General features: G+C 35.0%; 1 protein-coding gene and 1 non-coding gene across 2 annotated transcripts; one reads left to right on the top strand and one right to left on the bottom strand.

Moving 5' to 3' along the window:
- The first annotated feature begins 29,934 nt into the window (after window positions 1–29,934).
- Window positions 29,935–31,476, top strand: LOC131040621 (uncharacterized). Its single transcript, XM_057973578.2, has one exon. The coding sequence runs from the start codon at window positions 30,298–30,300 to the stop codon at window positions 31,090–31,092; it is 795 nt and encodes a 264-aa protein (XP_057829561.1). The 5' UTR covers window positions 29,935–30,297; the 3' UTR covers window positions 31,093–31,476.
- Window positions 31,477–31,686: 210 nt separating this feature from the next.
- Window positions 31,687–31,786, bottom strand: LOC131040626 (U6 spliceosomal RNA). Its single transcript, XR_009104901.1, has one exon. It is a non-coding gene; the product is annotated as a U6 spliceosomal RNA (small nuclear RNA).
- Between the last annotated feature and the right edge of the window lie 40,303 nt (window positions 31,787–72,089).

Genomic DNA, 72,089 nt, shown 5'->3' with positions numbered 1-72,089 from the left:
TTCACAAGTTGAATGCTCCTATCACATACACCCACTAGAGCATTTGCCTCAGAAATTCATTGGTTCAAACCACAAACAATAAAGAAAGAAAAGGATCATTCCCATCACAGCTCCTCTAGTCACTTTTTGGACATCCTTGAGTAGCTAGAAACATGATCTTCACCAATTTGATAAAAGATAAAACCAACTAGAACAAAATGCAACAACCATATTGATTTCTATCTTTGTGTGATTGCTTGATGTGATTTTGATAATGTCTGGTTTCAGAAGTTTTGGACCCCGTTTAAGACTGACCTATCTGGTTTCAAAGATGTTGATCACATTGATAGTTTGATAGTGATTTGATAGATTAGACAGTGATCAGGTTGATTGCAAATGTTTTGACAAGATAGTTGTATCCTTTGTTTAACTTCATGCAAAGTGTTTGTTGGATATCTGCTAGGGTGTTGGATTCTTGTGAGACATGTTTATTGCAAGTTTTTTAATTAATATTTGAATGCTTTTGGATTTTGTGGATTGATATTGATTATTTTTGGATTGATTTTGGACTTTTTTTGTATGTTTAGGAAAAAAAATTTAGGACTTTATCTGAATGTTTTTTTTTGTTTTTTTCAAGACTTTATCTGAATGTTTTTTACTTTTTTAGGACTTTATCTGAATGTTTTTGTTTGATTTTAAATTTTTTGATGTTTTTGTTTGATTTTGAATTTTTCAATGTTTTTGGTATTGATGAAAGATGACCTGCCATTAATTGATAAATATAAGACTAACTTGGACAAAATCCAACAGACATACTGATTGATGTCATTGTTTTTATTTGTGTGATCATTGATAGGAATGTTTGGTAGTGAGTACCCCATATAAGACAGATCTGTCTGGTTTTGAGTATACCCTTTCTTGTATAAGACATGTTGATGTTTGATAGATTTTGATCATTAGATTGATTAACAAGACATGTGATCAATTTGATTGTATATTTTGAGAGTTTGTATGTTGTTGATTTGATTTGATGGATGGTCCATGCTTTCTTTCTTTGATTTTTTGATTTTTTCATGACATTTTGTGATTTTTTTAATTTTTTCATGACATTTTGTGAATGTTTTTGATTGATTTTTTCATGACTTTATCTACTTTTTCTTTTGATTGATTTTTTCAGGACTTTATTTGAATGTTTTTGATTGATTTTTTCACGACTTTTTATGATTTTTTTAATTTTTTTCAGTTATGTCCCCAAGTATGCAGACCTATGATGATAAAATGATGATGCATAATGTGGTGGAGATAATGAATTTTTGATATGAGTTATGCTAATGCAGGATGCATGACAAAAATGCAGTTCCTATTCAAACAAGGATGTGTGTGTGTGTGTCTTTTATTCTGAAATGAACTAATTGGATTAAAGGTGTGAAACATTTTAGAAATAGGAGTTCAATCCATTCTCAAAAGACTTAGACCATCCAACCTAACACACTATGTAACCAAGCTTTATGAATGGAGGCACGGAAAAATTCTCCATCAATTCTTGAAATTTTGATCTTCTTTTGCCCATGTGTGTGCAATTGAGTTCATTCTGACTCTTATAACCATCAAAGACCCTTGGAATCCTGTGTGGCTAGCTACATGAGTTATTCTGATTTCAAAAGCAACTTGGATAGAGCCTTGTTGTTAGCATGCTTTTAGGGCTCCAATGAGGTTATGCACTATAATCTCTCAAACATTGCTCCATTGCCAGCAGGCATCCATAACCCTGATGCAGTTACTTGCATATTCCCATAGTCAAGATTTTTGTTTTGTCGCACTTGTATGCATGATATTTTAGTAATATATCATTTTTTGTGTTTTGACTTGAGATTGACATTAAAAAATTTTCTTTCATTTTATTTCCTTGACTTGTAAGTAATAGAACCTACTTGGGTATGACAATTACAACGGTGTTGAAGCAGAATATTGGATTTTTCACTAGCCACATGACCAACTAGGTATCTGTAATGACTTAGAGCTTTTGATTAATGTGTGATATATAGCAATTGATATATTTTGGGTAACAAGACTTGATAGTGAAACTTATACCCAACCAAGGATAAATCTTAATCACAATGTGACGTTGAAGATGAATGACTAAAGGCCTCCTAAAGACTTCATGAACAAGTATCTAGAAAATGAGGCAACCTTCGTTCCTTTCAATGTAGATAGGTGAATAACTTAGACAATCATCATGTTTTTATTGATCCAACTATATGAGAAAGTAATAATGATATGCAGCTATATGTTGTTAAATGGTGATATGCAAGCAACTATGATGTACTCTGAAATGAAGATATGGAATGCAGTAAAGAAATATGCAAATGCATTACTGAAAATTGAAGTGAACCCACCCTTAGATGTAATATCTTTTTAGGTGCATGTTGTTATTGAGTTGGTATGAACTTTGTGTAGATAATTCATTGCTCTTTGTTTGAAGAGTTGGATAAACATGTCTTTTTCAATAGGATATGCGGTTGGGAGTCTTTCATGTACAATTTCTGCTATTGCCTCCTTATTTTCAAACCAATTTAGTTGTGGTAAATCTTCTTGCCCCCAGTCTTTCAAGTGTGGGTGTATGAGGAAAATAGATTTTGGTTTCGAAGTTGTGATATGAGCAGGTTTTATGCATGTTTTTATTGATGCACTTGAAGAGTATGATGAAACAATTTGGGTGTTGATTTCATTAGCTAGTTTTATTCTTGTGCTTGAAGAAGATGATGTAATAATATGGGTGTTGATTTCAATAGTTGGTGCTATGCTTGTTTTTGTCACCACATTGGCATTTGACGATGGTGCACATACAATTGTTGACAAGTTGTCCTATGTAGTATGATCTAGATTGGTGATTTCATTGATAAGGGGTTTATGAATAACTTGTGTATTGGAATCATGAGGGAGACTAGGAGAAATGATAATGAGATCTTGTTTAGGAGGTGGATGTTGGATGGTACTTGAAAGAACATCTTTCTCTTGAGAAATAAGGGTGTTATTATGAGTGGAATAGAAAATAATGAGGTGATCATCATAAGACTCTTGGTCGACAGGATCTTGATCGAAAATTGGGTATGATGAAAAAGTTTGTTCTTGATCTTGATTTATTTCATGACTGATTTCTTTTGATTTGAATTGTCCTCCTGACATGGGGGAGTTTTCATGGGAGATTTTTGGAAGGTTTCAACCTTTTGACTTGATGAGGAAGGATTTTGAATGAGATCCTCTGAATCACTTGAATTAGATTGGATTTGTGCTATGGATACCCCTTGGGAGATTGTGTTATTGGGTAGAGATGGTGTGGATTGGTCTTGTGTGACTTTGGGGGATGATGAAATGGTGGATAGATATGGTTGATTTGGATTTTGGTTGAAAGGGATTTGATTTTGGTCAAAAGGACTATGATTTTGGGTGAAAGAGGTTTGATTTTGGTTGAATGAATTTTGATTTGGACTTTGGTTGAAAGGGGTTTGATTTTGGTTGAAAGAGGTAATTTGAATGTTGGGTTGAAAGAAGGTTGACATGACTCTAATGTTGGTTGAAGTAAGGTAGGAATGATTTTGTTGAAGAATGAAGGTTGGCATGTTTGAATGGTCTCAAAAGAAGAAGAAGATCGACATGATAATGATTCCCTCATGGTTATCACTTCCCTCATCATATTTTCTAACCAGCCCCTATGGTTGCTAGGACTAGTCATGTCTCTCATTTATTGTTGCAAAGTATTGATTTGTTGAGGTAATGATTCTATGGATGGTGATGGAATAGGAATGGGAGAGATGAATTCTTCACCTTCCCTACGAAATACATAATGGCAATCCATGATGTTTGCTTGATTGGTTTGAACCTAAGATCGCAACATGTAAGATGTTTTCTTAATTTCCAGAATGCTGCATAAGTTTGATTTGATGTTGATGTTGACAAGCTTGTTTGTTGTGGGGTTTTGATCTTGTTGATATTGAAACTTGACTTTGTTGAGGGATTTGATCTTGTTGATGTTTTTGACAAAACTTTGGTTGATATTGCACTTTGTTTTTGGTATTTTCTAAGATGTTTGAACTTGGTGAAATGTAGCAAAGGACACAACAGACACATCAAAAAGAATAAAACCATGAAAATAATACTTGTTTAAGGAATTTTTTTCAAATTCCCATGAATGTTGGAGTCTTTTTCAAGACCCCATTTTGTTTTCATTGTATTGGGGCAATTCGATATCACATCAAGTAGACTCTCCTAAGGTCAAAAGGTCACAAGTATTATCGTAGCCCACATCTTGATACTCTGTCAGCTCAAACAACCCTGTCACACCCTAAGGTGTGCCCATTTTTTTGCCTTTTTCCATAAATTAGACCAAAGAAGATTGCTCCTCAATTGGCCTGTTATCCTAGGAGATATATGGTGAGTGTCTTAGGGGTGGATTCTTCCCCACCCTTGTACTATGATTAAACAAGTGTCTGGTTACTGACTTAGCTGAATTTCTAATTTCTATGGTGTTTAGATAGGGTTTCGTTCGAGTGGTCACAATCAACAATATTTTACACTCCATTGAGGGAGGTCTCCCAATCTGTAGAGGTTACGCTCTACAAATTTTAACATATCGTATAGGCACTGAGGGAGGCATAACATCTTTGTGACAACATGTACCACTCATCTCATATGATTTTCATCACATACGCATTTATTTATAGTGGCTTGGATTACTTGGCTTTAGCCATTGCCACTTAGGTCGTTCCCCTCTCACCAGCCTTAATGGCACCCTAAGGGCAACTCGAAAGGGCAGGCCTTCTAAAGGATTTAATTGCATGAAAGAAGAGAGTTTGGTTTTCTGATCACCCATTGAAGTGGAGAGCATAATACCTATCCCTTCGAAGAAATGAAAAATAAAATTTCTTTTTATCCTTCCATTGCAATGATTTTCTATTCTAAGTGGAGATGTTGCTCCACACAGACATGGTGTTCATTTTTAACCTTCATACCAATTTGTAAAAGAACATGAAAGAATTTGATTTTGTTCTTTTTAAAAGAACCAAAAGAAGTTCTCTACTCTAACCCTACAAAGAAAATAAAGTTACTAGACACATGGTGGGATATCCAACCTAATTTCCTTCCTTTGGTTACAAAAAATCTATTTTTGTATTTATCAATGATCTATTATAAAACAAAACACTAAAAGACTAGAATTTAAGAAAAATGAAAGAATAGAAAGTTTTTTTTTTACATGAGGAACTTGCTAAAAATGGAAACTGCCAAAAATAGAAACTTTTCAGAAATAAAAACCTGCCAAAAATGGAAACATACAAAAAATGGAAAATTTCCAAAAATGGAAACTTGTCAAAAATGAAAACTTTCCAAAAATAGGAAACATGCCAAAAATGGAAACATGCCAAAAACATAAACCTGCAAAAAAATGTGGACTTTCTAGAAGTGGAAACCTACCAAAATGGAAACTTTCCAAAAATGAAAACCTACCAAAAATGGAAACTTTCCAAAAACATAAACCTACCAAAAATGGAAACTTTTCACAAATGGAAACCTGCCAAAAACAAAAACTTTTCAAAAATGGAAACCTACCAAAAATGGAAACTTGCCTAAAACAAAAAAATTTCAAAAATGGAAACCTGTCAAAAATGAAAACTTTCTAGAAATAGAAACCTGTCAAAAATGGAAACTTTCTAGAAATGGAAACTTTCCAGAAATGGAAACCTGCCAAAAATGAAAACCTGCCAAAATGGAAACTTTATAGAAATGGAAACTTGTCAAAAATGGAAACCTGCAAGCATACATAGAATTTCAAATTGTTGTCAGTTCACGTCGAGTTTACCAAATGTTTCATGTCTAAAATCATCAAAAATCTGAAGCTTATTAGACTAAAAGGATGAATCACAAGAATCCTTAACTAATTAAACCAATTCTAAACACAATTCAATGAAGTAAATGAAAGAAATAAGAAGATTAAGCAAATTAAAACTCCCTATTCTCCACTTGTGCTTCCATTGTTCTTCTTCAATTTGCGTGGTTGATGGCTCTCAGGTATTGCACCAATTTCCTGCATACAAATGTTTTGAAGACTATGATTCTAACTTGAAATGAGAAAATGATGTTGAATTTATAGAATTTCAACACAAAAGAGGTGAGAATTTGAACTCAAGTGTTGATTGACAGATAACTGATTTAGATTGATTAGTCAACTCATTAAATTGATCTGTTAATAGAATTGATTGGAGAGTGAACTCAATTGATTGACCGATAAACTGAATAAACTAGCTAGTTGACTGGATTGATTGATTAGAAGACTGAATTGATTGGAGAGATAAGTGGATTGATTGATCAGTAGACTGAATAGATGGATTAGTCAGAAAAAGGTGATTGAGAGTTAAAAAGGATGATTGATGAGTTAACTGAGTTAACTGATTTGATTAATCAGTTCTGATTTTGGCATGTGTTGTAGGAATTTGAAATTGAATTTGATTTTCATTTTCAATTTGAATTTGAATTTGGTCATTCGAATGTTGAAATGCACATGAAATTAACTGAAATTCAGATTTGGTGAAATGTGAATTTGAAAATATGAAATTAGATGAAATGAAGTGAAATTCAAATTTGGGAGAAATGAGATGAAATTAATTAGAATTATAATTTGAGGAAATGGACGAATTTAATTAATTAATTTAAATAATTTAAATGAAATTATTTAAACTTAGGAGATAGAATTAATTAAATAATAAAGATTATTTAATTAAGGAATAAATCATAATTAATTAAATAATTGATATTTAATTAATTATTGAGATAGGGTTAGCTGATTAAAATGATTTGAGAATATAAATAAAATAATTAGAAGTGTTGAAAGAGAATGATTAGAAGAAATAGTTAATTTAATCAAATAATTAAAGAATTACTTAATCAACTAGATGAATAATTAGTGTAGAATTAATAAGACATTTTTAGGTGTCTACGGTGAGTTTTAGGACTTGTGGAAACACTTCATAACATGTATTAAAATTGGCATTGTCACCTTGTTGCTGGTGTGTATTGGTATTGTCTCATTGTGATGACCTACTAGGCCTAATAGGGGTGTAGGGTGTCAAACTACACTTGAAGGGTTAATGACTAAAAAGAGGTTTCATTTGGCATCTAAAATGCTATCATAAACATGTTCCAATGTCCATTAAAGACTTCCCTAAATTGTTCCACGTTGTACTCACTTTGGTCTTGCAAATGAGTAGGGAAACCTTGAAAAGTTTGGTTAATGATGGAACATTGAATTGGTCCATCATGTTTGGTGTTTGGTCACTGATGTGTTGAGTCTTTTGAGAGGTTTTGAGTCCTTTGTTGACTATCCAAGGTGGATCTAAGAACTCAGTAAGTGTGTCAAAGTAGGTTCTTTCTTTTAGTGGTTGCCTAGTTGACTCAAACTCTCATAGGGTTCTGCATCAATGAACCAAACTAGATATGAAATGGTCATTAAGGACCTTATTACATTAAATAACATAAAAAAAAAATACCAATTTATACTCTTTAAAGCCTAATAAACCTAGCATGCTCCTACATCATACTCTCGAAGAAAAGAAAAATTCAAGTCCTCTTGAATGCACATCTACACCTTCTTCCTAGTCTTCCAATTCATCTTTGCATCTTCCTTGGGTCCTTCTCCCTCTCTTTTTTTTCTTATACCATCTCTTATTTAGAATCCTTTCAGATTTGAGGTTCCAGAATTCCATTTCTTGTTCATATACCTTAGTAGCATCATCATCATTTATGTCTTCACCATACAATATATATCAACATATTTACCATTACCACAATTTGCATAATACCCTTGCAAATATGCATATACCTCATTAACAAACAAATCTGCAACATCTTCATTAGCAACCTTATTATTAACAACTTGATCATTAATATCAACATCAACAAGCCTTTCCACTTGCTCATCTTGAACATCAAACTCAAATAATTGAAAAATGACATGGAGACTCATCCACAACTATATCTACATTATTCTTTTGAACTTCTTCAATTCTTGAAGATGTCAAAGCGATCATAGGTGTACTTACCCTTTCACTTCTTACCTCTTCCTCTACCATCTTCACATCTAGTTTTGATGCCTTCATTTATCTTGTTTTTTGAATCAACCTTTGATTAGGCCATACAACCTTCTTCTTCATTGTCAAGTGCCAACTGAGTGCTCTTTTGAGAAACTACACTATCTCAAGTTGGTGTCTCTTTGACATTTCCTCTATTCATTCCATTTCTTGCTTTATTTCTCTAATCTCTTTCTCAAGATCCATTTTCCTCATCTTTTCCTCTTTTTTCTTATCTTGTTTCTTCTTTGCCCTCACCCTGCAGGTATCTCTTCAACAAATTCATCTCTTAAAGCAATTCTCTTTAACCTTGCTTTCACTTTGTCTTTGCCTCACCTAGGTCTCCTCTCTTTTTCTCTACCTAGTCTTTTGGCAACCAAGTTCTCTTCTCAACTTGCACAAGATAACACAAAAACACTAAACTGTCTTGCCCAAACCTTTTGAGCTTTGATACCAATTTGATGTAGAGAAATAACTAACATCAATCAAAATATAAGATATACTTTACTAAATTCATAGTGCATTCCAATTACACCACTTGGATACATTGCTTCTTTGGTCTATTTCACATGCCATCTTAAAATTTAGCAAGGACATAAATTATTGGCCTGATCATGACCTCTTACTGTGTATTTTGATGGCATACAAGTCATCATTACATCAAACAACTCAACAATGTATTATTTTGTCAAACCCTCATGACAATATTTACTGTGAAAAAACACACAAAAACATCAATTTATTTCCCAAATGATCAAATAATCCAAATTACTTTGTAGGAGCCACATGCAAAAATGTAAAGAATACTCTCATCAAGTTTGAGCCCTTTGGTATGATGCAATACAAAGATATAGTTTTCTTAATGCTTGCTAGAAATCCTTATTTTATCACATACCTGCTATCACAAAAAATGTCATAACTCATTAAAAAAATTTATGAAATTGGATAAAACAAAAAATAAATGAAACTAGACTCATTTCTCCACATTTTTCCATTCATTTTAGACTATTATTATACCATACAAATCCATACCATACATTTTCTTCTGATTGTTACTCGAAAATCAGTCATTTTAGACAACCTGTACCAAAAATGGTATAACTTTTACAAATCCCCATGAAAATTGATGAGACCAATTGCAAATGGAATTAGGTTCACATAACTAACTTCTCCAACTATTTTTAGATCATTAAATAAAAGATAAAATCCATACAAGCCAAGAGAAAATTTTGTAACATGATTTAAGTTTAGAAATAGTGCTCAAAAATAAAGGTTTCTTCTTCTTCACAATATCCAACAATCTCCAACCCTCTCCCACCATTAAATTTGACCTTGCAAATCCTTTTTAAGGTATTTACAATAGATTCCCAATAAAATTTTAACTTCCAACCATTCAACTTTTCCTCATGTACAACTAAGGACTCTTCACATTTTGTGTTTTGCAACTTTTTTAACAATATTTGCATTTAATGGCTTAACTTTAACTCCTATGACCCAAACTAGATATGAAATGGTCATTGAGGACCTTATTAAATTAAATAACATAAAATAAAACAAAATGCCAACTTTATACTCTTTGAAACCTAATAAACCTAGGGTGTTCCTGCACCATACTCCTAGAGTAAATAAATTCAAGTCCTCTTGAATGCACGTTTGCACCTTCTTCTTGATCTTCTAATTCATCTTTGCATTTGTCCCTGGGTCCTTCTTCCTCTTATTTTTCTTATACCATTCCTAGTTAGCATCCTTTCAGATTTGAGGTTCCAAAATTCCATTTCTCGTGCATATACCTCAATACCATCATCATCATTTGTGTCTTCATCATACAATATAGCAACATATTCACCATTACCACAATCTGCATATACCTCATTAACAAAAAAATCTGCAACATCTTCATTAGCAACCTTATTATCAACAACTTGATCATTAATATCAACATCAACATGCCTTTCCACTTGCTCATCTTGAACATTAGACTCAAATAACTGAAAATCACATGGAGATTCATCCACAACTACATCTACCTTATCCTTTTGAGCTTCTTCAATACTTGAATATGTCAAAGCGATCATAGGTGCACTTACCCTTTCACTTCTTACCTCTTCCTCTACCATCTTCACATCTAGTTTTGATGCCTTCATTTGTCTTCTTTTTTGAATCAGCCTTTGAATAGGTCATACAACCTTCTTATTCATTGTCAAGTGCCAATTGAGTGCTCTTTTGAGAAACTACTCTATCTCAAGTTGATGTCTCTTTATCATTTCCTCTATTCATTTTTTTTCTTTCTTTATTTCTCTAATCTCTTTCTCAACCACCATTTTCCTCATCTTTTCCTCTCTATTCTTTTCTTGTTTATTCTTTGATTAACTCTCACCTTGTAGGTATCTCTTCAACAAATCCATCTCTCTTAAAGAAAGTCCCTTTAACCTTTCTTCCACTCTGTTTTTGCCTCGCCTAGGTCTCCTCTCTTTTCCTTTACCTAGTCTTTTGGAAACCAATTTCTCTTCTCAACCTGCACAAGACAACACACACACACAAAAATCTCTTTCCCAGACCTTCTGAGCTCTAATACTAATTTGATACAGAGAAAGGACTAACATCAATCAACATACAAGATACACTTAAGTAAATTCACGGTGCATTCCAATTACACTACTTGGATACATTGCTTCTTTGGTATACTTCACATATGTCATCTTAAACTTCAGCAAGGACATACAATATTGACATGATCATGGCCTCTTACTATGTATTTTGATGGCATACAAGTCATCATTATATCAAACAACTCAACAATGTATTATTTTGTTAAACCCTCGTGACAATATTTACTATGAAAAGACACACAAAAACATCCATATCTTTCCCAAATGATCAAATAATCCAAATTCCTATGTAGGAGCCTTGTCGAACAATGTAAATAAGACTCTCACCAAGTTTGAGCCCTTTGGGATGATGCAATACGAAGATATAGTTTTCTTAATGTTTGTTGGAAACCCTAGTTTTATCACAGACCTACTCTCACAAAAAAATGTCATAACTCATTCAAAACTTTACTAAATTGGATAAAACAAAAAGAAAATGAAAATAGACTCATTTCTCCATCTTTAGATTGTTATTATACCGTACCAATCCATACCATATGTTTCTTTATGACTGTTACAAGAAAATCAATCATTCAAGATAGCTTGCACCAAAAATGACATAACATTTACAAATCCCCATGAAAATTGATGAGACCAATTACAAATGGAAGTAGGTTCACATAACTAACTTCTCCAACCTATTTTAGATCATAACATGAAAGATAAAATTCATATGTAAGCCAAGAGAAAATTCTGCAACATGAGAAAAGTTTAGAAATAATGCACAAAAATAAGGGTTTCTTCTTCTTCACAATCTTCAACAATCTCCAACCTTCTCCCACCATCAAATTCAACCTTACAAAGCCTTTTTAAGGTATTTATAACAGATCCTTAACAACTAATTTTTAACTTCCAACCATTCAACTTTCCCTCACGCACAACCTAGGACTCTTCACATTTTATGTTTTGCAACTTTTTTTTATATTTGTAAAATGACTTTAACTTTAACTCCTATGACCCAAACTAGATATGAATGGTCATTGAGGACCTTATTATATTAAATACCATAAAACAAAACAAAAGACCAACTTTATACTCTTTGAAGACTAATAAACCTAGGGTGCTCCTGCACCACATTACCAAGCATAAAAAAATTATTTGAATCTACTTAAATATTTTTATCATTCCAACAATTTACAATCTGATACATTAGATATATAATTATATATATTTTTTGGATAGGTAATGGGCCAAAGCCAATAAGGTGTACATACTCTACCCCCTTGCAAGATTTGAACTTATAACCTCTCTTCCAAGAGCACAAGTTCTCCACCAATAGGCCAACTCAAGCTATACTAGATATATAATAATATTATTTTATGATTTCTTTTTAAAATTTTAAGTTTTTTATAGTTTATTTATATTTTCTATTATTTTATACAAATTTTTAAATACAATTTGAGTGTGCATATGTGTTTTATAATATAGCTCAAATTCATGAAATCAACTCAAGCTATACTAGATATATAATAATATTATTTTATGATTTCTTTTTAAAATTTTAAGTTTTTATAGTTTATTTATATTTTCTATTATTTTATACAAATTTTTAAATACAATTTGAGGGTGCATATGTGTTTTATAATATAGCTCAAAGTCATGAAATCATTAATGAGAAAATGTTTATATCAACATTTAATTAATGATTGTATAATTTATATTAAGCTTAAAATTTTGGTTGTCCTAAAAGAACACTTTATTTAGATCTAATTTTCAGTTTTCTAAATATAGAAAAATAATTTTGGTTAGTCTCATTCTTTTATATTTTTTAATTTTATTAGAAAAAAAAGTACCAATCTTTTAATTTATTATATTATAACACTAATATTAATTAATAATTATTTTAAATATTTAAGTTAAATGATTGTTCATAGATATAATGATATGCTTTAACTTATATCTTCAAATAAATTTTATATATAAATATTGTGATCTTTAAGAATATTTTGAAAAATAATTAACTAATTTTAGAATTTTAAAGTTATTAAAATAATTATAAATTAAAATTTTAACTAAATAAATAACTTTAAATTGAAAAATAGATAATAATGTGATATTAATATGAATATTTTTTCTATAAAACTAAAAAAATATGAATATTTTTTCTATAAAACTAATATTAATATTAGTTTTATAAAAAAATATTATTATAGTATTTTTATATTATAATTATATTGATAAAATTATTATAATCATTGTTAAACTATTTGCACACACATATATATACATTGCATTTATATTAAAGTCATATTGACATAATTTTTATAAGTAATAAATAATATTATTAAATAAATTATGTAACTGTTTATTTCCTTATCTTAGTAAATAATTAATAATTAGTTATTGTGTAGCTTTTCATTCATGTACTTTTGTTTAGGATTTTTTTTGTATGATTATTTGCATTGGCTTCATTTCAATTATGATGAGTTAACTAACCCCTAATATCTAAATAATAATTTTTCCTAGTTTCCATTTCTTTTCATATTTCCATCTAGATCTTACCTACTTTTCCCTAAATAATGTTCCTATTCCTTTTCTTAATCTTCTTCAACCATTTTAGTTTTCTAACACCTAATTCTATTTTATCTTATTTATTATTTTATTTTATCTTCTTTGTTTATCTCCACATCCTTGTTTGTATAGCCTTTTTTCCTTATTGTAAATTTCTTTATCTATTTAGGCTTCATTATTTTACAAGGTTTTCATAAAGATTTAGTCTTATAAGACTAATACAAAATATTGGTGAAGAATCTAATAGAATGATATAAGAAAAAAATATCATAAAATTTCACCCCATTCTAAGATGATGGATCAAATTATCCCCTTCACAAAAGAAAGATATATTTGATTGAACATCCACCAAATGCAATCATATTTAAGAATATAGAAAATCTCATGTCTTTACACGACAATTGTAGTATTAACACTTTTACACTAGTTCTAAGAGATTATACCTAATGATTTTATTAGACTGAATAAATGAAGTGATGTATTTGTGTCATAATTTTAGATTCTAATATACAATGGCATTAAAGCTAAAATAATTAAATGACACAAAGATAGATTAAACAACATAATATCAAATACTCTATTGCCACTTTCATGTCATCTTGATTCTCAGACCGACTAATAATGTAAATTTTAAATAATTATATTTATTCAAATAAAGATAATTTTAAAATGTTGACTTTTCATTCTCTATCAAGCATCTCTCTCTCTCTTTCTGTGCACACACACACACACACACACACACACACACACACACACACACACACACACACACACACACATATATACATATATATATACATACATATATATATATATATATATATATATATATATATATATATATATATATGTATATATATATATATATACATCTACATATATATACATATACATTTATATATATATACATATATATATACATATACATACATACATACACATATATATATGTATATACATACATATATATATATATATATATATATATATATATATATATATGTATATACATATACATATACATATGTATATGTATATACATATACATATGTATATGTATATGTATATACATATACATATACATATATATATATATGTATATACATATACATATACATATGTATATGTATATGTATATGTATATGTATATGTATATGTATATATATATTTATATATATACATATACATATATATATATATATATATATATATACATGTGTGTACACACACATATATATATATATGTATATATATACATATACATATACATATACATATGTGTGTGTGTGTGTACACACACATGTATATGTATATGTATATGTATATGGGTATGTGCAGGATCATGGTGTGCCAAAACAGGCCCTTAAATGGCAATGAAATTTCAAAAAATCAGAGTTATGCAACTTGACATGAAAAATTGAATAAGTTATGAACATTATTTTTAAAATATGTAAGAAGGGAATCTATAAAAAATTGAATGTAGTTTCTAAGCTACTAGTTATTTTTTGAAAAAAAAAAAAATCCTATTTGATGAAAATTTCAAATTTCAATGCAGTGGTACAAAAATTTCAGGAAAAAGATAAGTAGGTGTATGTCTGACCACCCTAATCACAATCAAATCATAATTATTTTTTATAAGATTTATAATATAAGTATTAGACTCATGTCTGGATGTGACACATATTTTTTTATAAATTTTTATAAAGTAAATAATTATTTATGATTTTTTTACTATGTAACTTTTTAGAAATTTAGAAACTCCTATGTCTAACCACCTTAACTTGGTCAAAACCTTATGAAATTAATTTTTTTTTAATTTTTCCCTATAGTAGACGAAGCATAGGATGTGACACATGTTTCAGATTCAAAAAATGTTATGCGGTTTGAAAGTTATGAGTATTTTTCAATCAGTCTATCAATCAGGACTTTTGTCAGAATTCAATTAGAAAATAAATAATAATTATTTATTAAAATCAAAATAAGACAAGCCTTATATTGTTGGAAAGCTGAGAATGTCCTTGAAAAACCCTTTTCATTTTATCAATTTTGGCTATAAAAAAAGTCGTCAGCCACTAGTGTAAAGTCTGGAAAATCAAGGAATACTGAAAAACACGTTTTTTCAGTTGACTTTCCAGGCTTGTCACTTCCAAGCCAAATACTAAAGCAAACCTGAACCAAAATATGGAGGGAAAAATTTATGTTTTAAAATCGGATATCCGATTTTTGAAAAAATAAAAAAATATATTTTAATAAATTGGGCATAACTTTTGCGTTTTATATCAAAATTTTAATTTTTTACAGGCGTTCGAAAGGTAATTAAGAGCTCTATGATATGGAATAGGTATATTTTCAATTATTTGTTTTAAAAAATAATTATAATTCATTTAAATTCATCCTTCATTTTTAAAAATTAAAAAACTCATGACTTTTTCATTTGATTTCCCTATTGCATGAATTTTTGTAACAATCATCTCAAAATAAACTAAATAAGTAATTAATTAATAATAGAAAATTTATGAATTTTATTGAGTTCGATAAATTTTGATAAACCATGTTATCTATGTTTGTTCCTTTCTCCACCTCTCTCTCCTAAACCTATCACTCCACCTATTTGTTTCTTCCTCCCTCTCTTTTGTCCATATTTATACATCTCTCTCTAGACCTATATCTCTAACTATCAATGAATACCTCATTAAATCTCTCAAGCTCTACAAGGTTCTTATATTTCTACCTCTTCATAATTTCCTCCTCTATGTCACTCTCTCTTCCCTAAGATCTAGACTAGTCTCTCTACATTTCCTTCTCATCTCTAGCAACAAAATTCAGAGGGGACAAGGAGGGGCGTAGGGAAGTATCAAAAAAAGGAGAGGGGGAGAGAGGTGAGAAGGAGAGATTAATTGGGGGGAAGAGAGAGTGTGAGAGCGAGAGCTATAGGTAATTAGGTGGAAGAGAAAGAGAGAGAGGGAGGGGGTGATTGGGGTGAAGAGAGAATGAGAGGGAGAGTTTGAGATTATTAGGGGGTAGGAGGAGAGGGGGAGAGGGGAAGTGTCAACAAAGAGAGAAGAGAGATGGGGACAGAGGTGAAGAGAGACACATAGAGTAATTAGGGGGTGGGTAGAGGTGGAGAGAGAAGTATTTATAAACCCATAGGAGGAGAGAGGTGATCAAGGGTAATTGAGGAAAAGAAATAATGTGAGAGAGAATATGGTGTCCTAAAGGGTCATATGGTGTCTCATGAACCTTTAGGACACCATATGACACCTTAAGACACCATATGATGTTGTTATAAGTCTTATGGTGTCCTAAGGGGTCATATGGTGTTCTATGAGCCTTTAGGACACCATATGGTGTCAATAGGGGCCGTATGGTGTGTTAAGGGGTCATATGGTATCCTATGACCCCTTAGGACACCATATGACCCCTTAGGTATTGTTAGGGGTCATATTGTGTTCAAACAGGTCATATGGTGTCGTTGGGGGTTGTATGGTGTGCTAAGGGGTCATATTGTGTCCTAAGGGGTCACAAGACATCGTATGACCCCTTAGACACCATTTAATCCATTAGGTTTTGTTAGGGCTCATACTATGTCCTAAGAGGTCATATGATGTCCCATGACCCTTTAGGACACCATATAACCCCTTAGGACATCATATGGTGTCGTTATGGGTCTTATGGTGTCCTAAGGGGTCATATGGTGTTCTATAACCCCTTAGGACACCATATGACCCCTTAGGACATTATATGACCCCTTAGGATACCATACGATACCTTGGGACACCATATGGTGTCGCAAGGAGTCGTATGGTGTCCTAAGGGGTCATATGGTGTCCTATGAACCCTTAGGACACTACATGACCCATTAGGTGTCATCAGGGGTCTTATTATGTCCTAATGGGTCATATGGTGTCGTACAACCCCTTAGGACACCATATGCTTGGAGACTATATGGTGCTATGGGTCGTATGGTATCCTATGACACCTTAGGACACCATATGACCCCTTAGGATACCATTTGGTGTTTTTATGTGTCGTATGGTGTCTTATGACCCCTTAGGTGTCATTAGGGTTTAGTTTATGTCCTAAGGGGTCGTATTGTGTCCTAAGGGGTCATACGGTGTCCTATGACCCCTTAGGACACTATATGATGTCGTTAGGGGTCATATTATGTCCTAAGGGGTTATATTGTGTCTTATGACCCCTTAGGATACCACATGGTGTCGTATGACCCCTTAGGACACTATATGACGTCGTTAGGGGTCATATTATGTCCTAAGGGGTTATATTGTGTCTTATGACCCCTTAGGACACCACATGGTGTCATTATGGGTCATATGGTGTTCTAAGGGGTCATATAGTATTCTATGACCCCTTAGGACACCATTTTATGTTGTTATGGGTTGTATGGTCTCCTAAGGGGTCATATGGTGTCCTATGACCCCTTAGGACACCATATGGTTTCATTATGCGTTGTATGGTTTCTTAAGGGGTCATATGGTGTTCTATGACCCCTTAGGACACCATATGGTGTCATTAAGGGTTGTATGGTGTGCTAAGGGTTCATATGGTGTCCTATGACCCTTTATAACACAATATGACCCCTTAGGTATCGTTAGGCATCATTTTGTGTCGTTAGGGGTGATATGATGTCCTATGACCCCTTAGGACACAATATGATGCATTAGGTGTTGTTAGGGGTCATACTGTGTCCTAACGGGTCATATAGTGTCCTACGACCCCTTAGGACACCATATGATGTCATTTGGGATTATATGGTGTGATAAGGGGTCATATTGTGTCCTAAAGATTCCTAAGACATAATATAACTTCTTAGGACACCATATGACCCCTTAGATATCGTTAGGGGTCATATTGTGTCCTAAGGGGTCATATGGTATCTCATGATACCATATGACCCCTTAGGACACCATATCGCGTCGTTATCGGTCTTCTTGTGTTCTAAGGGGTCATATGGTGTTCTAAGGGGTAATATGATTTTTTATGACCCCTTAGGATACCATATGACGCTTTAGGACACCATATGGTGTTGTAAAGGGTCGTATGGTGTTCTAAGGGGTCATGTGGTGTTCTATGAGGTCATATGGTTTTTTATGACCCCTTAGGACACTATATAACTTTGTTAGGGGTCATATTATGTCCTAAGGGGTCATATTGTGTCTTATGACCCCTTAGGACACCACATGGTTTCGTTATGGGTCGTATGGTGTTCTAAGGGGTCATATGATGTTCTATGACCCTCTAGGACATCATATTATGTTGTTATGGGTCATACGGTCTCCAAAGGAGTCATATAGTGTCCTATGACCCCTTAGGACACCATATGACCCCTTAGGACACCATATGGTGTCATTATGCATCGTATGGTGTCCTAAGGGGTCATATGGTGTTATATGACCCCTTAGGACACCATATGGTGTCGTTAGGGGTCGTATAGAGTGCTAAGGGGTCAAATAGTGTCCTATGACCCCTTAGTACACCATACAGTGTCCTTAGGGGTCATATGGTGTCCTATGACCCCTTAGGACATAATATGACCCTTTAGGTGTTTTTAGGGGTCATATTATGTCCTAACAGGATATATGGTGTCCTACAACCTCTTAGGACACCATATGATGTCGTTAGGGGTTGTATGGTGTGCTAAGGGGTCATATTTTGCTTTAAAGGTTCCTAGGACATCATATAACCCCTTAGGACACCATATGACCCCTTAGGTATTGTTAGGGGTCATATTGTGTCCTAAGGAGTCATATGGTGTCTCATGACACCATATGACCCCTTAGGACACCATATCACGTGGTTATGGGTCTTCTTGTGTTCTAAGGGGTCACATGGTGTTATATGACCCATTAGGATACCATGTGACCCTTTAGGAAACCATATGGTATCATAAAGGGTGGTATGGTGTCGCAAGGGGTCGTATGGTGTCCTAAGGGGTCATATGGTGTCCTATGACCCCTTAGGACACTATATGACGTTGTTAGAGGTCATATTATGTCCTAAGGGGTAATATTGTGTCTTATGACCCCTTAAGACACCATATGGTGTCATTATGGGTCGTATGGTGTTCTAAGGGGCCATATGGTGTTCTATTACCCTCTAAGACACCATATTATGTCGTTATGGGTTGTATAGTCCTCTAAGAGGTCATATGGTGTCCTATGACCCCTTAGGACACCATATAGTGTCATTATGCATCGTATGGTGTCCTAAGGGGTCATATGGTATTCTATGACCCCTTAGGACACCATATGACTCCTTAGGACACCATATGGTGTCATTAGGGGTCATATGGTGTAATAAGGGGTCAAATAGTGTCCTATGACCCCTTAAGACACCACATGGTGTCGTTATGGGTCGTATGGTGTTCTAAGGGGTCATACGGTGTTCTATGACCCTCTAAGACACTATATTATGTTGTTATGGATTGTATGGTCCTCTGAGGGGTCATATGGTGTCCTATGACCCTTTAGGACACCATATGACTCCTTAGGACACCATATGGTGTCATTAGGGGTCATATGGTGTGCTAAGGGTTCAAATGGTGTCTTATGACCCCTTAGAACACCATATGACCCCTTAGGTATCGTTAGGTGTCATTTTATGTCGTTAGAGGTCATATGGTGTCTTATGACCCCTTAGGACACAATATGACCCCTTAAGACACCATATAGTGTCGTTAGGGGTCATATGGTGTCCTATGACCCCTTACAACACAATATGACCCCTTAGGTGCTGTTAGGGATCATATTATGTCCTAACGAGTCATATGGTATCCTACGACCCCTTAAGACACCATATGGTGTCGTTAGGGATTGTATGGTGTGCTAAGGGGTCATATTGTGTCGTAAAGGTTCCTAGGACATCATATAACCCCTTAAGACACCATATGACCCCTCCGGTATCATTAGGGGTCATATTGTGTCATAAGGGGTCATATGGTGTCTCTGGACACCATATGACCCCTTAGGACACCATATCATGTTGTTATGGGTATTCTTGTGTTATAAGGGGTCATATGGTGTTATATGACCCCTTAGGTGTTTTTAGGGGTCACATTGTGTCCTAATGGGTTATATGGTGCCCGACGACCCCTTAAGACACCATATGGTGTCATTAGGGGTTGTATGGTGTGCTAAGGGGTCATATTGTGTCCTAAAGGTTCCTAGGACATCATATAACCCCTTAGGACACCATATGACCCCTTAGGTATCGTTAGGGGTCATATTATTTCCTAAGGGGTCATATGGTGTCTCATGACACCATATGACCCCTTAGGACACCATATCATGTCATTATGGGTCTTCTTGTGTTCTAAGGGGTCATATGGTGTTATATGACCCCTTAGGATACCATAGGACCCCTTAGGACACCATATGGTGTCGTAAAGGGTGGTATGATGTTGTATGGTGTCCTAAGGGGTCATGTGGTGTCCTATGACCCATTGGGACACTATATGATGTCATTAGGGGTCATATTATGTCCTAAGGAGTAATATTGTGTCTTATGACCCCTTAAGACACTAAATGGCATCGTTATGGGTTGTATGGTGTTCTAAGGGGTCATATGGTGTTCTATGACCCTCTAGGACACCATATTATGTTGTTATGGGTCATATGGTCTCTTAAGGGGTCATATGGTGTCCTATGACCTCTTAGGACACCACATAGTATCAGTATGCATCGCATGGTGTCCTAAGGGGTCATATGGTGTTTTATGACCCCTTAGGACACCATATGGTGTCATTGGGAGTTGTATGGTGTGCTAAGAGGTCATATGGTGTCCTATGACCCCTTAGAACACCATATGACCCCTTAGGTATCGTTAGGTGTCATTTTGTGTCATTACAGGTCATATGGTCTCCTATGAACCGTTAGGACACAATATGACCCCTTAAGACACACTATGACCCCTTAGGTGTTTTTAGGGGTCATATTGTGTCCTAACAGGCCATATGGTGTCCTATGACCCCTTAGGACACCATATGGTGTCATTAGGGGTTGTATGGTGTGCTAAGGGGTCATATTATGTCCTAAAGGTTCCTAGGACATCATATAACCCCTTAGGACACCATATGACCCCTTAGGCATCGTTAGGGGTCATATTATGTCCTAAGGGGTCATATGGTGTCTCCTGACACCATATGACCCCTAAGGACACCATATCATGTCGTTATGGGTCTTCTTGTATTATAAGGGGTCATATGGTGTTATATGACCCCTTAGGACACCATATGGTGTCGTAAGGGATCGTATGGTGTTATAAGGGGTCATATGGTGTCCTATGACCCCTTATGACACTATATGACCCCTTAGGTGTCGTCATGGGTCGTATTGTGTCCTAATTGGTCATATGACATTCTTTGACCCCTTAAGACACCATATGACCCCTTGGGACACTATATGGTGCTATAGGTCATATGGTGTCCTAAGGGGTCATATGGTGTCCTATGACCCCTTAAGACACAATATGACCCTTTAGGACACCACATTGTGTCATTAGGGGTTTTATGGTGTCCTAAGGGGTCATTTGGTGTCTTATGACCCCTTAGGACACCATATGGTGTCATTAGGGGTCTTATTATGTCTTAAGGGGTGATATGGTGTTTTATGACCCCTTATGACACCATATGACCCCTTAGGACACCATATGGTGTCGTTAGGGGTCATATTGTGTCCTAAGGGGTCATATGATGTTCTATGACTCCTTAGGACATGATATAACCCCTTAGGAGACCATATATACTAATTTTCAAATAAGGAGAGATATAAAGGTGAAGAGAGATGAAGAATTAAAGAGAGGGAAATGAACTAAAGGACAAGGACATACATAGAGATATAGATATTAAGGAGTATGAAGTGAGAGGGAGAAAAACTAAAGGACAAGGATGGATAGAAAGAGGTAGACATATCTAGATATTGAAAAGGAGAGAGGAAGATAGAGATAAAAGATGAAGATAAAGGGAGAGGGAGGTGAATAGATATAGAGAAAGAGAGAGGTAAAGACAAATATAAATATATGAAGAGATGAAGAAAAATGGATAGAGAGGGGTAAAGAGAGAGATAAAAAAGGAAGAGATAGAGAGATATAAAGGAAGAGAAATATCGATAGATAGAGATATATAGATAGTGCAAGAGAGTGAGAAAGAGAGATAGAGATTATAGATAGGGATAGATAAAGAGGGAGAGAGAAAAAGATGAAGATATATAGATATATAAAGGCACTATAGAGAAGGATGTGGGGAGAGAGAAAAAGATATATAAAGATCGAGTAAATAAAGAGATAAAAGTAGAGAAAGGGAAAGATACTTCAAGATGGTGATAGAGGAAGAGATAGAGAAGTAGATTAATCATGTATAGAGGAATATATATAAAGATAGAGGAACATATAAAAAGAGATATTGATAGGGAAAGAGATGGAGATGTGAAGATGGAGATAGAGATAGATATGGATAGAACGTGATAGAGAGAGACAAATGGAGGGAGAGATGGAGTGAATAAGTGAGATTTAGAGATAATGAAATATAAATATACATGAAGATAGATCTATAGAGATATAGAGAGAGAGGGGACAATATAGGGAGAGAGAGGAGGTGATAGAGACAAGTAATATATAAGTATAGGTGGGATAAAGGTAAAGGAGGTAGATAAATAGAGAGAAGAGAGATTATTAGAGAGAAATATAGAAATAAGGAGTGACAATGATGGAGTGGGAGAGGAAGAGATATGAATAGAAAGATGGAGATATATGTAGAGATGCATGTAACTTGGGAATTTATTTATCTACATGGAATGAGAAAATAAGTGACATAAGTAGAGAATAAAGAGATATATAAAATATATTATATAAGTATAGATAGACAAGTGATAGATAAAGGAGATGATAGGAAAAAAAATGAGACTTTGTATGCAAAATTTGTGAGTATTTAAAGTTTTAAAATTGAAGGACTAACTTTAAATGATTATAATTAATTTTTGGTCTATAATATCATCAAATTACCTCATCCGTTTGATAAGTCTATGAATTACCTTTCCAACGCCTATAAAAAATCAAAATTTCAATAAGAAATGCAAAAGTTATGGCCATTTTACTAAACTATATTTTTTATGTTGATAAAATTAGATATCCGATTTGAAAAGTATGATATCACAATAGTGACATCACAATGGTGACATCACAAATTGGATATCCGATTTGGTTTGGTATTACCAAACCAAATTCAAATTTCACTTGACCCAAACAAAAAGTCAAAGCAGATTTTGGCGTGTTTGAAAAGGTTGAAAACACATTTTTTTCTCTATTGCCACTTTTTGGCCCCCCTTGATCTTACACACACACACACACACACAGATATATATATATATATATATATATATATATATATATATATATATATATATATATATATATATATATATATATATATATATATATATATATCTGTGTGTGTGTGTGTATGTATGTATGTATGTATATGTATATGTATGTGTATATATATATATATATATATATATATATATATATATATATATATATATATATATATATATATATATATATATATATATATATAATCACATATGCACACTCAAATTGTATTTTAAAAAATTGCATTAAAATAAAAAAAAAAGTACAAATTAACTCTAAAACTTAAAATATTAAAAATGCAATCATAATATAATATAATATGATGTAAATCCAATGTACCAAAAATGGTAATTTGTTACAATGAGAAAAATAGTATTAAATTGTATAAGAAAATATATTCATCTCATTTTAGTTTTTGCTCATTTTATTTTTAATTTAAATATAAATTTTAAATGTAAATTATATATAAATATTCAATTTAAATTATATACATTCGTAAATTGCATTTTAAATTAAAATAAAAAATATTCAATTTAATAAATCTATATAAAATAAATAATATTGATTTACTTGAGAGAAGAGTAGATTGATGGATGATCATACCTTATATTTTTATTGCTAGCAATTGATAACCTTGATCATCACGGCAAGAGGCCAATATTGCATGTGAAACGTGAAAGGTAGATATTACATTTACACTAATGATTTAAATGAAGCAATAAAAATCTGAGAGAAAAATAAAAAAAAAAAATTGGTAATTTTTGTATATTCTCTTTTATTTTCTACTCTGTAACTTGTGAATATTCTAGATTTTATTTTCTATGTGAAGATCTCGTGTTGCTCTAACTATGACTGTGTTTCACCTCAACCAAGCCTTGCAACCTACATAGGTAAAACAAGGTTAATATGATATGCATGTATTCATCCTTACATGGCTGGTACTCCCTATTTCAACCTATATGCAATTAAAATCATGATTTTGAAGCAAGCCTCAAGTGTATCAAATGCCTTACCATTAGATCTGGCTTTGCATTAAATTACAACCAATAGATTTTAGGTTTTATTTCATCTTTCTTTTTAACATGGGCCTCTTCTATGGATTTTAGGTTTTATTTCTATGATTCTTTTTAAAATCTCCTCACTAAAGGGAATATTAAAAAATTAATGGTGGTTTTATAGTTTCAAATGAATTTTTATTGCAGTGGTAATATTTTATTGATTCAAATTTTTATCTTTGTTCTTTCATGTTTAATAAGTATGATGAATGCTCAAACTACATGTCACTTTGATTGAAACACAATAATTAAGTTGGGAAATACACATAATTTAATAATTCATTAAATAGATCTATTAATTAGGAAACACCAATCATACATATATAATGCATAGTCCTAATTACAAGATTAAATTATGCTTGAGAGAGTTAGATTATAGAAGGGCATAGAATAAGGTGACTAGATAGGGTACCCTAGAGACCCTCTACCCTAGGCCCAAGGGCAGACCTTATCCTCCCTTGGCCTTATGTGGTCCATCCCATCCATATGAGGTGGAATACCTAGAAAGGTATCCTATAACCATTCCCCTTAATCTTGTCACCCCTATCCTATGTCTTGTGATTAATAACACTCTGCAATTCTCTTATCATATCTTTGGCTCAAACTACTACTATTCTTCTTGGCTCTAGAGTAGGATTAAGAGTTGCTTGCTTGCTCTTAGTTGTGTGTTTATTTAGAGCTATCTACTCCAAAATTGCCTCATCTAGAGTTGCTTCTTCCTTTGCCTCTTGAGCTCCAACTAGAGCTATTCCAACTTCTCTCTCATACTCTGGCATTGGCTCAAGCTTTGAAAGCTTTCTTTTGGGAAAAAAGTTTCAAAGTTGTTTAGGTGTTGTTCATGGATTTGCATGGAACATTCCAACTCATCAAGTATCAATGTTGAGAGGTCTTTGGATTCTTCAATAGCAATCACTATTGCAACAAACTTTGAGAATAGACTTCTAAGGATTTTCTCCACGATTCTCTACTCTTCCATGGTCTCTCCATTTGCCTATATTTGGTTTATCAAACCAGAGACATGTATAAAAATATGAAATGATATTAGTGTCCTTCATATGGAGAGTTACAAAATCTCCTTGAAGCATTTGAAGCTTCACCAATTTGACTTTATTAGTCCCTATGCAACTTGTTTGGAGGATTTCACAAGCCTCACTTGCATAGTTAGTTGCTACTATTCTAGGGAAGATTGCCTTTGTCAAGGCTACCTCTATTAAACTCAATGCCTTTGCATCTTTCTTTATTATCTCTTTCAACTGGGTCTTCTAATTGTTTTTGAGGGCTACATACTTTATTGGTCTTCATTTTCTTTGCCCATACATCAAATTTTAATCCATTGAATGATGGTGGCTACTACCAATTCTTACTATTTTCTCCAAACTTGTACATACAACTTAGTAAAATTTTAATACCCAAAAAAATAATTCCAAACTCACTCTAAGATCTAGGGCTGTCTAGAACTTATGGCCTTGATGCCAATTGATGGTAAAATAAAATCCAAAACATAGACATAGACCATGTAGGGTCTCTTAGATCGATTATAACTAATAAACCATAAGCAAGTATGAAATGTCAATAGCTTTATAAGAGAAATTTTAATCATCACTTTTATTTTTTATTTTTTAAAATCTAGTGCATTGATGTAGTGAGAACAATTTTTTGCATATCAATTTTTTTAATTGTTTGTCATGATCAAAAGTTACTCCTAATAATGATTAGTCAACATTTCAAACTTAACTTGGTCATTAATTAAAGTATTTCAATGAAGACTCCTCTGCAAAGAGAGATCTTGAAGATGGTGCGACTTTCGAATTAACACAACACAAATCCTAAAAGAATAAATATATTGATATAAGGGAAGGATCTAGTGTACAACTTTAAAAATTACAACATACTCATATCTAGAAATAAAACTAAAAAATAAAACCTAAAGGGCTAAGAGGGTGTAAGATTGATCAAGTTCGATAAAATTAAATGAAATAAAAATACATTTCAAATGATCTAGGATAAATAAAAATAAATGCACAATAATTGACATAGATAGCTATATTAAAATTAGTCGAGACAACAAAAAATCTAAATATAATTTTGAAATGACAAAAGTGAGAACAAGGACTTAGCTTCAATTATAACAATTTACAAAACAAATTTGAAGACTCTTTGTGTGATCCAAAATGATGCTCAATGATTGGATCTTAGAATAATAAGCTCTAATGAATGACAATATATTTTGTTCTCTACTTTGGATCAATATTATCCTTGGCACCTACATAAATGATTTTAATGTGGATTTGATATGTAATTATAAAAAATGATATACATATTTTTTTGATATCTAGAATCTACTCATCTTGATGTCTAGAACATTTTCTTAAAACATAGGTGGTTTTTATGAATATTTAAGATTTCTAGCAAAGATCTTCTCCTAACATCAAGATGCTTGAAACCTGCATAAATAAATTTAATTTGTGGATTTAATTTATAATTATGAAAATGATTTGTACATTTTTTGATATCTAGAATCTACTCATCTTGATGTCTGGAACATCTTCTTTGAAAATAGGTGGTTTTTATGAATATTTAATATTTCTTACAAATGATTTTCTCCTAACATCAAGCTTCTTGGCACCTACATAAATGAATTTAATCTATGGATTTGTTTTGTAATTATGAAAATTATTTGCACACTTTTTGATATTTAGAATCTACTCACCTTGATGTCTAGACCATTTTCTTGAAAAACATGTGTTTTTTTATGAATACTCAATATTTCTAACAAAGGTTCTTCTCTTAACACCAAGATTCTTGGCACCTACATAAATGAATATACTCGTGGATTTAATTTGTAATTACAAAAATGATTTACACACTTTTTGATATCTAGAATCTACTCACCTTGATGTCTAGAACATTTTCTTGAAAAATAGGTGGTTTTTATGAATACTTAAGATTTCTAACAAGGGACATTCTCCTAACATCAAGCTACTTGACACTTATAATAAATGAACATAATATATGGATTTGATTCATAATTATGTCAAGATGCATAACTATAATGGCAACACCAGGTCGAGTGTAATGAGGTAAGTGTGTTAACAAAAAAGTGTTAAATAAATTTACATAATCGACATATATTAATAAATAATTAAAATATTATTATTATTATTATTATTATTATTATTTTAAAGTACTATCATTATGGGGATAGTGCCCTATATTACTTTTAAAAAAGAAAATTACATAAAGTTTTCTAGCATCAACATAACAACACTGCCTCAGCTAGATGCATCTTTCACATGACCAGACTTACCATACAAAAGAGAGCATAAGTCCATATAGAACAGAACCAAATTACATACTTCCACTTAATGCTTGGTAAATCACCGCAGCATATTCTCCAATGCTAATAACATTGTTGGTGGACTGCTCAGGAAGCCACCACTCTGTTGCTTCAGTCAAGTTTCTGAATGGTGTCATGTTTCCATTGAATACTGCACACCGGAATACTTCCCACATGTTTATAGCTGAAAATATAAATATTAGTAATTAAAAGAGAGTGGAAGAAAGAAATTGCAAAATAATAATTATAGATTGAGAACAAAGTAATAGTTTTATATATCTTAAGTAATTTTTCTATACTAAATATAAAAAATACATTAAGGTTAAAAGCAAAAATAATGTATAAATAAAATTTTAATATTTCCAAGATAATACTTTATAAATTCATTTTTATGGTTTAGAGAGTAACTCTAAAATTATTAGTAATTAAAAGAAAGCAAAAGAAAGAAGTTTTAAAAAAATAATTATAGATTGAGAGTAGAAGAAAGGTACATTCTTTTTTAAAGAAAGGTTTGCGTATATTTAATTTGTGGAGAAATTCATTTTAGAGACTCATTTTTCTTAATAAGAGGATTCGTTTTTTATATATCAACTAAGGTTGGTATCTTACATATATCTATGTAAAATATGTGAAGAGATATAAGAGTTGATGTACTTATTTATTCTGAAAACCAATTTAAATATAAGTGTAAGTGCTTGATATCTCTCGACACCTTTTAGATAGATGTATTTAAGATATCTATGCTAGTTATGAAAATGATTGGCACACTTTTTGATATCTAGAATCTACTCACGTTGATGTCTAGAACATTTTCTTGAAAAAAAGATGGTTTTTATGAATAGTTAATAATTCTAACAAGGGATTTTCTCCTAACATCAATTCCTTAGATCCAATTTAATGATTTGAAACAATGTTTGAAAGTACAAGAAACCATGTAGTATGACTTAATTTTTGCTAAATTAGCATAATGTTGTAAGTTGACAATGCAATATGTTGATGTTGATTGTTTTGATTAATAAAAGAGGGATAGGCCTGTACTGATACATAACCATAAAGCGACACCAAGAGCGCATGAGGGATGTGCAACCAACAAAAAAAGAACCACCTACTGAACATAGCAAATGTTGATGTGGATTGTTGCTTGAATTAAAGTTTGTCCTTTGATATAATACTCTAATATGTAAATTAACAACTTTTATATTCAAGTTTAAAAATATCTAATGAACAAAGGAATTTAGAAAATAAGACTTTTTATAATTAGACTCCAAGACTCAGGTAGCCCCCTATAACCTCTAATGTGTTAGGTAAACTTTACCAAATTGGGGGACTAAACTTTACCATGTGCTCCAATCCGACCAGGTCCTCAATCAAGTTTAATACCCATACTTGTTGATTTAATGTCCAATTTTTTTGACAACATTACACAGTAGTTGTGACTTTAAAGTTATTGTTGTTATGATGACTACCCATAATTGAATGAAATGTACCATTAGTTGTAAAAAGCAACCAATCATGTGATGCCACATTAGCTGCACAAGTATAGGGTCCTCTTTTGCACAACTATAGGTCTCACTTTGTTTTCGTTGTTTTGGACACCTTGACAAAAAGCATGCTAATGTGGCACCATATTTGATGATGTGGCTTTGAAACCTTAGTTATAAGTAGGGACTTGTCAAGTAAGCTGCTATAAAAAATTGAAAGTAATTTGAAATTTTCATTAAGATTTTGAGAAGCACGAAATCAAGATGAACAACTAACAACTAACAACTACGGATCCTCTCTCCTATATCAAAACCAATACCTGAAAGTTCAAAAAAAATAGCCTATATGAAATAATATATCAAAAACAATTGACCCTTTTCAAGGAATTTTAGTGATAGCATCGGACCAAAGGAAATTTAATGAAAACGTCTTTATTAATTTTGTTTGAGATGCGTGCCATTTTACCCTAAACATACAGGAAGAAATCGTCGATCAAATGTCCTTAAAACTCCTCGGCTTACCACGAATTACAGACATCAATATCTCATTCTCTGGTGCTATAATCTTCCATTGAATACGATGGCAGTATTGTTTTCTAAGTACATTGATTGCTCAATGAGATGTTTGTCATGCCTCCCTGTAAGAATCTCATTGCCTCCTGCGTCCATTACACTTAGGCTATTTTTACCATTTTCTTCTTCTTCATCCCCTCACCTTCACTCAATGTTATTTCGGATTTATTATCAAAAGAATGTGGGTTTTCTTCTTCTCAAGTAGCAACACTCATGAGAAGAAAGCCAACCCTGTCGAGAAACAAATCCAATCACATCGCTAGAGAAATCGTTCATACTCTGACAGATTTTGGATTTACTGAAAACCAGATTAAGAGCACCATTCTTAGAAATCCATTGGTTCTTACACTGAAAGCGGATGGAGAGTTGAAGCCCAGGATAGATTTCCTGAAACAAATAGGCTTGGATCCTCAGGACATGCCAGGTATTATAACTCGCAACCCCAACGTGCTTACCGGTAGCTTAGAAAATAGTCTAGCTGCTAGAATCCTCCATCTTAGAAACCTATTTGGCTCAAATGTCCATCTGGGCCAGGCCCTCAAAAGGGCGCCTGATCTTTTGACGGCCGATTTCGAGAGCCGGGTGAAACCTAAAGTGGAGTATGTGAAGAATTATTTAGGCATTTCGGAAGGTACAATTGTATTTTTGGTTGCCCTAAGAGCAGTTCTTTCCTTTTCCTTTGAAACCCTAGAAAAGAAGATTCAATATATGGCGAGCCTTAGTCTGGCAGAGGATGAGATCCGTCTATTAATTAAGAAGAGACCAAAATTATTGCATCTTACAACGAAGAGAATACAGAAAAGCATGGATTTCTTGATACACACTGCAGGTCTTGAGCTCGAGAGTGTTGCTTTGAACCCTGTACTTTTGGATTTAAGCGTAGAGAAAAGGCTAAAACCTCGCTATGAAGTCTTTAAATATCTGAGTACCATTTCACAATCCAAGGTCCCTAGGCTGGGTACTTTTTTTTTGCTAACTGAAAAAGAATTCATTAAACGTTTAGTCTAACGATCGTACAATCTCCTAGAGCAAGCATTTTGGAACAGTGATGAAATTTCAAAATATAAATCACCACAGATTCATCAAGGGTTGGGCTGGTGTGAAAGGGCTTGGAACTCGTCTAGGCTAAGGTAATGTTACAAGTATCTTTTACCTTCTGATTTTGCTGCTGTCCAACTTTGACGAACAAAACATATATTCTATTGCTTCTCTTGACTTGCGGGGAATTAGCAAATTGCAAAAATGGACTAGAGCTATGTATCTGTAAGGCTCTTGTAAATATTGTTAACGATTTGATGCTTTTGATGATAAACCATTGAGCATTATTTGAGACAGTGATGGAAAACTATTTATACAGTTATATCAAAAACATGCTAAAATCATTTAGATAGACTGTTGAAATATCATGTCTATTAAGACTAAATTGTCAGTCTGTTGCCCTGTTTCTGTTTTCAAGTATGTCTTCTAAATTTTGTCAGTTTGTTGCTCTGTGTATTTTCCATGTATGGCTTTTATGTATCAAGGTAAACGTTGCACACTCATTACCTCACTTTGCAATGCTATTTGGAGACTCCTCTAGATAATATTTAAAACCCTGATGTCACAAGTTTTATTTGTAGTATGCCAAAATAATATCATCCTTGCACAGGGGCCCTGCAAATCTTCTCTGTATCGTTCCATGTGCCAAAATAATATCAGTTATGGTGAATCTCTTTCGGGCTTTTGATATCATTATGAAAGGGAAGCAACTACATTGTTATTTAAGGATGTATACCATCGATTCATTCGATCAAATAATGAAATGCATTCTTATCAAGGGATTCAAGGTTCTATGGTTTATTCCTTTTCATATGAGCCATGGACATATTTTGAATAGTTGAAGGGCAAGTCGTATGGATTTACTTGTTAAAACTTTTACTTACAAATTGTTGCATGTTTAGATCATTCTGCTCTAGATTAAATCAAGGTGAACAATCATTAGATCAGGTTAGCTCTGCACACAGTTTTCCTTCAGATCCACAATTAATATATCCACTTACAGAATAAATTTACAATCTCTTTCTTCTGCATAGCTTGAACTTAAACAATAAAAGTGATAATCACAGCAGTCTAGTGGCATTCATACAAAGTCAGGCTGTGTTGCACAATCTTTAATATTATACTTCTTTTGATTGGTTAGTCATTGCGATAATCCATAATAAATTTAAGTTGTGGTATAAACCTCAACCTGGCTGATCACTGGGTTTCTAAGTCAGTCTTCGATTCTTCTTCTCACATTTGTATGCTTTACCCCTACTTGTAACTATTAGCGGAATAATTTCCCATCTGCAATATTCTAACTACTTTTGCAAATCAGTTGCAACAATACCTAAGTTAACTTGACTTAGGTCTATCTCTTATTCTCAAGATTATCAATATTGTCCTGTTTGAGATTTCTGAAGATGCTTCGATTTGAGAGTAACTTTAGTGCTGTCATAACGAAGCCTTGGATTGTTTTGTACTTTAGTCTGTATGATTTGGAAATGGTTTGTTAGAGCTGCTGTGATTTACACTGTTCATTGAGTTGCTGCATGTGATGTCCCAGAACATTATGTTCACTGTATCCTCAAAATTGCTAGTCTAATCCCTGCATGCAAGCAATTAGGCTCCATATAACACCGCTTTTTTTCCGAAATTCACAATCCTTGTGGGTCATTTCATGCCTCATATTTTGCATATTGTGCAACAGAGGTATTATTTCTAAAATTGGAAATGGTGTAGTGTTTGGATAGAGAAAGTTAGATTCTTTAAATTATATTCAGCGGTTCACATTTTTTAAATATTTATGTAGAAACAATCAACAATCTGGTAAATATAAGTGAAAAGGATACAGTCGTTTCTAGATAAATGCTTAAACCTCACAGAAGATATGATTCGATTGCAAATTCTCAGTGATATAGAATACCAATATTGTTCAGAATACCCTACCCTTAAATAAAATGATAAAAGTGAATGCTTCAACCTCTCAGAAGATATGATTTGAATGTAAATTCTCAATGATATAGAACAACAATATTGTTCAGAATGTCATTTAATGGCATGGAAGTGCAAATTAAGGTTCTGGTTCACCATGTTGTTGATGGGATTATTTTTCTTGTCGCTTACTTCAGGAAACTCTACATGCTTACTCATTTTACTCATGAAAAAGTTGTGTAGAATTAGCAACCAGACTGTATGCCCTAGACTTTCATCCTGGGCAGAAAATGTGATTATAGGATCACTAAGTTTTCAGGTGAATTTATCGTGTCTTTTTATGCAGGCCTTGATGTTTATACTATCTTATATGCTTTTCAATTTATACTATTTTACTTTGAAGTGATATCCATGTAAAGAGCTCCAATATGTAATCCTGCATGTATACAATTTCGATAATGAATCGTGCAGCATGAACCTGATGGAAATAAATCCAAAACATAGACACAGAGTTATTGTTCTGTTTGCCAAACAGTTGACAATACATACAAAAACAAAACCACTCACAAAGATGGAGAATAATTACATATTTCTATTAATCATAAAATGTGATTTACAAAAATCTTCAAACTCAAATTACAGTAAGATTACAAACTAAAATTTTTAAAACAATTTGGAGCTGCACTGAACTCCATGTTCTTTTATTCGTCTGGAGCTACTTCTTTATACATTGAGCTCCCTATGCTTCTACTGTGTCACAAGCTCTGTTGCCGGTGCAGCTCTCTATTCAGGAAAACTCACATTTGCATACAACTTTCCTTCTTTTGTCTGTTGTCCTAGCTAAACATTTCCTCTTATTTTCAAAATTCAAACTTACCTATCTGATTAGTTATTGTTGTTATGCGTTAAGAGGAAATTGTTGTTATGTGTTAGAGGAAAACAAGGGATGAAGGTTCCAAAAGATTTCCAACGACTGTTGCTGATAGGTGGTTGGTTGATGGACTTAATACTAATAAATTCCAACACTCACCCTTCCATGTTCATTTTGCAAAGTTTGAAGCTACTTCTGATGATTCCAGACTTGCTGCCATAGTTTGACATGTTGCATTTGTTGTTATATACTTAGTTTCAGTTGTTGAAAAGAAAATTATGGGTTGTTTCTTTAGAAGTCTATTAATAACTTCTACACCCAAGTGGAACACATATTTTGATGTGCTCTTCCTGTGATCTATACTTTCTGCCCAATTACTATCCATGTATCCAGCTAATCCAAACTCATTCACTGCAGTATACAAAATGCCATATCCCTTGGTGCAATTAGCATACTCCATGATTCTCTTACCCACTTGCTAATGTGTGTCCTTTGGAGTTTCCATAAATTTGGAAATCAGACTCACTTCATGCATAATATTAGACATAGTTGTCAAATACATCAACTAAACTTTTACATATTGTTGGATTCACATTGTTGTTGTAGTCTTCCTTGCAAAAACTTGAAACCTATGGGTGTTGGTGTTGGTGTAACCTTGTTATTGTGCATTTTAAACCTTTTCAAAATATCCAATGCATACTATGCTTGAGATATAAATATACAATGCTTCATTTGTATTACCTCTTGAGACTAGGAAATACTTTAACATGCCTACAACTATCATCTCAAACTCTTTTCATGGCTTCTTTAGAAACAAGGAGGAAATCCTCATTTCCCATGAAAAATAAATCATTTGCAAACAAGACAACAATTAAAATCTTACCATCACTTGTCTTAATGTAAAAAATAGGTTCACCATTGATTTTGCTAAAGTTATTGCTCAACAAATATGAATTGATTCTATTGTACCATGTCCATGGTGCGTGTTTAAACTCTTTTCATGGCTTCTTTAGAAACAAGAAAGAGGAAATCCTCATTTCTAATGAAAAATAAATCATCTGCAAACGAGACAACAATTAAAATCTTACCATCAATGGGTACTCTAATTGAGATACTCAAAGAGGTGTCCACCATGCCATCCGATGACTCATTTTCAATGACCTCAACATCCCTACTAATTACTATTTTTGTGGTGATAGGGTTATACAAACTATATGCCATGGACTCTTCACTATAGGCCATGAAGATGCACTTTTTATCTTTGTCATCCAACTTTTTTCTCACTTTTGGTAGTAGTGCATATGTCATACTCTCAAGTGCTCAATTGCCACTCAATTGCCCACTTGTATTTTGTCTATACTGTTGAAAATAATAGCTAGCTCGGATACCTGACTTGCATTTTAATGTTGTCAAAGACAAATGTATTATCTCTCATGTAATTCAAATTATTTTGGGCTAGACTCAAACATGTAACATGGAGGCAAATAAATGTAACCTTGGGTTGGACCCAAACATGTAACATGGAGGCAAATAAATGTAACTTAGGGCTGGGCCCGAACTCATGTAACATGAAGGTAAATGATGTAACTTGTAAAATGGCAATGTAATATAAATAAATAAATATGCAAGCCGACTTGGGGTATTGGCGCCAAAGTTTGGATATAAAACTACCAGCAAATGAAGTCAGTGTCAATCATCATCATCTACAAATGTAATCTGCTCTCCAAGATCGGCGATCTCTCTCTCCCTTGTGCGAACTTGTTTCATATCTATTGTGCAAGCTGATTGTGAGGCGAAGCTATCAAGATCATTATGCGAAGTTGATGAAGACTCTCCTTGTGCAAATTTGGTGCTGATCCTCCTTAGCCATCTGCTGTTAATAGGACTTGCAATCTTCATTATTATGTAAAGAGAAATTGAGATCTGCTAACTTGCTAATTGGACAACAATCTGAGATAAGTGCACTTGCCTTGTAATTGCCTACATTTGAGATAATACATATTGTACTTTGTGGTTGGGTTTTTCACCTCCAAGAGGGAGGTTTTCCCAGGGTATTGGTGTGTCTTATCTTGTGTTTTCATTGTTGTTACTGTTCATCTACCGTATGTTATAATTTGATTACTTAAAATTAACCTCTGATTGCTTAAAATTAACATGGTATTAGAGCTTTAGGTTCATTCTAAATAATCAGATTATTAGTTGTCCTTCACTTTTAGTTTTGTTGTTTTAGTTTTGCAAGATGGTTACAAGTTTGAAAGTAGAGGACAGACTTGAAGGTGCCCTCAATTTTACATTGTGGAAGGTTCATGTCCTCCTTGCTCTTGAAGAATTAGAACTGTTTGAGCTTGTGAAAGACAAGGATCTGACTAAACCTTCGGATCCGGAAGAGCTAAAGAAATTCAAAAAGAATGCTCTCAAGGCAAAAAAGTTTTTTATTGATTACGTGAAGGATCATCTTGTTCCAGTTATCTCCAAATTGAAGATAGCCCGAGAGATGTTTAAGCATCTAGAAGGGATATATGAGATCAACAACATGAGTCGGACACTTACATTGAGGCATCAACTTCTTCAAGTCAAAATGAGCAAAGGAGATTCAATCACGTCTTTCATGAAAATTTTAGAATTGAAGGACCAACTTAGCGCAATTGGAAGCGAAGTTGTGGACAAAATATTGTCATGATTGCTTTGCATGGTCTTCCTGACTCTTGGGATCCATTCATTCAAAGCATAAGTGGAAGAGCTGATTTTCCCTCCGTCGATCTCCTCTGGTCAGATTGCATTCAAGAGAAGTCACGCCTTGCTGCTAGAGGAATGCATAAAGGCACTCATGGAGGAGATCAACATGTGCTTGCATCTCAACATGTTAAAAGAAAGGGAGGCCATTGGAAGAACAACAACTTCAAAAGAGATAGAGACTTCAGACCTCCTGCTCACGATTCAAGGAAGAAGCCTAGGGATCTTTCACGTGTTTGTTTCTTCAGATGCGAAAAGTTTGGACATTATGCTAAAGAATGTCAGAATCCGCCCATGCAAGGAGAGGCCAACCTAAATGAAGTTGCAAACTCAGAGGATAATGAAGACTATCTCTTCACTTCTGTCTTGTCCGACAATGTGCCAACCGATAGTAACACTTGGTTGATAGACAATGGTGCATCTAGACACATCACGGGATATCAAGAGCATCTCTCAGACTTGATGGAGAAAGAGTCCAACCTTCATGCGGTAATTGGTAATGATGCTCAATATACGATAAGAGGTTTTGGTAGCACTTCTTTAAATTTAGAATCTGGCATGTCCTTGCATCTTAGTGATATTTTATTTGTTCCTGAAATTAAGAGGAATTTAATTTCTATTTTTGCCCTAGAAGATAAAGGTTATCAAAAAACATTTTATGAGGGTGAAGTACTTGCATGGCCTAAGAAATCTAGTATTAAATTTGCTCGTGTTATTGGAAATAGATATGATAGTTTGTATAAGCTTTCAACTAACCCCATTCAAGCACTCATTAATGAAGCTTTTGAATCTACCGAGCTATGGCATAGAAGGCTTAGCCATCTTCACTATTAGGCACTTCCTTCACTTGAAAAGATGGTTAAAGGTATGCCTAAACTTAGTCAATTTCATGATGATACTTGCAAAGGTTGTGCATTAGGTAAGAACACTAAAACTCCATTTCATAAAAGTGAAAGTAGAGCTAAAGAAAAATTAGCACTTATTCATTCTGATTTATGTGGACCCATGTTTGTTCCTTCACCTAGTGGATTTCTATATTATGTTACATTTATAGATGATTTTTCTAGAAAGACTTGGATTTACTTTCTAAAATCTAAAGAATTTGATGAAGTACTAAGTAGGTTTAAATAATTTAAAGCCCTAGCTAAAAATATGTTTGGTAAAAGGTTTAAAGTATTAAGACTTGACAATGGAGGTGAATACACCTCGAGTGGCTTCAATGACTTTTGTGTAGAGACGAGAATTAAGAGGGAGTTTTGCGTCCCCTACAATCCTCAGCAAAATGGTGTAGCTAAATGAAAGAATAGAGCCATTGTTGAAACAACCAAAGCTATGATTCACGATCTGAATCAACAGACCTTCTTATGAGCCGAAGCATCCAAGACTACAGTGTACATTCAGAATAGATGTCCTCACCGTGTTATGAAGAACATAACTCCTGAAGAAGCCTTCACTGGAGTCAAACCAGATATCAACCACCTTAGGATCTTTGGAACTCCTGTCTCTGTTCATGTGCCAAAGGAAAATAGGACTAAGCTAGAGCCTTCCGTAAATAAAGGTATCCTTGTTGGATATAGTGAATCTTCCAAGGCATTTCACATCTACACTCTTGGTCAAAGGTATATCAAGGTAAGTAGGGATGTCACCTTTGAAGAAAATATTACTTTCAAGAAATCTAAAGGTTCTCTTATTGATAATGATAAAGAAGTTAATGATAATCAAAATATGGATATTGATACTAACCTTGAGATTCAGAGGGAGCCTATTGAGCATGATGATTCTGCTAAGCCTCTGAATCCAACTGGTGGACCTAGAGATATTGCAGTTAGCAAGAAAATGCCATTTTGGGTTAGGAGCACAATCCAAGATGCAAAAAAGTTTGCAACTCCCAGTGGCACTTTTAGAGAAAGTAAGAGACCTCAAATGTTCTCCAACTATGTTGCAATGATGTGCAACATCATTGAGACTGAACCATCTAGCATAGAAGAATCTATGAACCAACAAGCATTGAAACTAGCTATGGACGAAGAGTATCAATCCATCATCAAGAATGATGTCTGGGATATTATGCCTAGACCTAAAGGTAAGTTTGTTGTTTTTTCCAAATGATTGTTTAAAATTAAACATGCTGCTGATGGTAGTATAGAGAAATACAAAGCTAGATTTGTAGCTCGTGGCTTTTCTCAAAAGGAAGGCATAGATTATGAATAAACATTTGCTCCTGTTGCTAGATATACTCCCATTAGAACTATTAAAACTATTGCTGCAACCAAAGGTTGGAAGTTAACATCAGATGGATGTAAAGACTGCTTTCTTTAATGGTGTTATTGAGGAAGAAGTCTATATTGAACAACCTAAAGGTTATGAGATTCATAATAGAGAAACTCATTTGTGCAGATTAAAGAAAGCTCTTTACGGCTTCAAGCAAGCTCCTCGAACTTGGTATGAAATAATTGATAAGTACTTGGTTAGTTTAGGGTTTTGTAAGAATGATGTTGATCCTAACATTTACTTTAAAGTATTTAATGGTGAAATGTTAATTCTGATTTTATATGTGGATGATTTATTTCTAACTGGTGAAGATAGTCTCATCATAATTAGGTGTAAGAAAGAATTAGCTATTGAATTTGAAATGAAGGATCTAGGCCTAATGCATTACTTTTTAGGGTTAAAAGTGTGGCAAAGACCTAATGAAATTATTCTAAGTCAAGGAAAATATACTATTGATATATTAAAAAGATTTGGTATGATGGATTGTAAACCCATGTCTACTTCTATGGAAACTAATTTGAAGAAGTTGAATGTCTCTGTAGCTAATTATGATTTTGCAGATCTTTAAGAGTACAGACAATTGATTGGATCTTTGATGTATCTAGTTAACACTAGACCAAATGTTTGCTATGCAGTGAGTGCACTTAGCCAATTCATGAACCAGCCAAAGCATGTTCATTTGGTGGCAGCTAAGCACATCTTGAGATAATTGCGTGGAACAATTGGCTATGGGTTGAAGTATCCAATCAACACAATGATCAACTTGGAAAGCTAATCTGATTCTAATTGGGTTGGAAGTGTTATTGATAGGAAAAGCACTTCAGGAATTTGTTTAAGCTTGGGTTCCACTATGATCTCATGGGCCAGTAGGAAACAATCCTCAGTTGCATTGAGTACTACAGAAGCTGAATACATTGCCTCAAGTGTGGCAACTAGAGAAGTAGTTTGGCTTCGCAAGCTTCTTGCTAGGTTGTTTGGACAACCTTGAGAATCCACTGTTATTTATTGTGATAATCAGAGTTGTATTAAAATGTCTAATAATTCTGTGTTTCATGATAGGTCAAAACACGTGGAAACTCATTATCACTATGTTTGTGATATGGCACAAAGAGGTGTCATCAAGTTGAAATATATCAGCACTGATGAATAGATTTCAGATATTCTTACCAAGTCTCTAGCTCGAGTGAAGTTCGAGTACTTCAGAGAGAAGCTTGGAATTGTGGAGAACACAACATTGATTGAGAGGGAGTCTCAATCTTAGTGATGCAATTTAGTTTGCATCCTCCACCCTCTGCGGGCAATGCAAGGTGGAGTCACCCTCTGCGGGCAATGCAAGGTGACATTGTATCCTTCTCTGGGAGAAAGCTGAGGTGTAAGACCTCTTCCACCCTCTACGGACAATGTAAGGTGGATCCATCCTCTGCGGGCAATGCAAGATGGACATCATGAAATGAGTTCATGATATTTCTGTGTTTTATTGCAGGTATACTCTATGGAGCTTATACATTCATCCTTGTGGACAATGCAAGATGAAAGTCATGAATGGATCATGGCATGGTAGATATCCTCCCTAGCTAAGAGGGAGTGTTGAAAATAATAGCAAGCTTGGATACCTGACTTGCATTTTAATGTTGTCAAAGACAAATGTATTATCTCTCATGTAATTCGAATTATTTTGGGTTAGACCCAAACATGTAACGTGGAGGCAAATAAATGTAACCTTGGGTTGGACCCAAACATGTAACGTGGAGGCAAATAAATGTAACTTAGGGTTGGCCCCAAACTCATGTAACGTGAAGGCAAATGACGTAACTTGTAAAATGACAATGTAATATAAATAAATAAATATGCAAGTCGACTTGGGGTATTGGCGCCAAAGGTTGGATATAAAACTAACAACAAATGAAGTCATTGTCAATCATCATCATCTACAAATATAATCTGTTGTCCAAGATTGACGATCTCTCTCCCTTGTGCAAACTTGTTTCATATCTATTGTGCAAGCTGATTGTGAGGCGAAGCTATCAAGATCATTATGCGAAGTTGATGAAGACTCTCCTTGTGCGAATTTGGTGCTGATCCTCCTTAGCCATCTGTTGTTGATAAGGGTATGTGCTAATTTGTTGATTGGACAACAATCTGAGATAAGTGCACTTGCCTTGTAATTGCCTACATTTGAGATAATACATATTGTACTTTGTGGCCGGGGTTTTCGCCTCCAAGAGGGAGGTTTTCCCAGGGTATTGGTGTGTCTTGTCTTGTGTTTTCATTGCTGTTATTGTTCATCTACAGTCTATTATAATCTGATTACGTAAAATTAACATCTGATTGCTTAAAATTAACACATACCTCTTGTGGAATCTTGTCACATACAACCTTTATGGGACTTATATTTACCAACTGGCGTAGGCACTCAGTTGGGTTGGATATACCATTTAAGACCTTCTCACACTATTGTTGCAATAGCCCTACACCAATATTCATTTGGGAGTTCCTTGGCTTTTAACATACTCTTTGTCATCTCCTAACAACTTAAAACTTGATCAAATTAAATCTCTTAACATTTATTTTATCCACCTTGAGTATGAAAGTAAATAATTGAAACAACAAAAGCAACACACAAGAACACCAATATTTTGTGGAAGAACTTGGTGAGAATCACACTCACAATATATTAGACTGATTACGAAGTTTATGCCAAAGATCAAGGAGCTCACTACCCTTGAGAGGACTTGCAAACTAAGGTGAACTACTTTAGGGCAAGATACAATGATGACTTGCACAAATTGAAAATCATTTCTTTAGGGCAAGATACAATGGATTCCAATATTAAAATATTGAACTACAAGAATATTGCATCTATTGGGATGTTGAATATAGTTCACTATTTAATGCACATCTAAAATAGTGTTCATATATGCTCTACTACGTGTTTGAGCCTGTGTATCATTTCACATAACCTTTTCAACTCTTATTTTCACCTGTACACAATGATTTTTGATTTTTATATACTATCTACAACCTTAATAACATCAATTAGGTTTGCCTAATTAGATGTAACGTGTTCATACATAATCTCTAACCCAAAAACAACCTCCAATGCAAATGTGGAAGGTAAAGAGGTGTGTAAAGGGTCACACCATGATGGCACAACTTCCAGATACTTCCAATATAGCTCCCACACTACCGCATGGACCAAAACACCATGAGTTGACCCCAAATAATAGCATAGTTAGCTCACGCCACACAATTAAGTTGAACTACAATGTGGACCACCAAACATACTTGCCGATGGTCAAGTAAACAATGAAGCATCAAGAAATCCAAAACAATCATCTACAATATTTTACCAACTGTCAGTCGAGGAATGCAACACATTCCTCTATACTGCTTCATTGTAATTGCATTAATCAAAACTTAGACATGAATAACTTCGATTCTAGATCATTTGAACACTTGAAAACTAGAATGTGAAGAACACACTTACAAACACTGCTATGAAACCACATAACCATTTGATACTTAGCCACCATAGATTGAACCAGAAAACATGATAGACTGTTCATCAAAGCTGTAGGACTCAACTGAACATTATACTGGTTCACATAGAATACCAACAAAGCTTTGAAACCACCATAACATATCATAATCTGTCATGACAAACATCTATAAACACACTCCATACATCCACATGACTTGTACACAACCCAAAGAAGGTTATTCGGATCACAAGTTTGACATCAATGACAACTTGAACTCATATTTACAACAATCTCCCCCTTTTTTCATTGATGACAATACTTGTGTTAAGACTTATCTCTCCAAAACTTCTCCCCCTTTTTTCATTGATGACAATACTTGTGTTAACACTTATCTCTCCAAAACTTCGTCCCCTTTGACATCAAGGACAAAGGTTGCATCTACATCACAAAACGAATGCACTATACATAGTTCCCCTATTTACCAGATCTCTTAAAACAACAAACCAAAAGTGTTTCATTAATATATATTGTAGACACCAAAATTTGTCCACTTAATTAAATGAATACTTAACATTTATTTGATTATTTAACCATCAATCGATAATTAATTCATCCTAACTATGTTCTTCTATTAATTAAACAAATTATTCAATTTATTTTATTTAATTCATTAAACCATGTTTTGACAATTAATTAAATAAATAAAGCATATTTGTTTAATTAGCTCCTCTCCACATTTGAATAAATGAACATACCATAAAACCCTCCCACTTGCATTCTCCTACAAATGCAAGTTGCATTATTTTAGTTGAAATAAATGAATTTAATTTTTAATTAAAATCTCATTTTATCCTCACCCACTTGCTCACTAACCTCCTTCTAGATTTTTCTAACCCATTTCTAGATTCTTTTAACCCCTTCTAATTAGTCTAATCCCCCTCCTAATCATTTGCACATTCCTTAAGAAAAATGTCACTTCTCAAAACATGCAAAGTCTTCACAAAACATTAAAGGCTTTGTGTCTTCAACAATTTAACCTCCAAATTCTTCAATAACCATTTATGGTTAACCCGAACTCAACCCTTGGTTAGAGACTTTCTCTCTAACTCAACCATCTCTTTAACTCATGGGTTTCTTCAAACATTCATTGCTTTGACCATGGTTATCCCTTTAAACTTTGCACAAGAGTTTATCCATTGGATAAAATCATTACCCTTGGATAAAAACTTTATCCACTAACTCAATCCTAACCAAACCCATCTAGGGTGACCCTCATGTCTCTTTAGGCATTTAATGCCTCTTCTCTCCCCTCTCAAGCCCTCTCATGGTGACACTTGTCATCATTGCATTGGTTTGAAATTGTCACATGGATTGAGAATCATGCAATCCTAGCCCTTCACAAGCCCAATCAATCTTGACCATCCAATCCTCTATTTTGCCTATAAATAGAAACTCATTCCTCAAGCAAAGAGGAAGCATTGTGAGCATTGTTACTATAGGTGCATTATCAATGTTACTTAAGCTTTCTCATAGTATAGTTGTAGACACATAAAATTGATTAAATTAATATTTAATTAATTATCCCTTGAATCACATGATTAATTTAATTAAACATATTAACCTTCCATCACCTCCCCTTTACATTTCTTCCAAATATTGATTTATTTCAATAAATCAAACTCACCATTATGGAATATTCTATTTTTATCTCTAATCTTAATTAGCTAAATTAATCCTAATTAGGCTAACTTAGTGATTCCTACAAACCTATCATCTAATCCCCTCATTATCCTAATTAATCTAAGGCTTAACCTCTGTAAGTATTTATTCAAATTAAAAATACTACACATCTACCCAAACCCACATGTGATTCACAAAGTTAGCCTACTTCACAAGTCTATACCTTTTCAACATGTGATTCACAAGTCACTTCACATCTCCACATCAACTTTGACCAAGAGATTCTCACACGTGTGAGGATGTTCTTCCCCATAGAGCCACCCTACACATTCCTCTTTTAGCTCATATGTCATAATCTCCCTTCCACTAGCCCTTACACCTTTCCACAAGTTTTTCCACTTGTCACCTCTTAGACTTCCCAAAATGTGTGAGCAAATATTCCCCTTCTCCCTAGGATAGTTGTTCTCCCCAAGATGTGCTCACACGTGTGAGCACACCTTTTTCTATCCTTCAATCTTAGCCCTTGATCAATCTTTGATCTTGACCATCAGTTTTCAAGCCTCCAACTCTATAAATTGAGCCCTTATCCTTTAATCAAGGAGAGACTTTGGATCATATCTTTATGCTGCCCTTTTATTCATAAATCATTGCAAATTTATGTTGTCCTCTTGACATCATAAGTGTCTCCATAGTATCCTCATCATGCCCAAATCATCACCCACACATCCTTACTTTGTTATGCAAGTGTGAGCAATCCACATTTAACCCTACTCAATATCCCACTCTTCATTTGACAACCTCGAAGCAATGCGGTTCGTGGAGACAAGGGGGACAAGGAAGACCGAATGGGCGTAGGGAGCATCATGAGTGAAGTCTTTCTTTATGTTCATGTTTCTCATTTATGCTTTTTCATACTTCCTTGATATCATTTTCAAGATAGCTTCGATTTCTATTGATTACTAATCTTGCCTAACCATTTTGACGTGATACATTTGACACACCTGATGGAACTCTCTTATTGATCTATTCGTTTTTCCATTTTAGTTGGTTAAACTCGCCTTTTACTTGCTGGTTATGTTTGTCTTTATGATCAAATGTTTATTCTGCGGCACATAAATGTTGATATATGTTATCATTTTCTTAACTAGTAATTCAGTGCCGTCTGTTTTGCAATGGTTGATTTGGCATAAATTAGCACAAGATAGCATTTACAACATACGTTATAGTGCAGGGAGAGTCGCACAGGTAGGGACGTCAACGCTCTCATCACTTAACAGTGACCTTGGCTTGAAGGCTGCTAAAGCCGTTTGACCAAATTGATTTGCTTTACGCCTGTCGATTGCATTTGCTTGGAATTTGATTTGCATTTGTTTTGGCTTTGATTAATAGTCTGTTATACGTTTGGCACAGGCAGGGATTTTGTTATACGTTTATGCATTCCCTTATTGATAGCCCAATTTCAAAGCGCCCAAAACGACAATGTTCCAGATGGAATCGCTAAAGCTTGTCGAGTAAAAGTAGTTGCAGATGGAAAATTTGAAGTTTGTATAAAAGCTAAGTGGAACCGCCCTGCATGTAGCAAAGGAAGTGGAAATTACTTGAGATTCTCTTGTTTTGATGAGTGTCTAAAATTTCAATGTTTTAAATCATTGTTACTCCAACAGTTTCCATTATGACACAGCTACCATTTTGCCACAGAGCGCTAATTGCATTGCTGAACTATTTGTTGAAGTTAATCAGAGCAGGTAGGAGGTTTAATCACGTGGTTGTTGTTTTTGGTTGCTTAAAACTTTCTAAAGCCTTTTCATCAAATCCATAGAAACCCCATTCAAAAGACCCCATGAGAAAAGTCTCTTTTATATTAGTCTTCCTTTTTAGAAAGACACTTTAGATTAATTTTAAAATATAACAAGAACGTGTTTTTTTTTTAATTAGTTTCTTTTTTATACCTTTTTTTTTTAATGAGTTTTTAAAATAATTTTTAATTAGTTTTCAAATTGGATTTTTTTAAAATTTGGTTAATTTAGTTTCAATTTAGATTTTAATTTAGTTTTAATTTAATTTTTGATTAGATTTAAATTATTTTTGTTAATTTAGATTTAATTTTGTTTGTGTGATTAGACTAGTTGGTTAGATGAAAGTTTTGATCATGTCAATCTTTTTGACTTTGGAAACTAGTTTTGGATTTTCATTTCGTACATGACATCAAGGAGCGTCTTTCTAACACATCGCTTGCAGGTTTTGGAAGACTTTCAAATTTGCAGTCTTGTTAATTTTTATCGTGTTTTAATGGTGCAAATTGATCAATCTTAGGATAGGTAATTTTTATTTTGCACAACAAATGGTTTAAAACAAACAATCACATTGCTATCTTGGTTTTAAATGAACAATCACTTTGTGATCTTGGTTTAAAAAGAACAATCAACTTGTCATTTTGGGATTGAGCTCACACTTTTGCCTTGCAAGTGGTAAAAAGAATATGATGCTTTTTTTCTTCATTTTAAGCAAACGATATTGTCAATTTTATGCTTTCTTATAAATGGTAAAAAGAACAAACACATTTTGCGATGTTGACATAAAAAAGAATCTTCATGCATGCTTGACAACTACAAACTCACATTGCATTGATGGGATAAAAATAACAAGTGTCTTTTGTGACTTGCACACTTGTGCAAATTTGTAGAGTGGTCCCAATTCTAACACACACTATTATCTCCCTTGACTCTCGTGGTCTTAGGTGCAAGAGAAAAGTGTTAGTAACACTCTAAATTTTCTATTTTTAAGAGAGACTTGCCAAGGGACAAATCACCCTTGGGACGACCTTGAGTGGTAAATCCCTTGAGCCACTATAGAAATTAGGTGAGAGCAAAAGTTGTAGCCTTAGGTGTATCTGTTCCTACAGTGTAACTTGCCGAAAGGACATATGGGCCCCATCGCGAGTTACTAGGCTCTTAAGTGAGTCACTACAAAATGAACTTACATCTAAAGACATCGAACATTACTATACACCTCTTATTTTAGAAGCCCACCTGTTCTATTGATTGAGGATATTTGTGAAAAGTTCAGTGCAAGAGCATAAAAAAGTTTTGCTCCCAAGATACTCACCATGCATATTTCCTTGAGTAGAAACAAGGCTTTTTGAAAAGCTACTTGTAGCTTGATGAAAGTGGAGGCTCCCCCATCATAGGGACCAGCTAGATCTGTTATGATTGTGCAAGACTTATATATACATCCTTACTTGCCATGGCAGGATACATAAGGTATGTAGTACCAAAGTCGAAGAAATATCAAGATGTGGGTTGAAATAATTGCAATTGATCATTTCCTTAGGGATAAAAAGTGTTTGATTTGTCTTCGTATTGTTTCATACCAGTGGAAATTTGAGCTGACTTTAGGCCTATGAACATACACACATTATCAGGGTCAAAACGTTCATGAATGGGTTGATTTAGACTCACACCTTTTGTGCCATTTTTTGAAAAAGGCAAGAATATGTGCTTGAAGTGTTTTCTTGCCAAAGGAATCAAACATTTGAAACAAGTTACATCCCCACAACGATCTAAAGAAACAAAACAACATTCTTTAAAAAGACACCAATGCTTCGTGTTTGAAAATGTCTCAAATGCGCCAAGAAATCAATTTATCAACAAACCAAAAAGAAGAAAAGTGAAAAGAAAATCCAAAAGAGAAGAAGTTTCTTGTACAAAAAATGTAAGTTTCTGTTAAAGCATCGCACCTTCATCATCGCTATCATGATTTTAGTCACGGTTTCACTGATGATTTTGAACAAGAACCCCTCACATCACAAGCTTTCTTTCAAAGAAGGGATTTATCATATCTTCACAACCACGGTCAATGCATTCATCCATCATACCTTCCACAACCTGCAATCACCTATTAGAAATTCCAAGGTTTACAGTCATTCAAAACATCAAATTCCATTCAACTCTCAACACAAAGAAGTCTTGTCCTTAGTTTTTTTTAGATATTGCTCATCCCACAAACAAAAATACTCTCTAGTGTGTCTCTACATCTAGGATCAATCATCCTTAGGGGGGTCACTAAGCATCATAAATAGGTTAAAACTAGATTTTGAGTGCATCCTCTCAAAGCTATGTAGCTTGTGATTTTTTAACACAAACCTTGCTACACCTCATCTCACAATTACTAAGAATCATAGATAGGTTAAAACTAGATTTTGAGTGCATGCTCTCATAGCTAGGTAGCTTGTGATTTGTAAACACAAACCTTGCTACACCTCATCTCACAACTATTAAAAACCAAGCGAGCAATCCCAACAAGGACTTTGTTAACATCCAACTTCTAAGTGTAGGAAATCATTCATCCATAAACATTTCAACTCATCATCACCATCATCAAATCTTGGAACTATAAGAGGGGATCAATCACCCACCTTTATTTTTTCATCTTATTTCCAAAGCATAAACTTCAACATGGCTACTACTAGGTCTCCGAGTCAGAGATGCAAGCAATACACAACACTTCACAAATTGGACAATGAAGAAGATTTCAACCCCTTTAGCGAATTTGTAGAGGGAGACGATCCACCTACTCCCACACAACAAGAAATAGAAGAAGAAAATAGTAACCCTAGGTTCAACAAACGCTTTGATGAGGTTCTCAAAGGTAACATTGACACCCATTTCCTAAGACTTGCTCAAGAGGGTGCAAAAATTCCTTCAGACTTCGACGTATCACAACTTAGGGAGGCACCAAATCGAGGCACCAGATCAAGCTCAAAATAGTCATCAACAAGACCAAACTTGCAATGAGAGATGAATAAGGAATACTTACTATAACAATGATGACCAATATCAACAAAGGAACCACACATATGCTCCACATCCTCCCACATAAATGGATGCCTTAAGAAAACAAGCACAAGACCTCGCCCAACAAGTAAATTCAAGAAGGTCACAAAAGAGACACACTCTCGAAGATATCTATCCCTATCCATTTGATGGAAGGGTATGTGTAGGATCATGGTGTGTCAAAACAGGCCCTTAAGTGGCAATGAAATTTCAGAAAATCTAAGTTATGCAACTTGACATGAAAATTTGAATAAGTTGTGAACATTATTTTAAAAATATGTAAGAAGAGAATCTATAGAAAATTGAATATAGTTTCTAAGATACTAGTTGTTTTTTGGAAAAAAAAATCCTATTTGATGAAAATTTCAAATTTCAATGTAGTGGTACTAAAATTTCAGGAAAAAGATAAGAAGTAGGAGTATGTCTGACCACCCTAATCACAATCAAATCATAATATTTTTTTATAAGATTTATAATATAAGTATTAGACTCATGTCCGAATGTGACTCATTTTTTTATAATTTTTTATAAAGTAAATAATTATTTATGAATTTTTTACTACAACTTTTTAGAAATTCAGAAACTCCTACGCCAGACCACCTTAACTTGGTCAAAACCTTATGAAATTCAATTTTTTTAAATTTTTCCCTATATTAGACGAAGCATAGGATGTGATGCATGTTTCGGATTCAAAAAATGTTATACCATTTGAAAGTTATGAGTTTTTTTCAATCAGTCTATCAATTAAAACTTTTGCCAAAATTCAATTAGAAAATAAATAATTATTATTTATTAAAGTTGAAATAAGATGAGCCTTATTTTGTTGGAAAGCTGAGAACATCCATAAAAAACCCTTTTCGTTTTATCATTTTTGGCTATAAAAAAAGTCGTTAGCCACTAGTGTAAATTCTGGAAAATCAAGGAATACTGAAAACACGTTTTTTTAGTTGACTTTCTAGGCTGGTCACTTCCAAGCCAAATCCCAAAGCAAACCCAAGCCAAAATTTCAAATTTGAAATTTGTACAACAAAAATCGGATATCCAGTACAAAAGGATATCTGATTTTAATAAGTAAATTCAATAACTAAATTTGCACATAGTTATTCTATTGGTTATTAATATATAATATATTAATATACAATATATTAATTTATAAATAAATTAGTATATGATATTGGGGAGAGGGAGAGTGGGGAGTGGAGGAGAGAGAGAGAGAGATTAGGGGAGAGAGGGGGGGTGTTAGTGTTGGAAATAAGCCACACCTGGACCGATGATGGACTGGTCCAAGAGGGGCCAGTAGCTCAGTGGTAGAGCACTCCAGCAGCGTATGGAAGGTCCTAGGTTCGAGTCCTAGCTGGTCAATGTCTCAACATGGTATCAGAGCCAGGTCCAGGCTAGGAGCCTCAAGCACACGAGAGGTGTGGATTAAGGGGGGGTTTTGGTGTTGGAAATAAGCCACACCCGGACTGACGATGGACTGGTCCAAGAGGGGCCAGTAGCTCAGTGGTAGAGCACTCCAGCAGCGTATGGAAGGTCCTAGGTTCGAGTCCTAGTTGGTCCATGTCTCAACAAGGGGAAGGGGGAGAGAGATAGAGAGATAGAGAGATTAGGGGGAGAGAGAGAGAGAGAGAGAGAGAGAGAGAGAGAGAGAGAGAGAGAGAGAGAGAGAGAGAGAGGGGGAAGGGAGAGAGAGAGAGAGATTAGGGGAGAGGGAGGGAGGGGGAGAGATTGGGGAAGGGAGGGAGGGAGATTAAGGGAGGGAGAGAGAGAGAGAGAGAGAGATAGAGAGAGAGAGAGAGGGCTATATTGTGTCCTATGACCCTTTAGGACACCATATGACACCTTAAGTGTCAAATTTTTGTAACCAATATTGGCACTGCTTTTTATATTGTAATAATGGTTCATCTTGCCACCTTATGACACACTATGACCCTTTATGACACCATATGGTGTCGTTAGAGATCATATAGTGTCCTAAGGGGTCATGGGATACCATATGACCCCTTATTACACAAAGGGAGAGAGAGAGAGAGAGAGAGAGAGAGAGAGAGAGAGAGAGAGAGAGAGGGTCATATTATGTCCTAAGGGGTCATATTGTGTCCTATGACCCTTTAGGACACCATATGACACCTTAAGTGCCAAATTTTTGTAACCAATATTGGCACAACTTTTTATATTGTGTCCTTAATTTTTGACCCCTTACAACACCAAATTATGTCGTTATGGGTCATATTGTGTCCTAAGGGGTCATATTGTGTCATATGACCCCTTAGGACATAATATGATGCATAACAACTCTATACAATGTCGTTATGGGTCATATGACCCCTTATGACATTATGGTATCATTAGGGGTCATATGGTGTCCTAAGGGATCATGAGATACCATATGACCCCTAAGGACAACATATGACCCCTTATGACACCATATTGGGTCGTTATGGGTCCTATGGTGTCCTAAGGGGTCACATTGTGTCCTACGACCCCTTAGGACACCATATGACCCCTTACGACACCAAATTGTATCGTTATGGTTCATATTATGTCTTAAGGGATCGTATTGTGTCATATGACCCCTTAGGACACAATATGACCCATAACAACTCTATACGGTGTCGTTATGGGTCATAGTGTCGTTATGGGTCATATGACACCATATGGTGTCGTTAGGGGTCGTATGGTGTCCTAAGGGGTCATGGGATACCATATGACCCCTAAGGACAACATACGACCCCATATGAAACCATATTGGGTCATTATGGTCCTATGGTGTCCTAAGGGGTCATGTTGTGTCCTACGACCCCTTAGGACACCATATGACCCCTTACGACACCAAGACCCCTTAAGACACAATATGACCCATAATGACTCTATACGGTGTCGTTATGGGTCATATGACCCCTTATGACACGATATGGTGTTGTCAGGGGTCGTATGGTGTCCTAAGGGGTCATGAGATACCATATGACCCCTAAGGACATCATATGACCCCTTATGACACCATATTAGGTCATTATGGGTCCTATGGTGTCCTAAGAGGTCATTTTGTGTCCTACAACCCCTTAGGACACCATATGACCCCTTATGACACCAAATTGTGTCGTTATGGGTCATATTATTTCCTAAGGGGCCACATTGTGTCATATGACCCCTTTAAGATACCATATGACTCCTTAGGACACAGTATGACCCATAACGATTTTATACTGTGTCGTTATGGCTCATATGACCCCTTATGACACCATAAGGTGTCGTTAGGGGTTGTATGGTGTCCTAAGGGGTCATTAGATACCATATGACCAATAAAGACAACATATGACTCTTTATGACACCATATTGGGTCGTTATTTGTCCTATGGTGTCTTAAGGGTTCATATTGTGTCCTACAACCCCTTACGACACCATATGACCCCTTACGATACCATATGACCCCTTATGACCCCTTACGATACCATATGACCCCTTATGACCCCTTACGATACCATATGACCCCTTATGACCCCTTATGACACCATATGGTGTCGTTAGGGGTCAGATGGTGTCCTAAGGGGTTATGAGATACCATATGGCCCCTTATGACACCCTACTGAGTTGTTCTAGGTCCTATGGTGTCCTAAGGGGTCCTATTGTGTCCTACAACCCCTTAAGACACCATATGACCCCTTACGACACCAAATTGTGTCGTTATGGCTCATATTGTGTTCTAAGGGGTCATATTGTGTCATATGACTGCTTAGGACATAATATGACCCTTTATGACTCTATACAGTGTCATTATGGGTCATATGATCCCTTATGACCCCTTATGACACCATATGGTGTCGTTAGGGGTCGTATAGTGTCCTAAGGGGTCATGGGATACCATATGACCCTTAAGGACAACATATGACCCCTTATGACACCATAGTGGGTCGTTATGGGTCCTATGGTGTCCTAAGGGGTTGTATGGTGTCCTACGACCCCTTATGATACCAAATTGTGTCGTTATGGGTCATATTATGTCTTAAGGGGTCATATTGTGTCATATGACCCCTTTAAGACACCATATGACCCTTTAAGACACAATATGACCCTTTACGACTCTATACAGTGTTGTTATGGGTCATATAACCCCTTATGATACCATATGGTGTTGTTAGGGGTTGTATGGTGTCCTAAGGGGTCATGGGATACCATATGACCCCTAAGGATGACATACAACCCCTTGTGACACCATATTGGGTCATTATGGGTCCTATGGTGTCCTAAGGGGTCATATTGTGTCCTACGACCCTTTAGGACACCATATGACCCCTTACGACATCAAATTATATTGTTATGGGTCATATTGGGTCCTAAGAGGTCATATTGTGTCACATGACCCCTTTAAGACACCATATGACACCTTAGGACACAATATGACCCCATGTCGTTATGGGTCATATGACCCCTTATGACACCATATGGTGTCATTAGGGGTTGTATGGTGTCCTAAGGGGTCATGGGATACCATATGACCCCTAAGAACAACATATGACCTCTTATGACACCATATTGGGTTGTTATGGGTCCTATGGTGTCCTAAGGGGTCATATTGTGTCCTATAACCCCTTAGGACACCATATGACCCCTTACGACACCAGATTGTGTTGTTATGGGTCATATTATGTTTTATAAGGTCATATTATGTCATATGACCCCTTTAAGACACCATATGACCCTTGAGGACATAATATGACACTTTACAACTCTATACAATATCGTTATGGGTCATATGACCCCTTATGTCACCTTATGGTGTCCTAAGGGGTCATGAGATACCATATGACCCCTAAGGACAACATATGACCCATTATGGCACCACATTGGGTCGTTATGGGCCCTATGGTGTCCTAAGGGGTCATATTGTGTCCTACCACCCCTTATGACACCATATGACCCCTTACGACACCAAATTGTGTCGTTATGGGTCATATTATGTCCTAAGGGATCATATTGTGTCATATGACCCCTTTAAGACACCATATGACCCCTTAGGACATAATATGACTCTTTACAACTCTATACAGCGTTGTTATGGGTCATATAACCTCTTATGACGTTATATGGTGTTGTTAGGGGTCATATGGTGTCCTAAGGGGTCATAAGATACCATATGACCCCTAAGGCATATGACCCCTTATGATATCATATTGGGTCGTTATGGGTCCTATGGTGTCCTAAGGTGTCATATTGTGTTCTACAACCCCTTAGGACACCATATGACCCCTTACGATACCAAATTATGCCGTTATGGGTCATCTTGTGTCATAAGGGGTCATATTGTGTCATATGACCCCTTTAAGACACCATATCACCCCTTAGGACATAATATGACCCATAACAACCCTATACAGTGTCATTATGGATCATATGTTGTCCTTAGGGGTCATATGGTATCCCATGACCCCTTAGGACACCATACAACCCCTAATGACACCATATGGTGTCATAAGGGATCATATAACCCATAATGACACCATATAAAGTTGTAAAGGGTCATATTATGTCCTAAGGGGTCATATTGTGTCATATGACCCCTTAGGACATAATATGACCCCTTATGACACCATATTGGATCATTATGGGTCCTAAGGGGTCATATGATCCCTCTCCCCCAATCTCTCTCTCTCTCTCCCTCTCCCCTAGTCTCTCTCTCTCCCTCTCCCCTAATCTATCTCTCTCTCCCCCTCTCTCATAATATTTATCTCTCTCTCTCTCTCTCTCTCTCTCTCTCTCTCTTGCCCTCCCCCCTCTCTTCCCTAATCTCTCTCTCTCCCCCTCTCCTCCTTTCCCCTAATCTATGTCTCCCTCTCCACTAATATCTCTCTCTTTGTCCCCCTACCCCATCCCCCCTCTCTCCCCTAATCTCTCTCTCTCCCCCTCTCCCCTAATCTCTCTCTCTCTCTCTCTCTCTCTCTCTCTCTCTCTCTCTCTCTCTCTCCCCTACCCCCTCCCCCCTACCTCCCCTAATCTCTCTCTCTCCCTCTCCCCTAATCTCTCTCTCTCTAAAATATGAGTACTGAAATCAGCTATCTGATTTTAGCCATTGCCATTAATGTGGCAACAATAAAAAAAAGCTGACAATGGGAATTATATTTGGGACCACAAGTTTATGCATTAAAATTGGATATCCAGTTATCCGATTTTTGTAAATAAAAAAGAGCCTTGTGGGCCATTTTGTGGATTCCAATGACCCACATTCTTCACATTCTTTTTTCTATCACAGGTTTTCAGACAGGTTGAGACAAATTTGTGCTTTTGAGATATTCTTAAAGTGAAATCTTACACTGTCAATCATTTAGGAGCATCTTTATGGAGGTAAATGGGAGTAGTAGTCATTAGAAGTCTGAACGAAAAAGAAAGCTTTCAAATGACCAAATTGAAGTGTATAGAGAAAGAGATAGAGAAGGTCATAGGAGGAGAAGATAAAGTATGTTAAATATTGCTAATGTTACTTCAATTGAAGAGGAAATTGAATTTGAAAATGTTGAACAAGTTATTGAAACTGAAAATGTAGATTTTGAAAGTGAAAATGTTGAACATGTTGAAAGTGATAATGAAAATGCTCAACATGACATGAGAATGGAAAGTGAAAATTTGGGAGTTGACAATGAAGGTGTCCATAATTTTGGTGTAAATATGTTTTTTTTTTACATTGGAGGTGAAAATATAGAAAATTTTGACATAGGAGGTGAACATGTGGAAAATTTTGACATTGGAGGTGAAAATATGAAAAACTTTGACATTGAAGGTGGAATTGCTCAACCAAGTGAACAATATGTAACACCTAATTACTTCAAAAATGAAGACCCTCTCATGGATGAAAGACAAATTCCAAATCCAAGACCTTCAAGAACCCCAAAATGGCTACTTGAAATTGATAAGAACATTATTGTGAATCTTGAAGGCAAGAGGTCAACAAGAACCATTCGATTGTGGGCTACACAACTTTTCAACCAAAATTTTAGCAATAAGATATTGACCGAACAATGCCAATATTTTGTTCAATTGCTAAAGATGATAAAGATGAGACCATTGCTAAACAAATTGAAGATTCATATGAACAAGAAGATGGAGAGAAATTCTATTATTTTCAAAAATCTATTTGATGCTCTCAATTCTATTGGAAATAATACCAAGGAAAGAGATAAGAGAGCCGCTCGAAGAGTGATTACAACCTCCTTAGTAAGCCATCAATTGAGGAAGGCTCGTCAAATGAGACAAACTTGTGTTGATTTGAACATAAACCATAAAATTTTGGATAGAGCACTTGCACGAAGACAAAAACTTGACAATCCACTTCAACATGATACATGGGCTTTTGGTGGGAGGTTTCCACATGTTGATATAAAGTTGATTGACAATGTGAAGGGGGAGATTCAACAATTTTGGCACTCTAATTCTAAAGTATCACCCAATTTAAAGGACGTTTTAAAATTAAGAATCAACAACCGAGACTGCACAACACATCCCAAACATTTCTTGAATCAAGCCAAACAATGTTGTACAAAAAATTTTGTGAAGTAAATCCAACTTTGCAAATATCACAAAGGGCCTTTGAATCTTTGAAGCCATTTTATTGTATACCTCTTAAGATTCATAATACTTGTTGTTGCAAGTACCATGTGGAGTTTTCAATGTACCATGAACTTTTATGCCATATTCGTTCTATGATGCATACTAATGAGATGTTGCAGGAGTGTGGTGCAATGGTATTTTCGAGATTATCAACAAACTTGCATGATCTATTTTTATGCCCTGAAGATGATGGCTGCTATTTCTATAGAAATGATTGTTTGAATGCGAAGTGCTCACAATGTGGTGAGTTGTCAAATTTTGTTTCATGTTTTCATGAGGGCAGTGAACATGAGTTTAGAAAGAATTATGTTGAGAAAAAAAATGAGATAGTGAAATATACTTTGAAGAGTGGAGGTGAAGGTTCTAGATACGAATTAGTCCAAAGAGAAGTGAGTGTTGTAAATTTTATTTTGGATTTTAAGGAAAATATTTTCTACAAGTATGCAAGGCACACCCATAGGTCTCAGTGGTTGGATCAATAGTTCAGGATGTGTAAGAACTCTTTCCCAACTGGCACTATTGTATCAGTGGTTGATTTTGCAGAGAACTATACATTGCAACCATAGAATGAGGTATAGTCTTAGTACTACAATTCAATCCAGATTGCTATTTTTGTTCACATTACATATAGAAATGCTCCTGATAGTAAAAAAGAGGACAGGAAGATAATCAAGGAGTATCATTTTTATATGAGTGATGATAGATCACACTCTGAATATTTGCAACATTCTTTTGAGAATTTTTTTGAGTTCTTGCATGAGAAAGATATTGCAATTGATCAACATATCATATGATCAAATAACTGCACTAGTAAATTCAAGAATGCTCGTATGTTTTATTGGTTGAGTAGAATGCATGTAGAGAGGAATATACCTCATATTTGGTGTTTTTTTAATGCAGGGCATGGGAAGGGGGAGCATGATGGAGCATGTGCATGTTTGAAGAGAGCTCTAGTTAAGGAGAAATTGAGGATTTCAAGAAATTTCTTTGATGCACACTCTATTGTTGATTGGTGTAGTTCAACATTGTCACATGGAGGCACTCTTGATTCAACAGTGACCAGATTCTTTTGGTTGGTTGAGGAGGGCACAGTGGGATACAGATTGGATTGTCAAACAATTAAATATTCTTCAAAGATGTGTTCATTTCTCAGCTCAGATGCAATTACATGAACCATTTGGACATGAGCGTTGTCTTGTTTTTGTCAAAGTTGTGTTCGGTGTGATTGGGATCAATGCGAGTCAAGTGAGTGGGTTGATACGTGGGTTCCCCAATATCTAACTCCTTTATCTCAAAAAATATCCTTGTCAAATGATAACATGGAAAGTTCACTTGAGTATGACCGTCTATCAGATCTTGTACAACCGAGACATGTTTTTGCAGTTGTTGCACCACAAGGGAATGAAGAGAGATCAGAATATTAGTTGGCACAATGTGTACAGGGAAAACCAAAGCTTACACAACTAGTGACAAATGATGATGGGTTCACATATCCTATAGGTTCTATTGTTGTTGTGGGAACTTGGTTACGAACATACATGATTAGAAAGAATGGCATACCTGCATTTGAAGACTATGAGAAACACACAACCATTCTCATGTATTCACACCTTATTATAGCTACAAATGCCAAGTTGTTGAAGCATCAAGCAAAACCAAAGACCAAAGACCTATGGACAGTGACTATTGTTTATCATGAAGCAATACTGGATACTCTTAAGCAAAGAGATGACCCTTCAAGCATACTTGAGTAGTAAGTCTTTAATGGTGCCTTATTTTTTTATCATGCATTTCATTTCAAATAATGATCATAATGATGGTATGATGAATCAATACGGATCCAAACAACTACTGAGAGTGGGGGGGGGTGAATCAGTAGATAGATAGGTATACTTGATAGTGATATTGTAATCATATAGTTCTTCTCCCCCTTTGACAATAATGCTAAAGTGAAAGTAAAACATGCAGTGTCACACTTCACTATTTTGCATCAACAATCTGCAACTTGATGCTCCCCCTGTGGAATAACTCCACTCTACACCAATCCTGCTTCAATATTCCTCAATTAGCACTAGGACTGATATATTCCACATCTTCTCAATTGATCTCATGTAGGGGCAAAACCCCTAGCTGACCTCTAAGATACTCAAAAGTAATCTTAGGCAAAGGTTTAGTAAAGATATCTACTATCTGCTCCTTAGTAGACACATGCTCCAATAACACATCTTTACTCTGCACTTTCTCTCTCAAGAAATTATATTTTAGCTCAATATGCTTGGTTCTAGCATGCAACACTGGGTTCTTTGAAATATTTATTGGACTGGTGTTGTCACATTAAATCTTTACTGGTTCTATAATCTTCAGCTTGAATCCTTCCACAATGTGTCTAGATTGCTTGGGTATAATTCATATACACTGCTACATATTTAGATTCAGTAGTGGATTGAGATATACAACTCTACTTCTTGCTGCTCCAAGATACAAGTCTTCCTCCAAGAAAGAATGCACCACCAATTGTGCTCTTCCTATCATCAACATTTCCTACCCAATCTGCATCAGTATAAACCTTCAAATCAAAGTTACCTGCATACAGATACCACAATCCATAGTCAATAATACCTTTCAAATATCCGAATATCCTTTTAGTTGCTATCAAGTGTGTCTTCTTTGGATTCTTCTGAAATCTAGCAACTAAACCAACTGCTTGAGCAATACCCAGTCTGCTGTGAACAACATAATGTAGTTTCCCTATCATTGATCTATACTCCTTTTCATCAACAGATGCGACATCATCCTCCTTAGACAATTTACAACCTGTAACCATTGGTATCCCAACTAGTTTATAGTCACTTCTCCCAAATGTCTTCAATACCTCTTTCACATACTTAGACTATGTGATAAAAAATACCACTCTTCATTTGTTGAATTTTCAAACTTATGAAGAATTCTATCTCTCCAACTAGAGACATTTCAAATTCACTTTTCATCTCATTTGCAAAGTCATCACTCATGTCATCATTCCCTCCAAATATGATATCATCTACAAACACTTCACTAACCAATATCTTATCTCCTTCAGATTTGAGATATATATTGCTATCTTCATTGGTTCTCTGAAAACCTATCTTCATTAGGTGTGAATGTAGTCTTTCATACCATGCTCTTGGTGTTTGCTTCAAACCACATAGTGCCTTGTGTGGTTTACACACCATATCCTTTACACCAGTCAAAGCATAACCATTTGGCTGCTCAATGTATACTTCCTCTTCCACTATCCCGTTTAGAAATGTTGACTTCACATCCATCTGATATACTTTGAATCTCCTATATGCTGCAAATGTAAATAGAGTCCTAACACATTCCAATCTAGCAAATGGTACAAATGTCTCACCATAGTCTTCTCCTTCTTCCTGTGCATAACCTTTGCATACCAATCTAGCTTTGTTTCTGACTACTACTCCATCTTCATTCAGTTTATTCCTAAATATCCATTTAGTACCTATTAGATTTTTATTCACCAGTTTGGGTACTAGGGTCCATGTATTGTTCTTCTCAATTTGGTCAAGCGCTTCTTCCATAGCTTTAATGCAGTGGTCATTTCCAAATGATTCCTTAGTAGTTCTTGGCTTAATAGTGGAGATCATGCAAGAGTTCTCTCTAATTTTTCTTTTGGTTAATACTCTAGCATCTTTATCTCCAATAATCTGGTTAGGATTATGATTGAGTCTCACATACCTTGGAATAAAATGATCATTATCTTCAGGTTCTTCTTCCTCACTATCATCATCTTCTTCTACAGAAACTACCTATTCTGGTTGAACCAATACTACATCATTCACTTCACCAGCTTCTGGATTCATTAGTTCTGGTTCCAAAATTAAAATGTCACGTTCATCTTCCTTTTTGTCCTCACTGGTTTCTCCTAAAACTTCAGGATACTCATCCACATGGACATCAACACTCTCAATGATTCTCTTTGTCTGGTTGTTGTAACATTTGTAGGCCTTACTCTTTGTGGAGTAACCAAGAAATATGGCTTCATCACTTTTAGCCTCAAACTTACTAACATAGTCACCTCTCTTGATAAAACATTTACTGCCAAAAATCTTAAAATAACTGACATTAGGTGATCTACCATACCAATATTCATAAGGAGTTTTATCCTTACCCCTCTTTACCAATATCTGGTTCATAGTGTAGACAGTTGTGCTAACAATTTCCCTCTAGAAAGTTTTTGGTACACCTCCTTGTATTAGCATCATTCTAGCAGCTTCAACAACTAACCAGTTGTTCCTCTCTGTAATACCATTCTGATGTGGTGTCCTTGGTGCAGAAAGTTGCCTCTTAATTCCATTGTCTTCACAATATCTAGTGAATTCCTTTGAAGTAAATTCACCACCTTGATCAGTCCTCAAACACTTTATCTTCTTACCACTTTCCTTTTCAACTAAGACCCTAAATGCCTTGAACTTACTAAAGGTTTTTGTTTTTTCCTTCAAGAATGTGACCCACATCATTCTTGAGCAATCATTAGTGAAGATCATAAAATATCTATCACCTTGAATGTCTACAGAGATTTGTTCAAACCAAATCTAACAAATGTTCTACTGAGAAAGATTTGCTCTTAAAAGTTGAGGATGTAATCTTTCCTAACTGACATTCCTTATATAGAGCATTCATCAGTTTATCCAACTGAGGCAAACCTCTTACCGATTCGGACTTACTGAATTTGACAATGTTATCAAAATTTATATGACAAAATCTCTTATGCCAAAGCCAACTATCATCTACTTTAGCAATTAAACATTCATTGACTTTAGGATTTAGTTGAAATAGGTTACCTTTTGTCTTCTTTCTAGTTGCAATTAGTTCACCTTTGCTCCCATAGATTTTGCATATTTCATTCTTAAATTCCAATGGATAACCTCTGTCATTGAGTTGAGCTACACTCAAAAGATTGTGCTTTAATCCTTCAACCCAGTAGACATCATCTGCACTGCTCTTTCCATTAAGAGAAATGGTTCCCTTTCCTTTTACCATGTAGGGTGAGTCATTTCCAAATCTCACAACTCCTCCATCAAATTCCTTCAAAGTAAGAAATTTACTCCGGTCATCGGTCATGTGGTGTGAATAACCACTATCTATGATCCAATCATCAGAACTATCCATGCGAGAAAATAATGCCTTCTAATCAGATGTCTCCTCTTTAATGGCAACAAAGACAATGTCTTCATTACAATCTCCCTCAGATTCCTCATCAGTGATACCACCATCAACTACAATGAGACAATCTCTTTTGCCTTTTCCTTTGTACTTCTTGTACTTCTCACACTTATGCTCATTGTCACCATTAGGACATTTAGCTGCAATGTGTCCAATCTTGTTAAATGCAAAACACTTCAAAGGTAATTTACCTCTATACTTACTGATACCTCTGGGCAACCGCTTGGCCAATAATGCTTCAAGCTCAATCAGATTGTCTTCATCATCAACTTCTCTACTGGATCTAGACTTATAACTGTGACTAACATCTCTACTTTTCCTTATAGGTGGATTAGAAACTGAAGCTCTAAATGCAGATTCAGATGAGCACTACCATCATAACCATTTAATTCAAATGTAGTAAGTTTACCAATGATGGAGTCAAGAGTTACCTTAGCTTTATCAATAGACTTTATCTCCTAAATGGATACAACTTGGATAGCGTAGATCGGTAGAAAGGTTCTCAACACCTTACTAACCACTGTGGCATGCTCCATTTTATCACCAACACTCTTGATCTCACCAACTATCTCCTTGATTCTCTGACCAAACTTTTGAATATTCTCACCTTCAGCCATCCGTATGTCATCAAATTTACCTCTTAGACTCTCTTCTTTGGCAATCTTCACATGCTCATCACTGCTATAGATTTCCTCAAGTTTCTTCCACACATCATAAGTAGTCTCTAGACCATGGACATCAACATACTCAGAATCAGACAAAGAACTGATAATGGCCTCCAATGTTTGATTATTTTCTTGTTGCTCTTTCTTTTGATCATCAGACATAGTTCCACTAGGTGCAACATTAACAACATGTTCCCAGTATTGACTTCCTAGACTCTTGATATAGATTCTCATCCTATCACTCCATATTCTGTAGTTTTCTCTATTAAACTTCACACCTTATTTCTTCATCATTCTCTTCAATATCTTTACTTCAAGTTGTTAGGCTTAGACACTAAGGGACCTAAAATGCTCTGATACCAATTGATGGTATGATGAATCAATAAGGATCCAGACAACTACTGAGAGGGGGGGAGGGGTGAATCAATAGATATAAAACTGATTAAACTTTCACCAACCTCAATAACAATCTCACAAGTCAATATCAGATCTAACTGGTTCAAACACTGAACCACCTATTGCAATATCACTGTCAAGTATACTGGTTGATTTCCATAACATAATAACAATATAACAACTTTGAAACTCTCAAAAAATTTTAACAAAAATATTCAAATACATTACTAACAAAAGTAAAAGCTCATTTCAGATTACTGTCAGTCATCCTATCATATCTAAGTGAATTTGTCAGTTAAGTAAATTAACCATAGCAAACATAACCACAAAAACATTCACCACTTGACACAATGATTTTGACGTGGAAACCAAAATGGGAAAAACCACAATGGGGATGAATACCCACAAGTATTCTGAAGATCTCCCTGTTAGGAGCCAAGCCTGTTAAAGCTTTACAAAAAGTCTTGTTAGGAACAAATCCTGTTAGGGACCACCTAGTTAAGGGATTGACTATAATACCCTATTAGAAGCAATACCCTGTTAGGAGTAACCTCGGTAGAGGATTTGAAATCCAAGCTAATGGATCACCTAGTTAGAGGATTTAGATAGCACTAAGCCTGTTAAAGCTTACCTGGTTAAGGGATTTGACTATTATAATTGTTAGAGAGCAACAAGGGTTTGCTGATCTGGTGAATAACACTACCCTGTTTGATTAGATCCTTTTAATTCTTCTATCTACCTTCACACATACTGTAGATACACCTTCTGGTTCAACAATCAATCACACCTACACTTAACCAAAATTGCCAACACTACAACAAAATAACTCATCGACCTTATAAGCAAAACAATAGGTCAGTAACACATCACAAACCTAAGATCTCATAGAGATTACAAATAAATCGGTTCAAGTATGACCATTGGATTACATAGTAATCATTGCACATTATTCAAGACAACCTTGACTGCTCCTTGATCACCGCTTCATCGATTCCTGTAACTCATCACACGGTTTCTACTTCATGCAATGTACTCGCTCATTAGCAAGATAAAACCATCATCTCTACACGCCAAAAACCATTTGAAACTCTTCACATACAACATGCATATGTGGCATAATCATTACCGTTCATTATTTGATCATAAACTAATACAACTGATTCACCAAGCTCCATTGGTTAGGGTTTAGCACATCAATAGGTAGGGTTACCGGTTGATCTCATTGCTTCTCAAGTAATACTAGTTTCCTTCACTAGCTCACCTACCAACTGCAAAACAACATCATTACCGGTTATAATTGACATGAATGCCAACAAAATAGTTCATCAATGCAATCTTCATGCAAATGGCAACACATAAAACCTTAATGTTCAAGTTTATTACATGTATATTAAGAATGTGTTCAAAATGTAGGTCTATTGATGAATGTTTTTTTTGACAACATAGTTTTTGCATGCACATAGCGGGTACAGTCGATATAATTCGAAGGGATGTATTTTTGCAACATGACTTATTATCATGCATTTGATGAAGTTTACAATTTTTGTTATTAGACAAGACTATTTGACAATTTTTTATGATATAATTATCGCAAAACCTTTATGCTCATGTAGGTCTTTCTTCAAAGTTATGCTTGTAGACTTTGCAGAGAAACTGGTAAGTTTCATAATTATACATTTTTGTATGTCTTAAAAATGTTTCAAATGATCTATTTATAATTTAACAAAATAATTTGTATTAAGTGTTATAATTTGTTTCTTGTAGCACATTCTGCATAAAAAGGTTGCTTATTTTGGTCTTCATTTATATGCAGGCATTGTTGTATGTAAGATTTTCTCTTAAGGCATGAGGATGTCTTACGTAGATGAAGTGGGATGTTATAGTTGTATATGGATGTGAATTTATGTGACTTTGTTATGATGATATATGATGTCCATGAACAAATTGGTTTAGTTATATTGATGATATACAATGTATCTGTACATGCGTACATTGGTGTAGTCGTATTGATAATGATGAAAAATCATGTTTTGCATATTCATTCATGGATGTCAAATGCAAGTGTAATAGTAATTATGTGTATACAATACATGGAAATATTGATGATCATTATGTGTCTACAGTGTAATGCTTGTTTATCTATATTTTTAATTGAATGAGACTGATGGATTTTTTGCCAACTGAAAAAATGCTTCCCTAACTAAATCGTAGGGATACTTGAAAAACCAAGATAGGCTTTTGTAGGGACCCCTCTCGTGGTCCTGTAGATTCAAATGAATCATTTGCAGGTGTCACAGATTCCAAGTTAGGGCCCGTCAAAGTTTGACAATTTTTAGCACTTAGGGTGCTCAAGGGACAATGTCGGTAGGGTATGACCTTGAGTGTTTGACCAAGTTTGGGGGGGGGGGGATAGGGGCATGCATAGGGTAATAATGCCTAACTAGACATGTCAGAATAGATGGTTCATGATCATGATGAACAGAATGAGAAATTGGCTATGCGACAACATTCAATTGAATGAGACTGACGAATTTTTCGCCAATTGAAAAAAATGCTGCCCTAATATTACCATAGGGAAAATTGAAAAACCAAGATAGGATTTCGTAGGGACCCCTCTTAGGGCCTTTTAGGTTCAAAAAGATCATTTGCATGTGCCAAAAATTCTGTGTTAGGGCCTGTCAAAGTTTGATAATTTTTAGCACTTAGGGTGCTCAAGGGACGACATCAGTAGGGTATGACCCTGAGCGTTCAACCAAGTGGAGAGATTAAAAAAGGAGCATGTATAGGGTAATAATTCCTAACTGGACATGTCAAAACTGACACTTCATGATCATGATGAGCATAACGAGAAATTGGCCACGCGACAACATTCGATTGAATGAGACTAACGATTTTCTAGCCAACTGAAAAAATGCTGCCCTAATAAAACCATAGAGAAACTTGAAAAAATGAGATAGGATTTTGTAGGGACCTCTCTCTTGGCCCCATAGGTTCAAATGGATCATTTGCAGGTGCCACAGATTCTAAGTTAGGGCCCATCAAAGTTTAACAGTTTTTAGCACTTAGGGTTCTCAAGGGACGACACCAGTAGGGTATGACCCCGAGCATTTGACCGAGTTGGGGGGGGGGGGGGGAATAGGAGCATGCATATGGCAATAATCCCTAACTAGACATTTTGGAACCAACGGTTCATGATCACAATGAGAAAAATGAGAAATTGGCCATGTGACAACATTCAATTGAATGCGACTAACGATTTTTTCGCCAACTAAAAAAATATCTCCCTAATAAAACCATAGGGAAAATTGAAAAATAGAGATAGGCTTTTGTAGAGACCCCTCTCGTGGCCTCGTAGGTTCAAACAGATCATTCACAAGTGTTACTAATTATTAAGTTTCCATTAGTTTTATGTCCAAAGTCATTCTATATACTCTAGTCGGTTACTACTACCGAAATATTCAGTTGGTATGCACAAAGCAGTCGGTTATAGAAGAAAGTAGTCACAGAGCCCAATATACACCGAGCTATCTACCGAGTAACACTATATGTCTACCGAGCAACAATAATGATACACCAAGTTGATATACACTGAGTGAAATGTGTTACCAGATTCATTGAACCTAGACATACAGTGTTACTCGGTAGACAGCTCGGTGTATACTGGGCTCTATGACTACTTTCTTCTATAACTGACAGCTCTGTGCATACCGATTGAATATTTTGATAGTAGTAACCGACTAGAGTATATAGAATGACTTTGGACATAAAACTAATGGCAACTTAATAAGTAGTAATAATCTCCCCTTTTGACATTAGTTTTGATGTTTGTCAAAGGGGGAGAATAATATCAAAGTATACAAGGGGAGTGTAGTATACAAGGGGAGTATATCGAGCAGATCAGAGTATTCAAATGCACAGTTAATTTTGACAAGAAGAGCAGTGAACTGAGCAATGACAACCAAGCAGTTAATACAGAATATTGATCACCGAGCATGCAAAATCAGTTTTGTATAGTATATTGATAAGGGGAGTATATCTAAATATACTATTTCACTGACTAATGTATATATTGTCTGTCTAGTCAAATTTTGTAAGTATATAGATTTTTGAGTTATGACTTTGAAAGTAGTTTTGTCAAACATCTCAACTAATGTCAAAAGGGGAGATTGTTACTACTTATTAAGTTGCCATTAGTTTTATGTCCAAAGTCATTCTATATACTCTAGTTGGTTACTACTATCAAAATATTTAGTTGGTATGCACAGAGCAGTCAGTTATAGAAGAAAGTAGTCACAGAGCCCAGTATACACCAAGCTGTCTACTGAGTAACACTGTATGTCTACCAAGTAGAAATAATGATACACTGAGTTGATATACACCAAGTGAAACATGTTACCAGATTCATTGAACCTAGACACACATGTGGAAACGTGTTACAAGATCAAGGAACAAAGAACCATTATCACATTGGAAATTGCACTTTTAGATTGTGTATGATTTTGAGGTCATCTATCCAATGAAATATTTTGTATTGTTATTCATTCGATAAATCATGTTTGTAAGATCAAAGCAATGAACCAGATCACTGACATAAGAGATCTATTTATACAACATGGATTGGGATCAGATAGAGATATAGGGTATGTGTGTATGAGTGTGAAGACAAACATATGTGAAAAGAAAAATCATGGGAAAGCACCAAGTGTTATGACTATTACAGAGACATAGAGGTCACCGAGAAGGATTTCAGAGAACAATCAAGGAACAGAGTAAATAGAAGGGTTTATCGAGTTATTCTATGGGTTACCGAGGTATGCTATTAGCAAGGTAATCTCATTTTGAGCACATAGAATCTGCTATAACATTTCAGATGTGAAGTTGCAGATATTTGTAAAGATTTTATTGTAATATTTTTGAGTTGTAAGAGAAACCTTTAATAGGGTAAAAGACTCTAACAAAGTCTATAAATTGTAAAGCCTTTAACTAGGTGCAACATTTAGAATAAGTGATGTAAAATCTTTTAGCAAGGTAGATCTAATGATCTTGATACTCCTAACAGGGTAAGCTATTAGAAATAGCTAAACATGTAGCTCTAACCGAGCACTCTTTATTATTGCACTAGTGAAGTTGTGGGTTCCATCCCCACCGTAGTTTTTCTCTCTAACCAAGCGTTTCTACGTAACCAAAATATATGTGTTATGGAGTGAATCATGTATGATTGTTATCTATTTGTTTTAGCTTTATGTTATGTTACAACAGTTTTTGGTTTATGCATAACAGTAAAGTTATTGTTAAAGAAAGGATTTGAAGTACTGATTCACCCCTCCCCTCTCAATACATTAGCTTTCCATATTGGGCCTAACAGCAAGTGCCACGGATTCCAAGTTAGGCCCCATCAAAGTTTGATAATTTTTAGCACTTAGGGTTCTCAAGGGATGACATTGATAGGGTATGACCCCGAGCATTTGACTGAGTGGGGGGGAGGGAAATAGGAGCATGAATAGGGTAATAATGCCTAACTAGACATGTCAAAACTGATAGTTCGTGATCAGAATGAGCATAATGAGAAATTGGCCACGCGACAACATTCGATTGAATGAGATTGACGATTTTTTTGCCAACTGAAAAAATAATCCCCCAATAAAACCATAGGGAAACTTGAAAAACTGAGATAGGCTTTTGTAGGGAGTCCGCTCATGGTCCCATAGGTTCAAACAAATCATTTGCAGGTGCCACGGATTTTGAGTTAGGGCCCGTCAAAGTTTGACAATTTTTAGCACTTAAGGTGCTAAAGGGACGATGCCGAAAGGGTATGACCCCGGGCGTTTGACCATGTGGGGGGGGGGGGGATAGGAGAATGCATAGGGTAATAATGAATTGTATTGTATTGTTCATTAAATGAATTGTATTGTATTGTTCGTTAAATGAATTGTATTGTATTGTTCATTAAATGAATTGTATTGTTCATTAAATAACCATTATTAACCATTGTTAATTATTGCATTGAAGATTAAATTTTTCCATGATAACACCATGCACACATGAGAAATAATTTATATGATCAAATATCAACTTTTGTATATATGAAAATGTCAAACGATTACAAGTGTATGTCCATGCACAAATATGGCATAAATGCCAACTCAAACAAGATGTATGTCTATATAAGTGAATGTATGTCCATATACAAAATATACATGCCAACTAGACATGTAAGCATCCCAAAACTATCTATAACATCCTTAGCTACTGATGGATCATCAAAATCGATCCTCTTTGCCACATTGCTTGGCTCTGAAGGATCCTGCACAAGAAAAACAAACCACGATTGACATTAGTTGTATTATATAACTCACATTCGAAAAGTTAACATAAAAATGAACTATAATTGAACTATTCTTGTTTACCTCATCTCCACGTTTTCTCTTCGGCTTTGGAGGACTCTTGATGTATGCCTTTGGTAGAGGAGGTATGTTTTCAATATTTTCATACACAACCTATATATGTTCACAAACATGACATTGATACAAGTTAGCATATAATTGTCACTGATAATAATGAATTATATCTACTAAACACAAAATAAAATAAACACACATGTACTCAAGGAATATCTTCTTCTTCTTCTTCTTCTTCATCTTCAGGTATGGTTGGTGTAGTCAACAAGGATGTGAAGCCAAGAATTTTCTGTACATATACACATCAAGTATGTGAAACTATCAATCTATGTCTAGATGTGTATAATCATTATGTTATTTAAACTATTCATTCAATTATATTTGCATTCAATTACCTTTCCCTTGTCTCCAACTACTACCAGATCTTGAATCACACAGCCCTACACTCGTGCTACTTGTGCCCTACAAGAGTAAAATAAGATATACATGCAAGTTACTAAATAATCTAATTAATACCAATATAAATGATGAGCATGTATGTACAATAAAATACAAATGACTAGGTGCAATAATATATGTAATGTAAAGCTATCAAGGCCAAATGAAATGACCGTCAAAGTGCTCTCTTGGATCTGTGTCAACTCCTCCTCTATCATCAACTATTAAATAGACCATGTAAATAAAAATCCATGCTTAATATTATCTAGATTATAAATATTTATTTAAAATATAGAAGGAATTGTGAAAATACAAATCTTACCACTACATCATCAATGTATGATGAAGGTACCTCCTTGCCTCTAGCATGTGAGGACTCTCTAGGGTATCCTCCAATATATGTCATAACATTAGGTGCATTGTGCATCTCTTGCACCTCATAATCTACAGTGTGCACAGGAGGATCAACAGGCTGTCCAACTAGACCCAAGCATAGGTACCCACACATGACACAACTATGGGGCACACTAATGTGTGGATCCGAGGAGGACGTGTCAGCACCATTGGATGCACCGCTACCATGAAAAGTAGGCTAAGATACTGCCCCAAGCTGAGAAACCAAAATGCTACTCAAAGAGTGAATAGCCGATATGGTCTGTGATGCCGCCTCACATATGATATCTGGATGTTGCATTGGAGGTGGGGGGTCAACAAGAGGAGGGGGGACATATGGGCCCTAGACTACTCTAACTATCCCAGGTATATTTTGGGGCATACCTAAACCCACACCTTGAAAAGGTTGGATGTCATCCACCAATGATCCCAATTTTTTTTTCACAATACCATCATTTGTGCACCATTTAATAGAAAGTTTTGTTTTTTTGGGGTCTACGGGTTGACCAGTGCGGGGATTCATAAACAATGCGGCAATAGTGCCTTTGGATATCTCAAGATCCTTGATCTCCTTATAGGACAAGCCATCTAGATATGGCTCTCTCATATAATCTTGCCACAAAAGAGCGACATTGTGCTCCTCAGTGACAATTTCTATACTCTTTATGGTCGATGTGAGGAGATCAAACATTGGGATCAAGCGAGGGATCCTATGATAGACATTTGCAATCCCCCTTAATTGGTTCAAATTTTGTGCAATTAAATCTTGAATTAAGGGGGGGTTTGGTAAAGGAGGGTTTTGTGCAGGAGGGTTTGGTTGTTGCGGTTGTGGTTGATCAATGTTTTCATTGTTATCCCCCATTTTTAACCTAATTGAATGTAAAAAATTGAATTTAGTTAACAAATTTGAGCAATTTTGTATTTGATTTAGAAAAACCTAGTTTTCATGAAAAAAACATATTTTGAATGAAAAAATAAATAAACATTAAAAAAATGCAAAAATTTGAATGAAAATGATGAAAAACAATAAAAATCCTACCTTTCTATGGATTTTTTTGCAAATTTGGGTCACAAAATTAGATATCGAGTCCAACTGGATATCAGATTTGAAAGAAATCACGTAGCCCATGGGTGAAAAATAACCCACGGGCTGTCACAGTCCACTTATATTGTCTTAGACAATCGGATATCCGATAAAATCTGATATCCTATTTTATCGGATATCAGACTTTTATGGTTAAATTATTTTAAAATAACATTATATTATATAATATAATAATATATATATATATTTTATAATATAATATATTAATATATAATATATTATTATATTATATATTATATAATATTAAGCTTAGGGTCCCTACTATTCTAAAAGGATTCTTCGATAGTAACTAAAAGGTCTTTATCTTTCTAGGAAGGATAGGTCAACTGGAGGTGCCTGCCATTTCTACACCCCCTAGGATTCCATAGTAAGGCAATTCAAGAAAAGAGGGGAATGATAGAAGGTGAATGTTGTTAATCCATCTTGAACCGAAGCCTTAGAATTCAAGGAAATCAATTCTACGGTTTGGGGGAACTATACTATAAAAGAGGGGGGGCCAACTATCCATAGGAGGCACTATCCTGCCCCTATCCCCCCTCCTCTATCTTTGCTCCTGCTCCTGGAATCGGGTCAACCATTTATGTCTCTAGATCAAATGCAAATGAAACCGGATCCATTACTAGGGGTTCTAGAATGGGAAAGAACTATCATCCACAAACCCCCCTACCCAAGGCAGACCCCACCACCCTAGCTTCGCTACCGACCATATATTCCAATTCTCTTTTTAGCAAGCCTAAAATTTCTATGGCAATGGGCCCCTACTCTTGTATAGGGCAATAGGGTGGGTCGCTTGCTAGAAGTAACGAACTTTGCTCCCAGACTAGTTCATTGACTATATTCCACTTTGCATGCATGGTTCCCTGCCTCCTGTTTTATTGTGTTAGCTCTGCCTTCCCTTCCCACATGGCAAAGTTTTCTATTGTTACCAGAGGGGCATATCCGTACACCCCCTGTTTCAACTAGATGC

The sequence above is a fragment of the Cryptomeria japonica genome, chromosome 7 (genome assembly GCF_030272615.1).
Source record: "Cryptomeria japonica chromosome 7, Sugi_1.0, whole genome shotgun sequence".
In the NCBI taxonomy this organism is placed as follows: domain Eukaryota; kingdom Viridiplantae; phylum Streptophyta; class Pinopsida; order Cupressales; family Cupressaceae; genus Cryptomeria; species Cryptomeria japonica.
This window is presented reverse-complemented; position numbering and strand designations above follow the sequence as displayed.

What these genes read in the sequence shown, in the direction of transcription:
- LOC131040621 (XM_057973578.2), top strand. Translation starts at nt 30,298, where the DNA reads ATGAGAAGAAAGCCAACCCTGTCGAGAAACAAATCCAATCACATCGCT.